This window comes from Corvus moneduloides, chromosome 1 (assembly GCF_009650955.1).
Source record: "Corvus moneduloides isolate bCorMon1 chromosome 1, bCorMon1.pri, whole genome shotgun sequence".
Lineage (NCBI taxonomy): Eukaryota > Metazoa > Chordata > Aves > Passeriformes > Corvidae > Corvus > Corvus moneduloides.
The window spans coordinates 103,649,464-103,721,552 of record NC_045476.1 but is presented as its reverse complement, the minus strand read 5'-3'; the positions used below and the strand labels follow the sequence as shown (position 1 = coordinate 103,721,552).

The 72,089-nt window shown below is 39.2% G+C and overlaps 2 protein-coding genes across 5 annotated transcripts; one reads left to right on the top strand and one right to left on the bottom strand.

The window, feature by feature from the left end:
* Positions 1 to 31,701: 31,701 nt before the first annotated feature.
* On the bottom strand, positions 31,702 to 58,922 carry FBXO15 (F-box protein 15). Of its 4 annotated transcripts, none has more exons than XM_032120838.1 (10): positions 58,752 to 58,916; positions 54,928 to 55,044; positions 52,878 to 52,982; positions 49,105 to 49,347; positions 48,635 to 48,844; positions 46,275 to 46,404; positions 43,898 to 43,980; positions 42,597 to 42,742; positions 36,543 to 36,667; positions 31,702 to 33,454 (listed from the first exon to the last, which is right to left on the bottom strand). In XM_032120838.1, exons 1-10 carry the CDS (start codon positions 58,769 to 58,771, stop codon positions 33,185 to 33,187), a joined length of 1,449 nt encoding a protein of 482 aa, XP_031976729.1. In that variant the 5' UTR covers positions 58,772 to 58,916; the 3' UTR covers positions 31,702 to 33,184. The 4 variants fall into 4 exon arrangements, with proteins under 4 accessions (XP_031976729.1, XP_031976735.1, XP_031976751.1 ...); XM_032120844.1 differs by having other exon boundaries at positions 54,928 to 55,041; XM_032120860.1 differs by lacking the exon at positions 58,752 to 58,916 and adding an exon at positions 58,430 to 58,509 and having other exon boundaries at positions 54,928 to 55,041.
* On the top strand, positions 58,770 to 66,062 carry TIMM21 (translocase of inner mitochondrial membrane 21). The gene is made up of 7 exons (XM_032107496.1): positions 58,770 to 59,046; positions 60,172 to 60,672; positions 61,897 to 61,959; positions 62,059 to 62,156; positions 63,427 to 63,500; positions 65,194 to 65,299; positions 65,392 to 66,062. The coding sequence occupies exons 1-7, from the start codon at positions 58,770 to 58,772 to the stop codon at positions 65,482 to 65,484; spliced, it is 1,212 nt and encodes a 403-aa protein (XP_031963387.1). The 3' UTR covers positions 65,485 to 66,062.
* The last annotated feature ends 6,027 nt before the right edge of the window (positions 66,063 to 72,089 follow it).

Sequence of the window (72,089 nt, the reverse complement as noted above, 5' to 3'; positions counted from 1 at the left end):
AAGGACAAGAACACATCCCACGGCCAAGTCAAACTAGTGAAGATGTCAAGAAAAAGGTCTGCAAAAGCTGATGCTGTACTGTAGAGAAATAGATTAGAATATCTAGAAAGTTATTCACCATTGAAATTATGTACCCTCTTTTGGAGATAATTGAATCAGCATTCTGTTGCACTAACTTTCCTGTGAGGAAACAGATGAACCTTTGTTACATCCCCTGGCTCACTGGCTGATGTAACCCAAAAAATCCAAGGTAAATTCATCAGTATGTGCAAAGCAGCAGCAAATTTTATTTGTAATGTATAAGGTAAGTATAAGTTCTTTCTGAAATCTCTATTCCTCTGAAATGAATTTGAATTTTTACTTGAGAAGAGCAAAAAAGTACTGTGGGAGGACTGGGTATGATTGAAGGAGTCTGCTATGTCCATCCTATTATCTCTTACTTTGAATGCCCTACATAGCTTCTACAAATTGAGCTGAAACATCACAAGTTCTTACATTAGCGCTTTAGGCAGATGCCTAAAGCCAGACTGGCAGAATCTGTCTGTGCTGAAGTTTTATTTAGATAGAACTGTCACATCTCTAATATTAAAATGGAATTGTCTAAATAATTTATGACATGCTAAGTGTGTGAAGTGCGTGATCAAGGCACTGTTCCCAGAACATATAATGTAGCTTTCATTTACTGAAAAATCAAAATATTATATTTAGAATGGTGAAATCCCTACATCTGCAAATTCAGATATTATTTGAGCAAAATTAATTCCTATGTTCTACACTTATGGTTAACAAATGAGAAAGACCAGATTTAGTAACCAAATTATAACTTGAGAGAGCTGTATGCTGAACTAGCTTCCCTGTACTTCTACAAGCATAATCCTCCTATTATAATCCTCCTTCTAAAACAGAAGACTGGAACACTTCTAAGGTGTTAAGAAAGGCAAACATATCCACTGCGTTTATGAATTTGTGAACAGAAAAGATACAGCCTCAGAAAGGCCAGCATTACATTCCCTGACAATTTTGCATATGACTAAGAAAATAAGAAGCATAAAGCAGTTCATGATATTATTCCCCAAAGCCCATGAGATGACATGGCACGTTTGACCCACACATGAAGATAAGATCAGCTAGGTACATGTCAATCACTCCTGACTCTCCTTAGATTACCAGAACTGGGATAAATTGCAGCTACTCCAATTTCTACTACATAAAATGCACCAAAGCGAGTGCAGCCTGCTTCCCTGCTGGGCTATCCTCATAGGGAAATATTTCTTCCTCACATGGGGTCTGAACCCTTTATTTCAGCTTCTGCAAGTTGCCTTTCACATCCTGCCCATACGTGGCTGGTCGCTTTCCTCAATAACCTCTCCACAAGCATGCAGGCCTGCTGCTAAGAACCCCTAAGTACGTCCCTGCTCCCAGCCCTGCTCCCTCAGCCTCTTCCTACAGGGCAAGCATTGCCACCCTGACCACCATGGGGGCCTCTGCTGAATGTCTTTCTTGCACTGAGAAGGGGGCTTGTCCAAAGCTGTATGTAGTAGCCTAGATATGGCCACACACGTGACATGTAGAGGGAGTAAATCAATCCCCTTTTTCGCAAGTGATGCAGCCTGACTGTAGATTTTGTGACCACAATCAGAGCGGTTGTTCCTCCCATTTGTTTTCCAGGCCTCACACATTCATGTACATGCCTTTTATACAGGTGTCTTTTGCCCTGTTTCATTGTTTCTGAGGTGTCTCTTGTAACCACCATTCTGCATCCTCACGTATGGTATCCTTACTTCCCAAGTTGCTCTCCTCATGAGGCTGGCCAGCCTTTTGGCAAAGGTGCTGTTGCCCCATTTGGTTAGGTAGATCCTCCTCTCCACAGCAATCCTTCATCTTTAAAAAGGGTGTTGTAGCTGTAAAAGCCAGTTTTCCACCTAAAACACCAGCTCCAGACAGGTGTCTAAACAGAAATATCAATCTATTTTCCGTCTTTCCTGGTTCTACACAGATTGTTCCCCTCCTCCTACAGGCAGGTCCCTGCATCCTCCTCCCCTGCTTCAGCCCAAGCTCCAGGGTTCTGCTGAAGGTCTGAGATGTACCAGAGAAGCTGCTGGAGGAGAGACCTGCCCTGCAGAGCAGCACCACCCAATGGTACCCACCTCTTGCATCCTCAGCTGAGTTCGGCCAATTTCTAGTTGCTTCAAGATTTACTCTATTTCCCTAACACAGATTCCTCCTCAAAAAATGACCAATATCTATCCCCTCATTAAACAGCCCCAGGAAGAAATGGGACTGATCCTGATCCAACAGAGCAATCCCCAAGTGGCATTTTGGTTATAGCAAGGCGAATAAATAAATCAGGGAAGGTCCCTTCCCTTTATATGGTTGTCTCTTCAAGAAACTGTCACTAACCAGTTTCTTCTCTGCACTCAGCCATAACACAGGCCCCCACCATTTTATAGTTTTTGAGTCCAATACTAACTAATGAAGAGGGAAGCCCAAACAACTTGCAAGAGGTTCAGAACAGCACCATGAGCAGAAGGACACAAACAGGCCATGGGCATACAACAGGTACATTTGTTGTAGCCACTGAGAGTAATTATTACATAGAATTACTCAAGAGTATCAAGCAAAAAATAGACTTCTTATAAAGAGAAATTTTTCATTCCCCGTGGTGACAGTCAGTGCTGTTTTGAGTTGTAACAGCCCTTAAGAGATGGCAAATATATAGATGCACTTTTAATCATTGCAAGATGCTGACAGTCGGTTCTTTCCCAAATCCTACAGGAAGGCATTTTTCGTATGTTGACTGTAACAGTCACTCTCTCAATTATCTTAGACACAAACTGTTACTATATGTCAATGTTAATATAATTATGTTAGCCATCAAAAAAGGGGGTTTTTTTAGAAATTTCTTTCTGCAAAATATTTCAAGTTGAACTTGAATAAGCACTTCTCAGCAGAAAAGTGCTCTACTGAGACTTTAAAAGCAACTCTGAATTCAATTCCTCTCATAACAAACCTGATGTTCTCTGCTCCCTGACTTTGCTCAGCTCACTTGCAGGCATTCTGGTTATTCTCACTCCTGCACCCTTCTCATGCCCTACCAAAGACCATTCAAAATACCAGTATTGGGCTGAACTTGTAACAGAAAAACTGCCAGCATTTTGCAGTTGTCAGTGCAATAGAAAATAAGCTGCAGCCTTACTTCAAAGGAGTTTATTTTCCAGGTAAATCCTTTGGTTGATAAATCTTGTTGAAGAGTCTCTCCATGATGCAAAGTAGGGGCTCTCTCTGAGCTGCCCTCAGGATTCCCTGGGAAGCTGGAAAGCCAGGCTAGGGACATAAATGTGCTCAAAGGGACTTAAGTGCTTGAATTACTCCTTGAGTTTTTCTGCTCAAAAATGCCAAGGTAAAACTGAGCTTATATGGCTTTGATATGAAATCAGACCCTAGAAGTCTTCAAAGCCAGAACTGAATTAATCAAAATTATTTGTGATTATTTGGAGAATTTCGCTTTATGTGGCTTAAGATAACATTCTATGAGAGAAAGGGGGCTTCTGTTGTTAGTGAGCAGAATAATAAAAGGTATTTGAAGAGTCCTGCCAGCAGACTGAGGGATGAGATCCTTCCCCTTTACTCAGCACTGACTTTTACCTCTCCAGCAAAAACCGATCTCTCATGTGCTGCACAGTAACACTTGTTACTGACTGCTGCAGAAAACTGCTTACAAAGTCTCAGGTATTCATTACGACAATAACATTTTGAAAAGTGTAAAAAGGTTAGCTGCTGCAGAATGTAGGAAGTCTCCCTTAAATTGTAAGTATTATTTAATTCTGTTCTTAAATAATAAGTTCCTGCTGCTCTCCCAACAATAGAAAACAAGCTAGCAGTTTGCAAGAGCAGGAGCCAACCTGAATAAACATGGGTGGACATCAAACAAATCTATTTAGCAATCAATAAATGAGAGACTAATAACTATTCTTTCTAGAAAGTAAAAATCTGGTACTTCCAGAAATCACATTAAATTTTTTTCCTAGTATTAAATTCATATTTACACCCGGCTCCACCAACAAACACTTATATAATTAAAAATTATGTCAATCCATTTTATTAGATCTAGAAGGCATTTAATTTTATGGTGAATGCAAAAGCAAATGTAAAGATTTTGAAACAGTGAGTTTTTTAATATTTACTCTGAACCAAAGAAAAGTAGAAAGAAGCTGTGAATACATAATTAACTCAAAGCAACAGTATGCTATCTTACTAGTCTGGAAATAAACTTCCCTCCCATCAAACATCATCACTCATTAAAAAAAAAAAAAAAGAAAAAGAAAAAGACCACAGAAGTTAATGTATTTTAAAAAACATCAAACAAAGAAAAGCAATAACATATTCTGTTTTTAAAATTTATACACTCAGTCTCAGCTTTGTAGCTGTAGAGTAATACATGAATACAAATCAACTTCGCCCATTTCACCCAGGTACCTGGGGAAAGGCAGTCAAAAGAAGTGAGAAAATCACGCAGATATCTGAAGATACAGAATACAGATAAGAAAGTCAGGAAAACTTTATCTCCTAGAGACCTGAATTCCTAAAGCATTTGCCCAATTTACTAGAAAATAAAGCAAAAATTTGGGTTTATGTCAATTAGTTTTAGAACCACATAAGATAAGGACACTAATTTGAACTTGGCATGCTCCAGTCAAAGAAAATGAGTTCAATTTGAAGGCAATAAAAAAGTCAGTTATGAGCTAGAGACTGAACTCATTTGTGCTGAGACTCTCAGTCATATACTTGTGCAACCACTGCATGCAGGAGTTGCTTTACTGCCATGGTGCTATGTAAGAGTAATAAACACATCTGCTGGGAACTCTTAATTATAGATGACAAACTATAAATCACCAGCTTGTTGCAACATCAGAAGGCTCAACATGTGAGATCCATCATGTCTATAACCCAAGAAATAAATTAACCCCTCTGCTTTGTTTAGTAGAAGACATACATTTATTACATTTATTTATGAGCATGATGCTACTGCAATAAACAATTAGGGCCGTGCTTGTCTTGAGTATTGCTGTCATCCACTCTTCTGCCATTGCCTGTACTGTTTTGCACTGATACTATTTGACACGCCCTCCTGTGCAAGGATAAAACAATGTAAGGTGCAAGGCAGTGAAGAAGCAAGTACTGTATCTTAAGACACGGGGAATCCAACAGGATATTTGTTCTCATTAAGAACAGTCCTATTCATTAACTTCCATGAACTAAAAAAAAAACCAAAACAATATAATCCAGTCAAATAAATTATTAAATGTTTCCTGAGAAAGCACCAACAACATATATATGTATGTATCTGTATATATTCACAAATGTACTTTGTCCAAGTGACTCCTATTGTAACCTAGGCAAGTGGTTTTTTAGATGTCCACTCTTAGATATTACAAACAAGCCTGAAACATATTTGGAAATTTATCTGCTTTAAATGAACAGTGACAATTGCTCTTCAATGCCAATAGGAAGAAAATCAGTTTGACAGGTGGAGGGGAGAAATACTGACAGCTGAAATCCATTTAAATCCTGGGGTACTGGATAAGGCCTTCTCACAATTATTATATTTCACTACTCTCTAAGTTCACCCATGTTGTTTTACATTATAATGGTAATAAAAGTCAGGCATGCAGGCAAGAACTTTTTAATGGAAGGAAAAAGTGGCTCTGCTGCAGGAACTCTCTGTCAGGAGGAACAGCAGGTGAACATATTAGTCTTTTGTGTGTCATAGGGTACTATAACCACAGCAGGACTAAAATTAACTCTTCAGAAACACACCTCCTTGAACATCATTACTGTGATCACCAACATGAAGCTATATAATATCACTGAGGATACAAACATAGATCTTCTACTTCATCTGAGAAGAAAAAGCCCAAACTAGAGTAAATCTATGCAAATTAAAAATGCTTTGCTGTTTATTATGAGAAATGCATTTAGCATTGTTGGGAAAATCTTTAATTGTAACAAAGAGTGTTTAAGTCTTATGGATGCCTTCAGCTTTAAGCGACAGTGCTTAGTCCTGTATTAATCCTGTATTAATTTGTGCAAGTGGTTATCTTAGCCTTTAAGACTGTGGGCCTGAGAATGTAAGGCTGCTAAGAATGTATATCTTGGCCAGACCACATCACTGGGATGCACCCAAAGAGAAGAAACTTTTTGGAGGCCTGTGACCAAAAAAGAGTAATTTGAGGAATGGTATGTTCCCCAAACAACCACCAGAGACTCTTAAAAGACCCATTACTCTGATGTAAATAAGCTTTGAGAAGTGCTTTAAATATGAAAAAAAAATTTGCAGGGATATTTAGCATACATGCACGAGTTTGGGGAAATATAATGAATTTGTGTAAGTTATATAGATTGAAACTGTTAGGTAGCTGCTCCACATGGGTTAGGGGAAGATATGTCCCTCACACCCAGTGCTGAAAATAAAAGCGATGCCACTTTCCAATACTGAAACTACAATGTTAGAGAGTTTTATTCCCAACTTCTGGTGACAGTATGAGGAGTATGTTTTGCCTCTTGTTTTTCAGAAGATTTTAATTGCCATTTATGTGTACTGTCATTCCCAATAGCACTGAGTTGTGGGTTCATGGTAGACCAAAAGCCCTACAAGCAGAAGAATAGATATATTCTGGCATTTCAGCATTTTGATCAAAAAACTCCTGCTGCTTGGCATAATAATACAAGTATTGCATATTTGAACAAAGCTGCCACAGCATGAGACTACCTTGGAAAGCAAACAACAATAACACAACAGATGCTTAAAAAACAACCAACAAAAAAAAAAGGTTTCCAGTCTATGAAATGATGTACATTCTCTCAAGACACCTGATACTACTATAGGTAGCAGAGGATGCTCACTCAAAAGGATCAATAGGATTATGCAATGTAGGAAATTAATCCTCCATAAGGCTTCAGGAAGTGGTTTTGGTTTCTCATACATCTTGTGAAGAAATAAGCTCCTGATTTAAGTGAGTTTATAATCACACACTAATTAAATTATAAGGTATAAATTAAGCTTTACTGCTTAATAGATTAAATATTTCCAATAAAAGGCCCAGGTCACTGCTGTCTTAAATTGAAGGCCAATGAAAAAACCAAAATCAATTACAACAGCAGTAGCACTTACCTTTCCTCCCAGTCTCTCAGAGAACCAGATTCTCCTGGCTAGCTCAAAGAATAAATATCCACAGGGTTACACCCAGCTACACCTGGCCTGCATTCCCAATTAAGGTTTGCCCCATCTTGTTAGAGGCAGCAGCTAACCAACTCTGTTCATTACACACATCCCGCCAGTTTTGAGATGGGGGCTACAGAAGAGACAAACACCATTGTGCTGGTCCTTGCAGTAAAGCCAAGGAGATTGGAATGGATACAGGGCCTAATGCAATTGAAAAAGGCATCAACAGCTTATCCACTGCATTAAACTCATGTAAACAGCCAATGTACTAAAAGCTGTTTTAACTTTCTGCAAATTCTCTGCACAACTGATCCACAATCATCTGAGTGCTCACTGAAGCTTAGCATCCTACTTTTTCCCATTGATTGCAAATGGCCTGTTTGGTTCTCTAATATGTGTTATAGTGAGCATCATGCTCAGCAGAAAAGACTGTTTGTTGGCAGTGTCTAGCTATCCCTAGAAACTGTAATACAATCACACAGGGTATGATGGTTCTGTATTTTCTTTCAAACCCTGGGGGAATACAAAAATGAAGAGTTTAAACTGAGCCCATGCCAGGCATCTATGAGATAGCAGGAGAGCTTGAAAACCTATCTGAAACAAGAATGATGAACTTACTGCAATTAAATCTGGATGTACAAGTACCAATATCATAAAAATCATCATCGAACTTGGAAATAATTGTCAAATCAGCTGGAAAACCTGATAAAGAAGACATGAATATAAAGGCCAAAGAGATAACTTCTCCCCCAGTGGTAAAGGCCAAAGGCAGAGAATGGAGAAATACATGTTTGTGTTTCTCATTGTGGAGAAATACATGTCTGCCATCACTACCAATGCCTGTGCTTCATTTACTAGTTTCAAATACTTTAGCAAAATCCTTTTGCCTTAGAAGGCAAGAAAAATAGTAGGTGCAAGTTAGCAATTCACATCCTGATGAGGAACATATCCAGGAAGATAAAAGCCAAAAAGTCCTTTGGATTCATATTTAATTGCAATTAATTTGCAGGGCTGGCTGATTCTGTTAGTGGTGATCAGGGAAAGAAACAAGGTGAACATCAGATCTGTCTGAACTAAAACATTTGTTTGAAACATTTAAACCATGTCCTAATAAAAAAACTATTTCTATAAACTACAGCAACAGTTTCAACAAATATTTTAATACCCCTTCCACTGACATTATTTCCCCCAAATCAGTAAACAAGTAAGCAGCTGTGTAGCCTTTAAGGTAAGGTTTTTATTTGTTTTATACAAAAAAGATTCAGTAATTCCTCTCAAATAAGAGGTTTCAGGAAACATTTCCTTCATAGATAAGCCTAAGCAAAAAGTGGCCAGAATTCACTGCAGTGAATGTTGTTCTTGGAACTATTTGAACTCAAACTACTTGAGGTAAAATTTGCATGTTACTTCAAATAAATAGGCATAGCACCCTAGAATGACATTAATAATGAGAAAATTTAAAAAGCATGGTCTAAAAAATTGATTCGAGAGGTTTGGGGCAGTTAGAAAGTGCACTGTTACCTTGTATCTTCCCTACAACTGCAGTGATCTCCAGGATAATGAATCCAGGTGAAAGACAGTTCATTTATTTCTTGACTAGCAAATGCAGTTGTCTTGAGCACATGCAAAAACGTTTTCAAAGGAAACCCCATTAAAGTGGAACATACATTAGTTGTTCTTATTTCTAGCAGAGCAACAACATGAAATTCTCTGTTTAATTAAGCTTAAAATACAATGCTCTCTTTAAAACAATGTACCTGTATTTCTCATGCTTCCTTCCTCCATCTCTCACAGCTTGTTTTGTAAGGCTAAGAAAATTCTACACTCAGAGAAGACAGAAAACTTGTAAATTATTGCTAACCTGTAAGTGAGGTTACCTACAACTGCTTTTAAAAGATGCTAAGTAAAGGGTTTTTTTTCTGCTTTTTGCAAGATTTCCATTTCAATGTTGAACTAATGATACACAGGGCCTGCATCTGGCACTACACAGATGCCAGATTGCATCCACAACACCTTCCTAGAACCACTGAGCACAAAGATTAAGACTCCCACCCAGCTCTTGAGTGAAGAACATGCGTGTAACTTCAGAAAATGAGTAGTGCATTAACACTTTAACAGACAGCCTGTGTGCTTAGACATGGCAGGCACATGTTGTAAAATCAGATCACCAGTTTACTACTGTAATTTAAAATTAGTAAACTCCTTTTATATATATATGCATGTAAGCATCCTCACAGGGCAAAGACAAAAAACCACTGCAGTAGTAATATATTTATGGTACTTACTATTTAGAGTAGGTAACTTTGGAAGACTTCAACACCAAGGAAATTCAGGTTCCTGTGCACTTTCCTAAATTAAAGTATTTTTGCAATTTTTTTTCCTCTAGAAGCAGAATTAAGTTCACTAACTCAACACAGTGTTTATTCTTCTTGAAACTGCGGACATAAGGTACACCTAGTATTTCAACCTTGCTCTACTAGCACATGGCAAACAATAATCTACTACAATGAGAATGACAGAACACAAGCATGATATTCTACTGTGTGCAAACACTGCATAATTCATTATTTCACTGTTCATCCACTGTAATGATGTTTTTGAGGATGTTTATTCTTATCTCTTTTCATCCATTCAGCGGTGTATGTATTGGTATCAGAGGACTTACAGGGGAGGCTTTAAATATCAGAGGAAATCAGGTCAGTGTCTTTTTCCTCAGAGAAGCCCTGAAATCAGAGGTGGTGGGAAGCATTGCTTGAGAGACTCAAAAGAAATCTGCAACAGAAGGCACAGTGATAGTAGATCCTCCACAGAGAGTTTCCTGACAACAAAATAAGCCATTAAATGAATAGAAACCAAATTCAGCCTTAGAAGTCCTACAGTGAAAATGGTTAGCTGGTGGGAGAATATTCTGTCTAATAATCATTACAGGCTTGCTCTAGCCTTCTGCTCTCCCTAAAGCTCATGCTTTTAGCCACTGTCAAGGGAGAAAAATAGAAGGAAAAAAGCCTTCTCAAAGACAGCCTGCTGAAAAAGACTTGGACTATAGCCAACAATTCACTCCATGACCACGACCCTAATGTCTTTAAACGCACATCATCTCATTTTCATTTTCTTATTACCAGAAATTATTACTTTTGGAATAAATGATGTGCAGGAATACAAATTCTGCCTTTGGCTGACGCATTCTAAGGCATTAGACTTGTTCCTTAAATATCATGGCACAGCTTTATTAAAATGGTAACTTAGCTCAAAGCGTTCATTACAATTTAACAGGTATTATAGTAAAAGCTGAATAAACAAGCAACACTAGTACAGGGTACTTCAGTACTGCATAATAAAATATTGTGATGCATGAACAAGACACTACTAATAAGATCAGGAAGTCTAGATATTGGATAAAGGGGTTTTGCTTTAAGCTGTTTAATAAAATACAAAACCCACGCTACACTCTTTAGCTCAAGTTTACATAAGCTGATGGAAAAAACCCAAACAAACCAAACAGGAAAGGAAACAAATCAAGCAGCAGCAATGCAGTTTATGAAGGTCTGAGAGAAATGAAGAGAAAATAAGTATTTAGAGGCTCTAAGTATTATAGGCTCTAAAATAAGAATTCATGGGCTCTATCACCAGGCCAGACTCAGACTAAAATTCAGTCCAAAGCAAGGTCTTGCAGGCAAGTCCTGCACTTCCACTTTTATTTGTGAGAACAGCCGAGAGTCTCACCTACAACTTTAAAAATGGCAACTCTGCAGTCTTCTTCCACCTCAGAGGGCAGTCCTACCATACCATCAAAGAAACTTCAGAGCTATGTGTCTGCTTACATATCCCTTTCACTCCAATGGTTCTGCATTTGAGCACCGCTTGACTCTAAACCCAGCAGAAATGCTGCCACCATAGTGACTTCTTTACAAGGGCTGCAGGAGGTAACAATTTAGGATATGCAAGGCCATCAATTGATTGTTTTACATTTAGCTCCAGTAGGCCATTGTAGCTACATGCTGAGTCACAGCAGTTACTTTCCAAGCAAGTACTTTCTTAACTGAATGCTCCTGTACTTTCAAAAGCAATAATCTCTTTTTCTAATAATCTTGTAAAAGAAAAAGTGGTTTCTTCTTTCAAAGACTACTTGCAACTGTGAAGATGTGACATGAATTATAAATTCACTAGTGTAGCTATAAGCACGCAAACCACCCCATAGATATTCCTTCCATTCTTGTTTGAAAATTTATTACCAGCTTTTCTGTAGGTACCTTCCAACTTACCACCTGCTCTCCTGTTTCCCATAACTAAACCAAATTCTCAAGGCAGATATTCTGTGCTATGAAAAAAACTCCACTTTGCATCTAAGTTGAAGTAGAGTCTTCTCTTTTGCAGCTCTGTGGGGGCTCATTGCAGTGGGCTAGGATTTTTCTAATTCTTTTTAACTTACCTAAAGTGCAGTGTTCAATTTCAATAATAAAAACCTTAGTGGATCAATATAGACCAAGTTTTCAAAAAACCCCACAACCTAGAAGCTATTATTTTCACTTTAATTTTTTAAATCCAGCTTTGATAATTTTGGAAATATCTCCCCAAAACATTCCACAACCGACCTCTCACGAAAGCCTGTGAGATACTTGCACATTGTTACTTTGGAATTAGCAAACGATATAAATAGTACATTTCCCTCACCTCTACATCTGCAGCATCCTGGCATGTCCAACTTGTCAGTCAGAATGCCTTTACTCCTGATTAATTTTACTTTGGCACAAAGCAAGCCAAGCCAACAGAAACTCAATTGGCCAAGTTCATAGAAGAAAAATACGTGCATGTCTAAGTAGCCACCATATTGCTGGGCATGTAGAATATTCCTGAGTTTTAGAAATTTCAAATGAACTCTTATAACATGGGCTTCCACCTAATATAGAAAATAACAGAATACAGATGTTTCATGGAATTAAACCAGGGATTTTTGTCAGAGAGATTTTGAAAGTTGTGCCACGTCCTAATGCTGAAAAATGTGGATCATCTCAATCATCAAGGACAAGACACAGCTTTTCATGCTCTCATTACAAAGTATGAGAGATTACAATCAAAGTAACAAATAGTTAAATGGCAGCTATAGTACATTGCTTTGAGCAAAACTTTGTATAAAACAGGACGTCTGTAAGAAAGCCTAGCTCTGCTAATGTTCTCATTTAAAAATCAAAATTCTTTCCACTTTCCTCAGAGTAAAGTTTAGTATTTTCTTGAGGATACTTGGTGTTCATTTCCCACCCCAACTTTGTTAATGAACCATACCTAATAAAGCCAAAGTAAGCAACTGTAGCTTCTGTATTATCAGCTGTGACTGGACCCTGTTTTTTATAGAATCTGATTCACAAGGAATGTTGCAAATACTATGGCACTGCAGACCCTGATTGCAGTACAGCTTTTTTTTAAATCCCAGGTAAATCTTATTTGTGAGATTTCACATCAGCTCTTCTGTAAACTGGAAAATCATCCTTCAAGTGAGATCAAATATGTTGTATTAGCCAACCAAGTAAAAAAGTACGAATGTGGAAGCAGCAGCTCTCCCCACAGGAGACACTTTTAAATGTGCTATAACTGCAAATTAGAAGAAGTAATAAACACCAACTTAGAAAAGGCAGCAATCCTCTTATCTATTGCAGTGTTTTAATTGGGAAGGAGAGGAGGGAAGGAGGGGATATCGGGAAACAAGAATGGTTTCAAGAGTCAAAGTTTTAATTTAGCCTGTAGCTTGGAAATACAAGTGGTGTAAGTGGATATATACCTAGAAATTCACTTGAAATTTCAGGAGTGTTTGTGTGGCCTCTGTGAGCTACCAAGTAAATACCTGGCAAAAAAAAGCACAAATTTTCTGAGTGAGAATAGGAAGTCGTCTTATTTTTCTCTAGGCGAGCAGGAATATAAGCACCGAGATCCTTGTTTCACTCACAATGTACCTCCCACCCCTTGGCTACCCAACAATATAAATGGCATGAGAGATAATAATTGTAGCAAATAGTCCTCAAACTCTCAATCCTTAAAATGCCTCTATACCAGAAGAAAAGAAGAGTTGAAATCATTTTGAAAATTTTAAAGTCTTCCAAGTGACATTCACGAACTACAGACAAATAAACCTGACAACCACAATTCTTCAGAACAACATTAGGTGGGGCAGGAACCCACCAAGGAAGAATCAGCAAAGCTTTTATCAAGGGGAGTCACAGCTCCCCAGATTTCTACATTTTAAAAAGAATAAAGGAAGTCCAGTTGATAACAGTCTACTCATACTGCTGAAAGCCCTTCAGAAGGATTTTTAAAGAGAACCAACAGCCATGAGAAGAATTTCACACGGTTTAAATAAAGGTGGCAATAATAAATAATCACAAAATGTTAAAAGACAAAAAAGCAGCCATTTGTTTGCCTACTCTAATCCCTCAACAGAGGGAAGGACCTCGCAGTCCATATATTTCATAATCAATCTAAGATGAAAAAAAGAAAAGGAGAACCTAGGATAACCATACATAACTGGGATAAGCTCCATTATTGTCAAATTTTGTCCAGCTATTTATAAATATTTGAATTCTGAATAAGAAAGAACATAGAAAAATTTGAATAAGAGCGAACATTGTGAAGGGAGGACACACATGAAGAAAAAATCTTCGTCCAAACTTTTAGTGGAAAAAGGGACTGTGAAGGAAAGATCTGAAATAAAAGCAGTCCTCTGGTGAAATCCTCACTGAAAAAGGCACCCTTTAAGTGCTGAAATAAAAAACAGAGAAGGCAACCAAGAAAGAAGGATGGGAAAACCACCGAACAAGGGACAAAAAGCTTGCTATCAAACTAAAAGGAACAAAACATAAAAAAAAGCTTTCCTTTAACTTCACATTTCTTAACTGAAATTGCAGCGATCCCAGTGCAAAACCCTATTTGCATTCAAGAATGCAATCAAGAAAGATAGATGAAACAACTTTCAGATACCTGACAGATAGAGACTGCGGAGAGCTACTGTAAGGAGGGAGATATAAAGAAGGCTGTGAGTGTCATGCTTATGCATGGCTCGGGTGCAAAGACAGCACGACCATTCCCAAAGCGTCCTACGAGAGTCCGGGCCTAAACTGCTCTGGCACACTCACGCAGCACTCGGGGCAAGTGAACACACACACACAAGCACTTTGTTGAATCACACCAAGAACAAAGAGGCTGAAGGGGCTCTTTGTGTGCAGTTTCCATGGACAGGGTTTATCTATACGTGAAGAGGTCCAGGGGCAAAGAGCACAGATTGCAGGGGGTTCAGGGATTAAAATACGGGGAAGAGAAGGGGCGGAGAAGGGACCAATGGAGAGAGAGCCAAGGGGAGGAGCATAGCAGGGCCAGCGTACACAAACCAATAGGGAAACATGGAGGGAAGAGTTGGGATTCAACAACCAATGTGGTGTCGAGGAGAGGAGAACATTCTGGAACTAAGTCTTATAGGGAAGAAAGGGGGCGGTAGGCCAAAGGGCCAACTAACTGGGAGTAATCTGCATATCAAAACAAAGGACTGTGGGAACTTGGCCATGAGCAGAGGCACTTCTGTACATTAGTACCAGCTGCCCACGCATGCGGACTTCCGCTGTTCTTGGGCTTGTGGCTCCTTGGTCACTTCTGCAGTGGCCTTGACCACCGCAACAGCTGAGGAGAAAGAGGGAAATCAAGCATGGAGAAAGAGTAACATGATACAAGGATCATCACAACACTTTTCTTCATTCTGTAGGTTCATGACAAATGCTGACGTTTGTCACAGATTTGGTCTTCAGTGAACCTCAGGCCCAGCTGAAAGCCTTCAAATATTTCCAGAAGTGACTGTACAGATTAAAATACAACACAGAGAAGCAGGTGTTTGAAGTGATCATCCAACGAATCGTGCAGATCATAGCTGTAATTTAAGTCTGAAGGACAATTTAGCACATGTAAGATCAGTACTTTTGTGCAGTATAATGAACTCAGAATACAGTGGTCTAGCATTTCATTTCCCTGACATACTGAGACTATTATATTATCAGGATTATCTAGATTGCCCTAAGTAATGATATATCAGTGCCACCTTAAAACATTCCTACTCAAATTACTGTATTTTTAGTATTACCTAAGAATTATTGAAGCAAAAGGTCACGATGCCTAAATAATGAACCAGTTCAGAAATCAAAACTTTTAGAATTAGCACAGCAGTTTTTGAGACTAAAATCCTGGTTTGGCACTGGAAGATTTTGGAGTCCTAAACTACAATAATTTTACTTTGCTTGTCTTGTTAAAGACAAACTTCAAGCAGATCTTCACTTCTTGCTGATACTTAGCAAGAACTTTTGTTTGTTAAACATCAAAGCTTCTGTCAGTCTTGGTGGTATAAGTGACCAAGGGAATACTATCAGAAATTGAAAGAACTGCAAAAAAAAAAGTAGTCTGTACCAAAAACATTGAAGAAAACTCCATTTGCATATAAATAAGATAATGCAGGAACACATATCAATATTGAGATCAAAATTCTAATTCTGCAGAAAGATTCTGCTGAAACAATAAGATCTGACAGGAAAGGTCAGGGAGTTAATGAAATAATAGGGCCTCAGGATGGAAATAATAAATAATACACAGTTTTTATACATTATTATGGAGCTTTGTACAATAAGGCACTTTGTAGAAGAATTGATTATGACACTACATGAGAAAGTCATAAGCCATCAATCTGGCATCAAAATGAGATATTATGATTTATTTGGAGAATATTCAGATGTGAGCCACATAAGTGTTCTGGGAAATGTAGTATAAAATATCCCCCAGCTAAAGTATTAATGCTGAGGTGAAAGTCATGGAAGTCATTCTGAAAAGGTGAGTAATTGCTATAAAGAGGAAGATTGGCACAACCACTTTTAATCATTGCAGCTACTTTTAATATATTTGCATTCTGAAAGGCTTTGCACAAAATACTGGGACTAAAATATGTACCTCTTATCAATGAGCATTTCTACAAGTTCACTCTTTTTGCCCAACAGCACAGGCACGACAAACAGAAGAATACATCTGTCACCTGTCTGTCAACACACCACTCCTGCAATTAGGTTCTAAAACCACAAGCTATTAAGCACTACAAGAATCTACCTCAATACAATGATTTTATTCCCTGCCCATGCTAAAATACTCATTTTAATTGGAGAGAACTATCGGCTATCCAAACAGGGTAGTGAGGGTCACAAATACAAGCACTAAGAAAAGATTAGTTGTACTCATGTTGTGTACAGCGTACTAGACACAGACCTGTTTTTTCCCCCTTCAAGTCAGACTCCTTAGAATCTATTCATCTTGCCAAGGCAGATTTTAATAGCTGAACAGCCTTAATTAAGTTGATCTACTTACATCAGAAGTATTTTTTTATTCCGATCACATCATATTTTCAAAATGTCACGAAGTACCTGCATGGCAATGGCTTTTTTTTTCTGATAGGTGGAAGAGCAATTATTTTAGTCATTTTAATGTAAAGCAGCAGCTTACAAAAACAAAAAGACAGGGTTGAAAAATGTTAAATGAAACTCTGTAATATAAAATTCTATCTTGACATTTCAGAAAATGGCAAGTTTTAAGAAGTGACAACCATCACCCCCAACTACTTTTTACAAAGGTACCTATTTGAAAGATTTAGGATAACTCAAGTATTTTCTGTGAGGACACTAACATCTTGAAGCCATCAGCATCAGAAGCACAATAACACAGGAAAAGTTAGCTTACAACAGAGCCTGGCAGCTTGATAGAGTGACTGGATGTAAGCACTGCAGTTATCACAGCCTTGAACCAACTGCCTTTTAGAACCATGCATCACTACTTTCTTAAGAGTTAACTTCAGATCAGCTTTTATAAAACAATTTCCAATTATCTCCAGCTTCATCATTCCTCTTAAAGGGATGATTTCCTCCCATGGACAGAGATGTACCTCAGGCAGGTGGCAAAATGAAGAATTATCTGTACTCAACATGTGACATAACAGGATATTCACTATTCTTTTAGAGGTAAACATTGCTAAACACAGCTACCTAGGTAAATAAAGCCTTCCAGAACGTGGGAATGGGATATTATTAGTGTAAAATGAGAAGGCAGTTCCTCTTCTCCTCTCTAGTTTTTGCCAGGTAGGGAAAACACTACAAAGTCACTGAGGAGATGCACTATGCAGTCACATTCTAAAACATGATAACTCCATAGGAGATTTCTGTGGCAGTGGTAGCCACTACCACGCAGGTGGTAGGTGAGCCACAGGGACGGAATGCAGACTTGAATACCTGATGGGCTGGCTCAGAAGTTTAAACTCTCTCCAGGCTATGATGGGCACTCCCAGTCCTTTGCCCTGTTATGTAGACTGTCAATTGTTGTTTCCCCTCCCTGTTTTATGGATATATATATGGCCTTTAATATGTATCACCCCATTGAATACGTGTATGTTCTAGAAAGTTCTTTGTTCTTTGATGCCCCATTGGTCCCTCTCTCCCTGCTCCCTCCCACCTTCCCCCGGATTAGTCAGTTTGCATTCTCTCCTCCCCTTTGCCTGAACCTGATTGGTGGACTGTATCCCTATAAAACCCTTGGACCTTCCCTTGTGAACGTCTTTTGTCCCTGGACCCTCTGAGGAATTAAACCTTCAGAACCCATACAAAGGACCCCTCTCTATCTCTTTGCCTTCGGTCAGCGCACTGAGGACTTAATCGCTTGTGATCCTGCCTAACATCACTCTGGGAATAGCAGGCATGTGCTTGGTGGCCTAACAGGCCCTCCTGAGGATCTTTAACCCTAGATTGGAACCCCAGAGGCTTCCAGACCTATGGTGGACACTCAGGGAGGTGCAACGCTGTTCCTTTCTCAGTCACAGCGGGCCGTGCGAGATTTCCATTAGTAGATTATCTCCTTTAGAGCAGTAATTTTTGACTGACAGATGACTGTATTTCCATTGAGTCGTCCCCCTAACTCTGATGCAGTTTTTTGTTCTCCACAAATACACCTTTGCCTTGCTGGCCAAAGGCAGTCTGCTTTGTGCTGGAGTTTTATCTTTATTCCCTGCAGTGCCTGACAATGGGGTTTTGAGACAATATTGTTTAAAATGTTTCACGTAGTGCAGATAATTATGAGTTTGCACGAGTCTGTATTGTCCAAATCTATCCATTTATTCAAATACATACCACAACCAGTAGGGTGCTCTAACAAGATCCAACTGAGTGTGTAAGAATGTTATTCTACCTCCCCTAGAATAAACATCTACTGCTGTGAACAATTCAAAATCTTTAAATACTATCAGCATGCAAGAAAACAGAAAATTACAAATCAACGTATACCACAGATTTAAGTGTATTTTCCAGCTGCTAAAATAAATTACTCTCATGTGCTCAACAGAGAACATCTGAAACAAATCAAGCCATGAGAATGCCTGATTGAGTGAAGTAAACAGCATGCAATGACTCCCTAACACTGCAACATTGTGTGTGTCATTTTTTGGAAGCAGCGCAGCCAAACAACGATCATAATTTAGTAATACTACTACTACTACTACTACTAATATTTATAATAATAATGTTTATAATAATATTTATAATCTGTTTTTCAGAGCATTTGCTGTAGCACCATAATGAATTATCATGTTTTCAGCTTATCAGAAGTTTGCTGCTACAATGCACATCTTGCTTTTATTACAGAAAAGCATTTATATCTTACTACCTGCTAGAATCATCTTTATGCTGTCACTGGCATTGCATACTACTTAACCTTAATCTTCTTACTGCAAGTTACATCCTTGTGCCATATTATTTGGCTTCAACATCACCTGAACTATTCTTGTCCATCAGGTATAAAGAAATATTGTACAATTGTATCATATTACAATTGTGTCTCATTTAACCTCATCACATACATAACAGACATCACATACATAATAGATGTAATAGCATCTTGGCTACCTTCAGATGCTGCACATCAATTTCAGAAGCAGTGTAGCCTGTAGATTTAATTTTTTTTTTTTTTTAATTCCAGAGGAGGACTTTCTAATAACTCAGAATACTTAAAATTTTTCAGCCTTGGGGCTGCTTTTTTTTTTCTTCTTTAAATCAAATTATGTAACATTCCATTGTGTGCTGTGCAGAATAGTTCAGAAGAATACTCAAGCTAATAGTTCGCTTCCAGTTCCCGAATTGTATCAACACAGTCCTGTACAAACACATTAGCCCTGTGATGCCGAAGCTATACTTTTCCTTGAGCCTGCATACAGTTCTACAAATCCACACTAAGGAACCACTTTGCCAAAGATTGCATTTCCAAAAGCTTAATACTAATTACGAGATTTTCCAAACCCTATAAAAATAATACTTGGGATTACTCCCCCCAGACTTTGCCTTTTTGAGGTTTTTAAGTAAAGCAGAACATTTTCTGAATCTATCCAGCTTCATGTGGTACAGAAAACTGAGCAGTTCTAAGGGAGAACTAGACAAAAACATCATGATATCAAAGACAAATATCTAAGTCATTTGCAAGCAGGGACAATGAGGAGTTTTAAAATCTATACAAATTGTTGGTTCACTGAGGAAGATCTGCTGGCAAAAGAAACATTTCAAAGCAATCTCTTGCTTCAAATTAGCTCAGCAATTCTTTCAACCATAGTAATTAAATACGAGGAAGTGAAATACAAACTATTTTCTTTGCAATCCTAAGAAGCAAAGTCCAACTCTGACCCCACTTGCACATTTTACAGTGGAACCATCCCAACTCTTCCACCCAAGAAAGTTTCTTTATATATCCTACAAAAATTAATGCAGCAGAATATAGAAACACTGGGATTGGCTCAGATATAATGAAAACAAGGAGCCTAGAAAAGAATTCACTGAGGAGAGAGGAACTGCTAGAGGGTAGCTGGATTGCTACTGAAAAAGCTGTTCAGACCATGGTGCTAGTAACACCAAGGTCACAGGTTTGATCCCTGTTCAATCCCCGTACAGGCCATTCACTTAAGAGTTGGACTCGATGATCCTTGTGGGTCCCTTCCAACTCAGAATGTACTGTGAAATCTGTGAAAACATTATTCAAGACAGAAAGTGCAGAAGCCCCAAGGTCAATAATGAGCATGAACTAGAACTGCACACTCAGTAACTGGCTCTTCAATGAGTGACTCTAGGGCAGTGATAACCAAGCATGTATTGATGATGCCTTTCCTGGTCTTAAAATCAAGAGTCATACACGGTTAGAAGGGGAAAAGGGATTTTACATTGGTATTTATTTTAAGGATCCTTAGGTGCACACGTCCAGGTCAAATGAACCGAAATGCACACCCCAGTGCCCCCCCCCCCCCCCCCCCCCCCCCCCCCCCCCCCCCCCCCCCCCCCCAAATATCTGGTATAACATTGTAGGTTTTACTAATTAGCAGATCTATCAAAGATTCCCCAATGAGAGGCCCGAGTGAGTCCCCCTCCCCAAGGAGCCTTCCCCTGGATGGTTCTATCTTGGTTTACAGAATATGTTCTGGAGAGGACCTTGGGGTCTGGGGCACACTATCCTCTACCTACGAAGCTTCTAAAATGTTTAGTCTCTTAGCTTGACAAACAAGTCCAAGAATGTAGGCAAAAAGCACTAGGAATACAGAAGTTGTAAAAAGGTATAACAGGGGTATAAAAGAAAAGGCAAAAAATCTTCATGGCATCATTATCACCAAATGAATCCTGACCTACAAACTAAAGATTGTTCATCAGTCCAACCCTATGGGGAGAGCAGTTATGTAATGCACGGGGAGAGCAGATACCCAGAAAGGACATTTGCCTGACTACCCCCGGGTTTACTGCCACAGTTTCAGGATACACTGGCTGGAAAAAGGAAAATGGAAAAGGACATGAACGCTTCACTTTGCTCAGCTAACCCAGCAATATTGGAGCAGTAGTTCAGCTACCTTTAGAATTCCTCTCAGCATCTATTTCCAATCATTAAACTTCATTTCTTAGAAAAAAAAAAAAGTGTTTTTCAGAGAGACCTTGCAAAATTACCCTTCTCACAATAATCTGATTATGAACCATTACAAGGAGCTGTATTTTGCCATTCATTATATTACATGACTGCAGGTGCTTTAAGATCAGTGCTTCCTATATAATGCTACAACGATAAAGAAATTTTCCAATAAGCTTAAGGATACACCTTCTCAAAAAGTCATTGAGGGAAATGTGAACACAGAACTTAAATTATGTATTGACTGAACTTCAGACATTTCAAACGTATGCTCACATGTTTAACTATGCTTATCGCTTAAGTCCTGCTGGGATCAAACCCTTTCCCACAGATATTCTTCTGCCAATATTGTCACTGAAAAAAACCCCTGGGACCTGGGGAATAGCAGTTGGTGAATTCATTCACAAAAATCTAGACAAGATGTATGCATAGATACTCAAAGATATTTTGTAGAAAACACCTTTCAAGTCACTGGTTAAAATTCAGTCAAAGAAATTCAACATAGATTTCTTTCATTATCAGATAAGATAGGCTACCTTTACAGACTTCAAGGCAGCAGGATAAGATTGGCCACATAACTGAAAAGCAGGCAACATAGGCATGAACTGCTTGCATGTCAAAACCTATTTCTCCCCACAGTTAACTGAAGAAATGTGAAAGTAATGAAACTGAAGGTTTATGCTACTGTGGGTGGAATTTCTGGATGATGATGATGCTAATTTACTGCATCATCCTTACTATCTCTAGAAGAAGCAAAGCTGAAAGGACGTGACTGCGAAGCTACTTGCCTATGTCTGGAGGTGACGCTCAGGGTGAAGCTGCTGATGCACCCTGCACCATTCTTGGTGCACTTAGAATATCTCTGCCTAAAGGAGGTACTTCCCACAGCCTTAAATTTGCTTAAAATGCAAACTAGGAAAAGCATCACCTAAAATATCAACAGGAGTTTTCTAAATCCAATGAATAAGTTTAACCAATTTGTGTCAATTACAAAATTCCTTTTAAACTAACTCATCAAGCTCACTTATGTGCTCTCATTAAATTCCCCTTTGTGCTAACATTCTTTAGTGGCAGGAACACACACACACAGATGCACTGAGGCTCAGAGAATTTTCTGGACTGTTACCAATGCATGACCACAAGCCCCAAACCAACCAGGTTATACACACCCCGCCAGAAACCCTCCTAAAGTGAGGTTTTCCTGGGAGTAGTGGGTCTATGAGGGGATGCCTTTCCCTTGGGGCTGGAATGCCAGGCAAGGACACTTCTGGGGGCTGAGTGCCCTCAACACTCCTCTTGTGGGAATGATTTTTCTGCTGAATACCCTTTAGTGACCCTTCGGGGTAAAGCAAACCCAGGCACCCCCCGAGAGGGGCTTGGGGAAGGGGGGTGTTGTTGCTTTTGTGTACCTCCATGACAATCAGGAAGGTGCCACAGAAGTTCAATTGAACTTCTTCACAAAAGCACCCCATCTTTTCCCCCCTCCTTATTTTACACCCTGAAAGTTTTGCTAGATGAGATAAATCACACATGCCTGTGTGACTTCTCTTGCTGCTTCTCAAAACTCTGGAGTCCAATGTGAAAATGAGCATTAGTGAAAGTTTCAGGGGAAAAGTGCTGGTTTATGATTTATGTCCTTTAGAGATGAGATGACTAGAAAGTTCACTAAGTCCCTGGTGCCAGACTGCAGGTACATATTAAATTAATGCTTCAGTTCACATATTCAGTTCTATTACCTGTCCAACTCTGCCAGTAGTAAAAAGATGCTACCCAGTGACATGCTCTGTATAAACTTTACTGTTTTACAAGTTTATATTACAGTGCAATCTTCTGTCTCTCAGTTGCTGTAATCCCCTGGGCAGCTACTGTTGTTTTCATCAAGGACATCAGGAATTGCCCCCACAACTGCTTAAGATAGTTCCATGCCTGTGGGAAGAGATCAAACAAGATTTATGGTAGTTACTATGTGGCAAGACAATTTGCCTGACACTGATGAGGCTAAAAAAGATAAGGCAGCTCCCAGCACCAAACCTGCCAAATAATTCAGCAGTTAAATGAATCCCTCTATGATCCCCTGTATGAATACCACTAGGATTATGGTAAAACAAAGGCAGAACCTGCTGTAAGTGTGGGAAGAAACAGATAAAGAAGCAAAAGCAGTAGAATAAAATAAGAAAAAAGAGGTAGAGACTGAAGATTGAAGTTCAAAACTTTTTTCCACCTTCAGCTGCAACCCTTATCCATGTTGTTACATACAGTGACCTGTATCTTGCAGATTCCTGCTGCAGTTTCCAAGCTGCACAGAGTAGCATATGTTGGCTACATTTGTTATAGCAGTCCTACACCACATTATTACCTGAATCCTCAACAATGGTCCACAGCAGACAGGTATCATCAGTAACACAATTAAATCACAGAAAGGCTACTCGAAAAACTCCAGCAAATTACTGCTCAGCAAACTTCTTATGGGCAAACTTTGCATTCTGAGAGATATGCTGGAAATAAAAGAAATTCACGTCTTTGTCAGGATTACAGCAGACCAGTGTGTTCCACGGGCCATCCACAATGACTTTCTGATTCCACCCCAACTCCATCACTGTTTTGGGACTTGTCCCATGACAAGCTCTTTACTCTACCTTGGTCCAGGAAAGTTCACGTCTAAGGCTCAAAGGCCTTAGATTTATCTCACCTGTTTCCATGCACCTTAGCAAGTTCCCTGTTACTACAGTCATTTGCTACCTTCATGGGAAAGAAAGAGATACCTGAAGGAAGCCAAGGAAGGGGAAACATTCATTTTCCTCCAAGAGAGGAACTTTGGAACTTGAGCTCTTCAGACAAAGTCTTAGCCTGCCAAATAGGAAACATTGGTAGCGACCTGTGCCTAAAGGTTATTAGGTTTTGCCTACACTATAACCCCTTAGTAATAAAGATGTTCTCATACCAACATCTTTACAGGAAACAAAAATAGCAGGAAACAAAAGTAGCAGGCAAACATCTGCAAGACAAAGTCATTCAATGGAAAGACATTGCAAAGATGGCCAGACCATCTTAGCTTAGACCAACTATTTACGTGTCTTACAAAGCACCCTAACAGTAGAAAAAATGAATGCTTAAACTGCAGGTGACCTTGCACAGGTGCTAGCTGCCGCCTGTGACAGAAACAGAGTGAACTGTCATGGGCCATTCTCTATGAGCAAGGCTTTGTGTGCAAGATAGTGTGTGTTATGCATCACATTGAAACAAGAAAAAGGAAATGAAAGGAATGAGACTGCTCTACACAGGACGTGCTGGGAATGTCTAATGCTTGGTGCATTAGAAGAAGAAATCATTAAGGGAATAAACCAAGAATCTGCTACAATGACATGGCATAGGTCTCCAGAAAGGGAACAACAACAACAAAAAGTGGCAGTAGGTAGGAGACATAGACATCTGGTAGCTTAAAATCACATTGGGGTCTTGAAAAAAAACAACTTCCAAAAACTCAGTCCTCGGGAAAAGATTCGAATTGCAGATTTAAAGGAGGCAGCAAATTCTTTACAGATAGAAAAAGTTATGATTACCTGTTCATCAGTTTTCACAGACAGATGCAGACATATGCTCTACCTAGGTAAGAATGTCTATGCTGTGAGAACATAAATGTAAACAAGAGCTTGACAAAAAATATTTTATAATTATTAATTAGGGGTAAATCAACTTCTGCTATTCTTCTCTTTAAAACAGAATAAATTGCTTTTTTGAAGAGGAATCTCCGAGAAAGCTACAGTAGCTGCTACAACATTTGGATGGTATGCAATGCTTTCAGTTGACTAAGTCATAAATTTGAGGCAGTCTGGTAAGTTTCTATATAAATTCTGGCAAAAAAAAGGGTGAGAATCAAGACTGTTTTTATGTAACTACCCAAGTATTAGTTGGAAACAACTCATTTGCTTAAAGAGAATCTTCAATAGTCAAGACAAAACTATCAACACAAATCAAAAAATTCAAAACTTCTTCTTACTGAATGTAATTCTGTCCAGTTTCACTGAAAGACAATTTATTTGAGCTCTCACAGAGATAGGAGATTATAAAGGACATCGACACTGGAAATCCTTACTGCTGAACTAGAAGGAATAAACATAAAGAGCTGAGCTAAAGCTCCAACCAAAACTCCAGTTTTAATAAATCCTGGAATAAATGTCCCATGTAACACAAATATGGATGTGCAGTCTGATTTGGAGATGGAACTCTCTTTGGATTTCAAAATTTGCAGACGTTTTCCTCTTTGCAGTGCACACAATTTGCACAAAATTACTGCAGGTGCAAAATGAGGGACCAAGGCATAGCAGAAAAAATGAAAGAGTGCTCTGTGACACTAAATTACAGTTCCATATATAAGTGCACCGAGTAGCTGTAATGGAAGCCCCAAGTCATTAGCAATTACGCAGTACTTGCAAACAGTGATTGTGGGGAGATGCCAGGAAAATGCCTCCGTCTCTTGAAAGAGATAAACGTGGCAGTTTTTTTCCAGTTCTGCTTGCTAGCTAATGAGAATGAGGCAATGTACTTATCAGTAATGGATACATTCTGAATTCATGTTTTTTAGAAAGAATCAACTGCAGGTTGGCTCTTAACAGAAAAGAGCTGCATAAAACAATGCAAACTTTTTCACATACTGTTCAACAACAAACAGGCTAACTACCACTTCAATCTGAAAGAGCACCCTAAACCAACTCACAGAGAGAGGTCTCCAGCTGCATGAAACTGGACTTCCAATGCTTCAGAAATACTGAGAAATATGGGCAAGAATCCTTGTGCTCCACAAATTCCTACACAGTTACAAAATACAGTGAAAATTGAAGGCCAAAATAACTGCATTCTGCTCATGTTTTGAATATATAAGTTGTAAACATGAAATGCTGAGCTTTTTAAAAAAGAGCACACTGTCAATTACCTCTACTACTTCCTAAAGACAGTGTTATTTCCAATTCAGTCTTTACCATATGTCCTACAATATGTGAAAGGAGATGCAAAACTTGAAATTTAAAAATTACTCAGTAATTGTATTACACCATTACTTGTTCATTAAATGTCTTTTCAGGATAGCAGAACACTAGTCTTACAAAGTTGTGCCTTTCCTCCCAGACAAATATTCCATTAATTTACAATAGAATTAAAACTGAAATTTTAAGATCCTTATATATATATGTGTCATTAGAATAAAACACGGTGGACATGTGATATAGTTACTATGATGAGGTTTTTTCCTCAAAAATACTCTTTTACTTACCATCTCATACAGGTAGCAAACCTGGAATGAAATTATTCTGTTCCAGAGCACTTTACCTCTCTTTCAAGGTTTTTGTTAAACGTTTTCACAAGGTACACACAGGTACCTCTCTTTGCACCTTTCTATCAGAAAAGGAAAAGTTGTAAACCAAGGTGTTAAAAACAAATGAGATAACAATTAACAAACAAATGAGATAACAATTAGCAAAGAGCCACTGATAATCACAAATAACTTTATTCATTATTTCCAGGTTTTGCCAAACATGGAGAGTTTTCAGTATATTTTCTAAGGGTTTTGGGTTTTGTTTTGGTTTTTTTTAAGCTAAAATCTTTATTTTCAGGTTCTTCAAAATATCAGGAGGGGGTTTTTTTGCCCTATTTGTTAGTATATTGTTTCTTTGGTACAGAAGAGATATTGATGATCCTGAGCTCTGATATGCTAAGCATTTGCATTAGCTTGAGGGGTTTGGTGGTGGTATTTTTTGTTTAATGGTTAAATACTTTCCAACCCCTGCAGATTAAACTGATTTATAGTATTTCAGGGAATAAACAGGACATAACATAGCTATTACACATTTTTCCCTACCTTGCATTTTTTTTGGGGTAAGATTTCATCAAGACAGCTGAATTTAACTTTATGACTGATTCAGGAGGGAAATGATTGTTAGCATGTATTCTAAGTGGCCTCTATGCAGAACAAAAGTAATTTTACCTATCAACAGATGATCAGTGTCTAACTGATAAGCGCATTTCCCTTCAAAAGGTTCATCTCTCTTCAAAAGGAGATAAACAACTTAAAGCCAGAAAGAATAACTCCCATTTTAATTTTCTTCAATACATTTAAAAGCCTTACAGTTTTCAACTTCATTATAAGCCCTTCTACAACTGAAGTAGCATTAATACAAAGTATCATTACTCCTTTTTCACTAACATTTTAAGAGGCACAGCATGAGAAAAAATTTTAAGCCGTTTAAGAGTCTGAGAAAGAATAGAATAAGCAGTGCTTTGACATTCAGAATGGTAACTTCCTCACCACACTCAACTCCCTAGTTATCTTTGTTGCCACCATTTCCCCCTCTGATTTATGATGGATGCAAGAGACGGGAAACAAGAAAAGGATTTAACTTTTCATAATAATGTCCTTCCAACTCACTACACACAAACAGAGATTGAAACCCATTTCTTGTTCTCATTTTAACTTCCTGAAACACCATTTTTTCTGTGCAGTTTCTAATGCAATTATGTTTGAGCTCAGATTCAGTTATCACAACTTAGTTAGACACAGCAGATCCGCTGAGCTGTAGTAATACATGACAAAGGCAGAAGAGCAAATGCTTTTTACCTAAATCTCCTTCTAATTGTTTGAATACGTTGAACAGTCTGGTAAATACAACGTAGGCTACTACATAACTGTTGCCAGGCAGTAAAACATTCAGATATACCTAACATATAAAACTGGATCACTTGCCTAGATTCTTAATCTGAAACAGAATTAATATATTTCAGCTGATGGTATCCTTATTATACTATACATATATTTCTGCTAAGCACTCAATCCCTAGCATCAGGTAGCCATGTACCTGGGAAAAAAAAAAAATAGGAAAAGAAAAAAAGGAAGACAGCTCTTGTCTCAAAAAGCAAGCACATGACAATGAGATCAATTTCAACAAAATCAAGACCATACCTAAATACCTAATGGATTGTGGTGGTTTAGCAAAACTTGATTTGTGGGGGCAAAGAAAAAAAAAGGAAAAACAACTGCTTGAAACTTCTGTGACAGGCACAGAGCCAATAGCTGATGGGCAGGTTGCTAGACCAATTGGACAAGCTGGAAACGCCTCTGTGAGGGACATATTTAAGAGAGACCGCCAGAAGCTCCTTTTTCCCTTGTTCCCCTACAAAGGGTGGCAAGGGGCCGGGGTCCCCCGGCCTTCCCGGCGCGGCGGCCGAGGCTGGGCCACCGAGAGGAGCCACCCCGGCGCCACGAACAGCCACACGGCTGGAAAATCCCCCAACTGAGGCCAGGACGGCGGGGCTGAGATTCTTCTGAAGCCGCCGTGGCCGGCACGGTGCCAGCGGGCCCCTGAGGTCAGCATGGCTCGCACCGAACCGGACAAAAAACACCACCGTGCCGGCAGCGAGAGACAGGGCAAGTCTTTCCCTGATGCAGAGCCCGGACAAGACCAACTTCTCAGCTGCACCTTACAGACACTGACTTTTTTCCAAGTCAAGAGAAAAAGGAAAAGTGAGGCCACGTGAAGGAAGGCCAACATGGTGGCAGTGAGGTCAGGGGGGGAATGGAGAGGGCGGAGGCGCTCCCAGTGCCAGAGCTGAAATTCTCCTGCAAGCTGTGGTGGGGACTATAATACAACAATCTGTTTTCCATACAATTCATGATGTACATGGGGGGGTGCAGAGACCCACGCACAGCCCGTGAAGAGGAGTAGTCACACTCAGGCGCACAGATGCTGAGAGGCTTTTAAAGATTGAAGAAGAGAACCTTTGCTTCCAGGCTAGAAGAGCTCATCCTTAAAAGACTTAACCCCATAACCCATGCTGGCAGTTGTAGGAATACTGCGAGAGTCATGGGAGGGATTTTCACTGCCGCAGATTTGGGCGGGCTGTTGCTTGTCCAAGTTGAAACCACGCTAGAAAAGTTTGCGGAGAACTATCTCCCGTGGGAAGGATCCCACGGCACAGAAGAAACTCTTCTCCTTAAAGAAAGACTCCTAAGAAATGAAATACTGACCAAAACCCCATGTTTGCTTCTTTGTGCGGTTGATGGAAAGAGGGAGGTACTGGGAGAAGAAAGGTGCTCTGAGAGTCTGCTTTAGTTCTCATTAGCCTTTTTACTTCTGTCAATAATAAATTCTGTCAATAATAAATCTTCTTCAGACTCTTTTAAGTTTTGAACTTGTTTTGCCTTGAACTTTTTTCCTCAATAATCCTTATTTCAGTTCATGAAAATGAAGTTTCAATTCCCCCTCCTCTGCTCAGCTATAGCAGAGGAAAATAAGTGAATAATTTTTCATGGTGCTTGGTGCTTAACCAGCGTCAAACCGCCATATGGATGAATACAAATCAAAACATACCTGCTAAATAGGGAGAGAGGCCAGGCAGGGAAGAGTCAATGAGACTACCCACCATACAACTGCTTTCCATATTAAATCAAATGTACCAAAAAGCACATTGGAACTGAAATGTATTATAAAAGCAATTGCAAAAAGAAGGGAAGAAAAACCAAAACAATTGAAAGGGCATTTGGAAGAAAAATACTGTGATTACTCACCTGTGCTACAAAGACTTCAGAATATACAGCTGCCATTAGCTTCCCACTATAGTAAGCCAACTGCAGTGAAGAGCAATAATTCCAGAAGGGCAGTGTTAAAATTAAAAACAATTGCTCAGATAATACAAACCAACAGTTCCGGCTTGTATCAATGGAAGATCACATTAAATGCCCAAAAATATGAATAAATTGCTCATTGAAGACATTTTCCCTTCAAAAATACCTCTTAAAAATTTTTTTAAAAAATTCAAGAACACAGAATACAGAAGCATTTAGGTACCCAGCAGACATCTGGCAAAACAAGGATAAATGGCAGAATTAACATTTACATGTAGTTCTATTAGATGACAACTCCACTGTTGGAATAATCTCATGAAAGCCCTTTCATTAAAGCACTCTTTCACACTGATTCCTTTTCAATGCAATTTAAACTCATCATGTTAAATGAGCACTATTATAATAGCACTAAAATAAACATAAGTACTGTTTTTATGCTTGCCTACCATGTAAATCACCCTTTAAAAAATCCTACCATTCTGTCTATTGCAGAGTACTTAAACATATTTTTATATTTTTAATATAAAAATTAAATTTTTAATATTTAAATTAAATTTAATTGGATGAGTTGGTACCTGAAGCACACAAATACAAGTAAAATCTTTGACTTAAAAGTGTTTCTACTTCAGCTCACAGAAATTGTCTTACTACTTGTATAAATGATAAAATTACAACAAACACATTGTTCTGTCTTCAGTATGTAATACAAAATTATTAAAAGCAGCTGCAAGAAATCCTGAGGCTTTAAAGGAAAAATGTGCTGGAAGGCTTAGTGTCACGACCAGTTGCCACATGACCAGATTTCGACTGGTGCCTCCATCTTTCCCGTTTGTTCTAATAATTGTCTTTTATACAGCAAGAATCTTTTACTGTAGAGTGCTACATGCAACTCACCCGACCACCTTTTGCACCAGGTGTGTAAAAGGGGACTTAGAAGATTAGATGAAGATGTTAACCAAAGCATGAGTTTTTAGAACAGATGCTTTCTTTCATGGAATGGGCCAGTGCAGTTTACCTAATGTAAACCCTTTCCTCTGTGGAAGTTCAGTGTACATCCTTACTTATACAAAGAAAGGAAGATGTGAGTTGAAGAAATGGAAGCTTGATTTAAGGCATTTGTAACTTACCAGATTTGATCATACAGGTGGCACCTACTGAATTTGCTTCTGTTGTGCAAGTTAAAAGCAACTGTCAGCTGAAATCAAAGGAGTGGCATAATACTAATTCAAGTTTACATCCATCTAAGGCCTATTTCAGGATCCAGAAAGATTATGGTCAGTGAAGATACAGGAGAAAAGTTCTGCAACAGTTCCGTCCATTTTTTAAGATCTTGGAACAGTTTGCTTGGGTTTGCTGAATACACATATTGTTTATGAACAACAGAACTAAGTCAGCAATAACCTGAGGAAACTGTTCTGCCTTGTAACACCTTTTAGGTTGACAATGCTGCTAAAGGCTTACTCTCATCCTCATCAATTCAGTTAGTAAACTTTCAGGCTACTAGATGAGCCTGTCAGGGGTAGGGAGAGCATACTCTCTTGTTTCATTTTCAACAATGACACCAGAATTTTCTATAAAATATTCAGTTGTATAAAATAATCAAATATTTTAGAAATTGAAATTGTTTATTAAAGTAAGTACTTTATTATTTTAAAACCCCCTAAAACCAGAAACATTGGAAATACAATAAAAATTCAGCTAGAATGAACAGTGACAGATCTTTTACCATTTGATGGCTGCTGGGTGCTCATTGACTTTAGTAGATTCATAGCAGGGCAGAGAACATACTTGCACATTTCAAAGGAACAATGTAGCCAGAATAATTCTACATTTTTGTTTACAGGTTTAGCAGTAAGGCTAATCACCAAGAAGACTTTGGGACTGAGCTGCCATTTCCTTGCTAAAGCTGGTATCTCAAAGACTAAATTTGGGCAAAAAAAAAAAAAAAATCTAGATTGGCCACTTGTCTGTGCAGATCAATTTCACTGTCTGTTGTTCTGCCATTCATCACACCGAGTCCACGTGTTAAAACCTTTATATCACTTCAAGGGATCCCTGTCCCCATCAGCAGTCAGTAAGAAAGGAGACAAAACGCAGCTGATTGTTCTTGTAAGTCTGGCTAACGACCAAACACAGAAACATTTCCTCTGCTTCTTTAGGCAAGGTTAACAAGGTGAACTAGACCTGTATCAGCCTCAGCTTAAGGTCTTTGAAAGTTACATTAAGAAACAACTCTCTGGCTGTAGTATCTATCTCCTGCTGCCTCTATAGCACAGAAGACAAGTGCTTACATATGAACATTGTTTGCACAAACCAATTAATATATGTAAACAAATAAAGAAAAGAGAGAATTTATTTTTAAGGAAATCACTAGCATAGGAACAGCAGAGCAGTCAACAACATAACTGTCCTTACTAGGTAATGACACTGGACTCACAATACCATGTAATTTTTTTTTTTTTTTTTAATACAGGGAGTGGAAGATGTGATTCTAAAGTTACTCTAAGGAACTGGAAAGATCAGGCACATATATTCAATTTTTAAATGAATCCACATTGTTAGATAAACAGTATCAGATATGCATTGTTTCCAGAATAACTGAATGTTACATACATTCAGTAAGAACAGACATAAGCTCAGGCTGGCTGATAATTGGGACACTTATTCATAGGCCAGTATGTGAGGCAAGTATCTAGGCTCAAATCAGACAGAAGGTTAGAACATGGGAAAACAGAACAAACAGGAATTTGAAAAAATGTCATAAATAGATTTTACACATTACTTTCTTAACAAATGCCTTGACTGACATTTTTCAGATATGACTTCCCATCTACCCTTTCAATCCTTCACTAAAATATATTTAAGTGAAGTTTTTCTGGAAGAAGTGTTTAACAAAATGCATTTAATAAAACCTGTCATTTACCAATAACACTCTGACAAACCTGGAGGGAACAGCACACATGCTGTTTTATTACTAAGCATAAAAGTCAATGTTCTCAAAACCAGTCTAGCTTATGTAACATAAGGCATCTTCACAGTATGGCTCTCAAAAGAAGCAATTCCTTAACCATAGTAACAAGTGTCTATAAGGAGAAATCTTCCTAAAAATAATTTCAATATACCCAGTATCAGAAACAGACTAACCATGGGATGTTCAACAGAGAAGAAAAACTCATTTATATCAATATGTCTCTTTGATTCCCCCAATTGCCTATTAAAAAAAATTAGGCAATTGCACTTGTTACTGGAAAACTTGCAGGAACAGTCTTGCTTGTTGTTGTCAATCTTAAGCATCAAATGTTTATTGTGGTTTTTGTTGTGGGAGGGTAGTTTGGTTTGGTTTTTCAAGCAAGGAAATTAGTGACCAAATTAAGTCAGTAGTTTGTTCCATACCAGCTATTTACCTTTTTGGTGCTTACATAAAGCACCAAACTGACTGTAATATATTCCTTGGTTTCTTCCAACCATACAAACTCAACACAGACTTTACCCTCTGAATCTACATAGTCTGCAGTATAGACATGACCCATGTAGTCATAAAGGCCGGATGCCTTGGAAGACAGTTCCACGTAGACTGGAGCACTAAAACACCAGAAGGGCTTTCCAGTTCCATCCAGGAGAGTCAGATCCATCACAAAGCAGTCCTACAAACACAAGCAGAAGAGATTACTTCCCTATGTCATGGCACAGATCTGTCCCTGATTTTAGAAGAAACATTAAGAGTTCAGAGAGTTTTATATGAAGGCTAAAAACTCAAAATGTAAGTGATAGTGCTCCACTGCCTACTGCAACAAATACTTACCTAGAAGTTTCCTAAAGAAATCAAAATTGCAAACTACAGACATCAAAGGCTGTGCTACAGAAGGTACCACTGCCAACCCAAATCAGAACATTATTTCTTGAACATTTTTAAACCCTTAACATGTTTTTCTCAATTATTACTTTACCATTCAAATAATAATAGTCTTTTCAATATGAGAAAGCAACCTAAATTCAAACTCAGCTGCTAAACTTGGGTGAACGCAGCAATGTTTGCAAAGATACTCAGGGACCACCCAAGGCAGTGCACACACAATTACCCTTCCATGCCAGCTGTACATTGCACTTTTTGAATGGCTCACAGCTTCAGTTCCCAGAAAGGTAATATTAATAATCCTCATGTAATTCTTCCTTTTACAGATTCTTGAAAATATTTCTTTACAAGATTACACAACTACGTAATTTTAAAAATGTTAATGCCAATTCTCGGGTCTTTGCAAAATGATTGTTTTGCATATCCCTCAAAACCATAGGAGTTGTGTGTCATTGTTAGTATCAGCTGTTACTTATTCTCTTGAGTTCTGAATCACTAAATGAATCAAATTATCTTAATTATGTTGTATCTATACTCCAAAAGCATAAACAAACCAACACCACATACTCCATGCCAAAAAAATTCATTTGAAATGTTTTATTTCTCTGTACTACATAGCTGTGCTTCTGTTGCTCTAACATAGCTTTCACTATTACTTTACTTCAATCAAACAATACAAGAGCAGATGGCACAAACATGAGGCAATATGATACATACAGTCTCCCTAAGCTTTTTACAGTAGACTATGCTGAAAATAAAAAATTCAAACCAAACCTAATGATGATATAATAAACTTACATGAGCTACAAAATCACTGGAAACAAGAAAGAATCACTGTTTTTTGGTCTGACAACTTGCACATATAAGGCCAATTATGAAAAGTAAAGCAAGGTGGTGTTGAGTGGCGGGATGGTGGGGGTCTTCCCATGCATTTCTGTCCTGGTTCTGGCTAGGACAGGGTTAATTTTTGCAGTAGCCAGGAGGGAGCATGGCTAAAACATGGAGTTTGTTCTATACCACAGTCACCTCATTTCCAGGGGTGGGGAAAGGCATGGTCAGGTTGGGCTCCAAAGTGAGCATTTGCATGTGAATCACTCACCTCTCTCATACATTCTTGTTATTAATATTGTTGTGGCTACTCTCAATTTTCTTATCTCATTGCTGTTTCCAGTAAACTGTTCTTATCTTAACCTGTGATCTTTACCTTTTGTGCCTCCAGTTCACCTCTCCAGCCCAGCAAAGGGGAGAGGAAAGGGGGAGCAAGCCAGCAGAGTGTGATTTGGAGTGGTTACAGTGAGAACACTAAATTGGAGAATACCATTCCTAAGCCATGACTATTTCTAACTATATCTACTTCAGCAATTAAATTTTTTTATTAAAAAAACCCAGAAGTGCCAAGAAGCTTTTGGGTTTTTTGGTTTTCCTTAGAGTATTAAACAAAATTCAAATAAATTCAAAGTAGTGGAATGTCCTGCTTCTGTGGCTGATGTCATTTGGCCTTCACATGTTTTAAGAATTTTAGAGTCTTATGTTAAAAACCACACTGAATTCAAGCCACAGGTATGTGTTGACATGTTCAGTCTGTCACCACAAAAGTAGGAGTTTAAAAAAATTTATATTCTTTATTGTCCTAGAAATAAATATTCAGTATAACTTATGCTGTAAGCACAAAGGAGAGAGACTAAAACTAAAAAACTGAAGACTAGAGCCATAGCTCTCTGCTTCCTCTGACAGATAACTTCCCAAATTCTTATGTGCTACTCATGATTATTTTCATGGAAAAAGAAATATCTGCCAAGCAGCTGTTAATCCTATAGAGTCATAGAATGGTCTGGGTTGGAAAGGACTTTTAAATGTCGTCTGATTCCAACTCCCCAGTCTCACCATGCTCAGCATGGAGAATTTTTACTTTTTTTTTTTCTGATGTCCAATTTAAATTTACCCTTTTTCAGTTTAAAAACATTATCCCTTGTTTCATCACTACAAGCTTTAGTAAAAAAGTCTCTCCCATTTATGTTATCAAACAGTATTCCATCCCACATTTATACAGGATTGGCAGAAACAACAGTTTTATTAATTTTGAGGGGTTTTTTTCAAAAGAAGTGCCAAAATTGAAATCAAGTGTTGAACTAGTTAATTTTTCAGTAGTGCTTAAATAACATTTACCAGAATTTTTGAGACTTCTGAAATATTCATGAAAAATCTAGAGAACTACTCTGAAACTTTGTTTGAAATAGTTCTTTTAGGAATTTTATCCAATAGAATGTGTGAGCACTCCTCTAAAATACAAGGAGTTAATCCAGCTGACCGACGTACCTGACCCGAGCTAGGTGCTGACTGTAGTTTCTGCCTGTGCCCACTGGCATTTTAACATTCCCCAGCAGTTCCTGCATATACAGCACAGAACTGCAGCGTATTTCCCCATAGGTTCAAGGCTTATTGTTCACAAAAAAACCCAACCAACCAACAAAACAAAAACAAAAAAAACCCCAAAAACGAACCCACAAAACAACAACAAAAAAACCCCCTCACACCGAACCAAAAAAAACCCTCACAAAAAGTACATCTGCAGTACATTTTTTTTGTCCAGCATTTCCAAGCAGGGCTGGTTGGTCACAGCATCTTTGCTGAATGGAAAGCACTGGAGTAGTAACACACGCATAATGAGTGTATCATGCAATCCAGATGCTATGAGAGAAAAGAAAAAACTTTTTTCCTCAAAATGCACATATTTTTTGGAATATTGGAAGAGAGGTTTTTGTCTAGTTACAGACACCTTCTACAAATCAAAAGATTGTTTAAAATTTAGCATATTTAGGATGCACAAACACAATTCTGTTTTGAGATAAGCATTTCCAGAAACAAAAACTATTTCTGACCTTTACATTGCCTTTAAACGCATCTGTTTCCCAGCATATGCCAAGTGTCCCAATAATAGGAAAGTGCTTCCTATTATCCTTTAAGCTTACAACTGAGAGCCTCAGGTATCCATTTTCAATGTCACCTGAAAATACAAACAATATACAACATTATAGCAGTGTAAATCAAATTCAGCCCAAGTACACTGTAAATGTTTTCTTATCTTCTCTCCATGCCTTTTTCTTCCCACTCACCAATAAGAAACCTTGACATACACCAACAGCTAGATATCAAGCACATTATAGAGGAATTGAGTTGCAGTTTTGAGCTTTGATTCTGTGATGCACAATAGAAACAGCAGCTAAAAAATTCTTTTGTATTTTTTAGTATAAAAATAGGAATGCCACCTAAAGAACTTACACAAGGATGCAAGAAGTAAATTCCACATTCAGCATTTCAATTTCATGCCCCCAGTGCCTCCATCACTGCCCATTCCCCAGAAGTCAAGCTCAACACTAACACACAAAATAAATGATGAGATATCTATCTCCCCCAACCTTTTTCTTTCAAATTATTTAAATCTCTCAGCTCTAACTGGAAACTCAAATAACCCAATACAAAGGGTATACAGTAACTATTCCTCCTTGGAAAAGATATTGCATCATTTTAAATTGACATGCAGTATGCTTTGATTTGAATCAAGTTTTTAAATTATGGATTTGTTCATTTTTAAAATAGCTTTCCAAGGGCTCAGGTTTTTTTTTTTTCCCACAGAATTATTATTATTTATGGGGGGTTTTTTTATTACTATATATAACCATATTTCTTCAGTATCTCTCCTCTGAGAAGAGATCAGCGCTTTTTTTAATTGTTCTTTTTTCCCTTGCTATCAGAGAAGGAAAATTAACCAGGGAGTCCAACAGTCTAATTATAACCTGGGGTACATCATAATGAACTGACTACAAAGAAAAGTGAAAATAAAAGCATCACATCATGACACAAGCAGATTTCTTAGTAAGACATCCCTTAAACAAGTTTCCTTGAACAAGAGATACTCTCTCAAAACAAAAGCACTAGAGACCTCAATACAAAAAAAGAAAGTATCTAGCACTTGAAGGAGACACATAGGAAGGGAGAGAAGGAATGCCAGGAACATAATGCTTGTCAGGATCCAGGAGCAGGCCCTGGATGGTAAGGTAAGAAGTGAAGGGGCTTGCAGAGGTTTAAGATGCAAGTGACAGAAGTGAAAAAAGACCAAAAAAGTGCTTTGCCTGTGATTCTCCTTCAGTCAAGCTCAAGTAGCAGCACGAGGCTACAGACAGAAGAAGCAACATCAGAAAAGCTGGCTGTGAGTTAAATGGCTGCAGCCTGCATGCAGTGGCAGCAAAACCTCTGCTTGAAGCAGACAGCTGAAGGCAGTGATGGAGAAAGAAAGCCCACATTTTACCACAGAAGCCAGAAACTTCTCTGAATTGGCACTGTAGGGCCAAGCAACTCCCAAGATACAGCTGGCCACAAACCAATACTGGAAAGGCATCACTCACCAGTGGGGAGTCCAAAGAATACTTACTCTGGGGAGGAAGCAGCCCAACACATGACAGAACTGCTGCAGGTTTTTCAATACAGACACTGAAATAGGAGTGTGAATACAGTGAAACCAACATGACTATGCCCAGGACATATTTTGTAGGAAATATTTTGTATGGTTGAAAGAAAATGCAATCCTCCACACCATGATACCCACTGTCCTTGCAGTGAAATCCAAAAGAAATCAGTGAGGAAAATGTAAGCAGAATTAATTTCCACGATCCATCTCCAAGGAGAAAAAGGCCGTTGATACCTGCCCAAATGGTTCCGTTCCAAAACCTCAGTAAATCAAATTAAATGACAAAATTTCATTCCAGGTAAAAATATCTTAGCTAAATAGTTTACTGACTAAGCACCAAAAAGTCCACATTTACAGCTGAGCTTTTATACAAGAGACTTGAAAACATCAGCCAACAAGCATTTTTTCCAAAGGACTATTTGGTTGTCCACAATTCCAATCTGAATGGCAGTGGCTATTTCTCTTATTCAAGCCAAATAAAGTTTGAACGGAATAAAAACTGATTGAAAAAGCATTCTGCTAATAAATTAATGAACCCCAGGACATCACTACTATTGCATGGCATTAATACAGCACTGCTAGATAGATCAGCTGGCTAAGGTGTGTTGCAGTTACTTCTTAACTTTAGCAAGAATGGAAATAGGCAACGGATCAGGAATCTGAAGGCTAATTATTCATGGGTTAGTTAATCCAGTCTTTATGTATTTTTTTTTAATATAAAAGCTCCATTGCAGTCCTCACATTCAGATGGAAGGAAAAGTCTGCCTAGAAAAGAACAAGAAGCTGAAGGCTAAGTACTGAAATCTCCCCTTCCTCACCCCAGTCAGATGAGAAAATGAAATTAAACGGCAGAACAAGCTACATTAAACATACCAAGAAAAACACAGAGGACACAAACTGGACAGGGCTTTCTTCAGCCGGATCTAGACTTTGTTTCATTGTTCCCTTATAATCTCTCTAGTCCTTGGTTTATGCAAGACACTTAGAGCAGCAAAGCAGCAGAGTTAAGTTATAGGGAACAAATATTTCCAAATAAAGGTAATACCAACAAAGAGAACATACATCATGTAGACAAACCTCAGGGGAAGGAAACAAATAGACCAATAGTTCCAAAGCACTTATTTTAGCTAAAAGCCAAGGAAGTTTGTTTTGCTAACCAAGCCTTTGTTGCAAGTTGTAATTTGATTGGTATTTTCAGAGGAAAATCTGTGGTTAACACTAATTCTGGTGCCAACAACAAGCCTAACCCCCACTGAAATGGTTATTTAAACTTGCAAAGCATTCTTCAAGGTCATGCAAAACATTTCAAATGCCTGATACGAAATTTTACAAACAAATCTTAAAAGCTCTCTAAATACACAAAAATCACCCCTTACATTCTGCAAGCACAACACTTCAATTTACATCAACAAGAAATGACATTGAAAAGCCAAAGCTTAAACTACCATGTTGTAGTGCTAGCAAGGCCTGACAGAGGATTTTTCCTGTGACACTTTCCTTTCTCATAAGAAAGCAGTTAGAGAAATCCAGCTTCTCACAGCTTCTCTGTGAAAGTTTTCGTTCTCATGAGAACTGGATGGACAACAGTTTGTGAGAATGTAAACCATTTCTGCACCTGCAGGTTGTTGTGAGAACACTAGAATTGTTTTCAGTCTTGTGAGAATAATATGTGGAAATGGGTGTCTTACTGCTCAGCCTGTCACCTTCAGAGGTGGTGGGTGAATAAGCCAATCATGTAATTTCTCTTTTGCGAACCATGTTATAAAGGTTATGGGTGATTAAACGAGGTCGCTTCGGCCATACCTTGCAACCTGGACTTGTGTCGTGATTCGCCGTTCTCTGAGGAGTAACAGCGACACCATGTGGCTACAAAGCTATGCTTAAAAAGTTGAAAACCTAGGTAAATACATTTCAAGAATGTTTATTAAGAAGCTAGATTGACGGCTTCTGGGAGTCATATGAAAAGCCTTTCAAAACTTCTTGAAGACAAGGAAATTTTTCTAAATATTTTCAATTCAGTTACAAAGTATTTAGCATATTCACCCCACAGTATCTGTCAGTAAGACCATATTACCAATTCTGCTTACATGAAAGGGAGCATAAAATAAAATGCTAAAACCCAACCAAAACCGTGGCAAAACAGCTAGTTACTGTAATGCTAATATTAAAAACAGAAAAAAAATCTGAAGCTGTATACACTCCATCTGCTTGGTTCAATGAAGTGTGATATAACCTTTTTTAATTTAATATTAAGAATTCTGCAAAAATAATTGAAAAAGAGTAGCAAAATTAATCCCAATATTAATAGACACTAACAAAAAGCAGACAAAAATTAAACTTGAGCAAATAAATCAGTTATTCCGCAGAATACAAATGGGCATTCTCTGGTAACCTAGGAATATCTAGAGCTTCCTAATGAAAACGAGTAAATAAATAAAACAACAGTATAATAGCTGACAACTGATCTGTGTTTCAAGTTGTGGAAATTCCCATGGGCATTTCACATCCATAATTTAAAATAAAACTGGATTGGGTAGAGAATGTAAAGAAATAGTAAGACTTCTTAGTATGTTGCAGACCTCCATGCTTCAGAGTCCTCCCAGAGGATGAGACAAAGAGTTTTATTAGAATGGAGCCTAAAAACAAAGCACAAACCATCAAACACAACCAGCTTGGACAAAGCTGGGCACATTCAGCAATACCATGTTCACCAAAAAGAGCAAATTGAACAACAAATTACAATGAAAAATGTGACAGCAGACAGCCATAAGCTGCCTCACTACACCATTTTTGGAGGAAGTCAAGCATTTTCCAAGAGGAATTACTGTGCAAGCACATGGAAGGGACTAGATGACAAATGAGGTTATTGCCTGCAGAACCATGTCTTCAGCTGTCTGATGTTCTGTGAGACCAGAATGTGGTGGCTGTCATACTGCTGAAGGTCACAAAAACAAAGCAATTCAGAAAACACTTGTGAGCATAAAACAGATTCTGTAACTTGCAAAGTGAGATGACATCACAACTGTAGCTCAGGGACATTTGCAACAATTTGCATAAACATCAGCTTAATCTTTTGTGGAAGTAGCTTCCAAGAAGGAAAAAAGTGATACCAAGAAAGAAAGTGTGCTACATAATACTTCTTGTGCAACTGTATTGCTAAGAGCATAATATTTTAATTTTAGAAAACAAAACACGATACTCAGCTAAGCGAGAAAAAACAAAACCCAACACAATCCCAAAAACCCAACCCTCTGGCCGATTCTGAGAAGATTTTTTTTTCTGAGAATATAAAGAGGACTTCCTGTATTGCAGAACACTTCAGGTAAGGTTTCTTGCTACAAGCATAGACTTTCACTGAAGTTTTAGCCTTAGAACTATTCCTTTAATTCAAGCTTAGAGCTTTTCTGGAATCTGAAAAAATGTATATTTCAGGTTCAAGGACTACAACACTCCACATTGCACAAGGATGCAGTTTAAATGATAGTTCTTGGAATCACCAAATACAAATGAGATAAACCAAATCACGGGGAAATTCTGTAGCCCTGTAAAAGCACTCACGCCTGGCAACAGCGCCCTCTACTGACTAAAACCAATATTTTCTGAAATCAACAGAACGCTCAGGACTGCCGGTATTAAAAAAAATAGTGGGAGCAATAATTAATTTACAGTACTTAATTTTAAATTAAATAAATTAAAGTGCTTAATTTTAATATTTTAATCTGTCTCTGCTTACAGAAAGACAGCTTTGTAGCTGTAGGAAGTTATGCTGAAGTTATGTCAAAGGAGAAATCACCCATGTATTTTCTGAAACCCCAGTACATTTATGAATTTGGACTGTATGAGAACAACAGGGATGGTAAATCATGTCTCATGGAAAGAAGTGCTGAGAAAAGAATGAAGCAGCAATTAAAAACAATGACAAAACATTGTGTTTACCACACAACGAAAGGATGTCAGAACAGGCAACCTAAGCTCACCGAAATAAAAACTGTAACTCTTAAAGTTCAGAGTAACTTCTACAAATCTATTTATGTATTGAGTCTGTCTGTGCACCCAAAGTATACTTGAGGAGAATTCTACAGAAACAAGCCTCCAAAATGTATGAGGACAAACTGTGTCTCCTTTATAAAATACAAGTGAAAGAAACATCGACCTGCACCAAGAGCAGTGCCACTGCATTATTAATGCAGCACGGAACTAAAAGAAAAGACCCTGACAATCTGCAGAATTTGTGTCCCAGGCCTGACACTGTGTCAATGTAACAGTGGGCAGACTTCCTACAGAGCAGGCTTAAGACGCCACACAAAGCACCATGCAGATAGAAAGAAACCACACAATGAACAAAAAGCTTACTCTTAAAATTCCATTTCAGTTCCTCCCCTTAAAACAGAGAAACTGGATACAAGAAGGAAAGACATAACAGCAGGGATCATTTTTAAAACACACATTATTGTTCCATCAACTTTACCTTTTCTGCAGAAGAGGCCCTTGAATGATCCACACAGGTACATGCAGCTTCTGCCATGCAGATCAAGATGCAGGCTGTAGTCATGCAGTCCATATTCTGGGTCAATATCATCCAGCAAAGGTTTATTAGGTGGAGGAGCATATTGACTTTAAAAAAAAAAAAAAAATTTAGCAAATTTAGCAAGGGAAGGGGGGGTAACAGAGACTTAATAGAGAGAGATATAATACATAGCCTTACACTGAGACTGTCATCTTAAGACAGTTTTGAAATCAAACATCTCTAGTTCATCATGCTTCTTTTAAGCTAATACAGTGTCTAATACTGCTGATCAGCTGTTCAGCCTAGCCAAAAGCAGAAAATATGGCAGTCAACTTTAAAAGGTACATCTGCTAAACTTCAAAACATGGACTTCTCTACGAAAAAGAAAAAAGCATCAGCTTAATTACAAATCTAAAAGCCCACTAGCTAGAGACTTCTCTTAAATAGCAAATATTGAAATAATTTTGTCTGTGCCTAACTAAATAAGAAACTATTGCACACAAATGACCTGAAGAGACCAAGTGCCAGAGGCAACTGAGCAACTTCTACATAGGATCCAATTTGATACTAAGGGAGATGGTGTTAAATCTTACCTTCTATGTGAGAAGAGCCACACTAAGTTATAGTGCGCATTTAAGACTACTGGTAGATACAGCAGTATCTAACCAGAAAGCTGAGGGGGATATAAATTCCCCAAATACTGTTCTAAAGCTAAAAAACTCCATTTTTTAAAACAGTTTACGGTGTATAAATAGGTATTATATTATACACTGCAATATACACATATACAAACACTTCACAGGAAGCCCAGCTACTTTCTCAATAGGACTAAAAGATAAGGTACCTCACCAGTTTACCAGAATTTCCCTCCCTGCCCTTACACAGCCAAAGATTACTTCCCTACTTCCTGAAATGTCTCTCTCTTTTCTTTCGCTGTTTCAGACAGGAAGAGGAAATAAAAAGACTGCTTGTGAAAAGGGAGAAAGTATGGGCAGTGTATTTCTAACTTTCTCAATACAGCAAGTACTAGTACACTTATATAAGTAAATTATCTCCTTAATAGCATAAAAATGGCAATATTTTAGTATGAAAATGCTTCTAAAGTTTTGTATATAGTTGCTGTAACTGTTGCTTATATTAAACAAGAATAGATAATTACTGCCTAAATATAAACCTCTTACAAGCAGCCAATTTTAACTGTTAAACTCAAAGCTTTATTCAAAAGGTTATCTTTATTACCCACAAAGGAAAACCAAACTTACACAGTAGCAGAGCCCAAAATGCTTCTCTCAAGAAGTTGATTATAATGAAGACTCGCCATAACAAAAGCAATTTCATTTTTCTCCTGAAAAGTTAATTAAAGTAGATGTATTTTCATCTGGAAGTTCTTTTTTTCACAAGGTCTTTCTGAGCATTAAAATTCATGGATAAATGCTGCTGCTTATTACTCTGCCAATTACTGTAATAATGTTAGTAATGGCTTTTTTTAACACTTGGACTCCTAAAACCTTTACTCTTTTCACAAGAGTACAGAATATATATATAAAAGATTACAGCATTTCTATATTATGGGGAAGAGAAGGAAACTAGCTATGCCAAGGCAAAAATTATGCGAGCAATCCAAGAATTGTACTTTCCTAGCTTCTACTTACCACTTTAAAATAGATACCTAAACAGAATCAAACGGCACTTACTCCCAACTACTGAAGCATCAGGTTTATATTCATATGCAAGGAACTATTTCCAAAGAGGGCTAACATCAGTGAGGAATACAGAATTATTCAATAGAAATGGCGAATTTCTAAGTAAAAATCTTGTCTTCACCAGATTATTTACTCCTGGGAAAACATTAAAAACATAACCTTCTGCAGATGCGTATATAGTCAAAGAAAACATCAATGTGAAAACTAAATAGAGACAGAGGTATGTATTTACTTCAAGAACACAGAATGCTAGGATGTCAGCTTTTTTTCTTTAAATGCATTTTTTAAATCCTACATTTACGAACACCTAAGTCAATAGGAAAATTATTCACTGCCAGAAGTCTATTACTCTCCTTAAATGTGGGCGACTACTGTGCTCGTCTCTCTGGGTTACCAGAAAATGACATTCGCTATTCAAACTTTTGGCTTTTTAACTACTCCTGTATTTTTGTAGTGCAAAATTACAGCTATAAAAGATATAACTAGGGCGATTTATCAATCACATAATTTCTCAGTCTTTCTCTATCCAAATACCAGGAGGCCCACGTAACCTGCCCTTGGTTTCTGTTACACAGCTACATGCAAAAAAACAGGATGTGTGGCATTTAGAATTATTACACCCACTGACAGTTAACTACCTCGTATTACTCTGCCTACACAGAGAATAAGAACTGCTGTTCAGAAAAGCAAGCAGGGAAAATATACTAGAGTGAGGCACTCAGTTCTTAACAACTATGTGGAACTTAGTTATAATTGAACCATTTCCAGGTGCTGAAAGAGTTCTCTTTCCAAGCTTTGGAGGGGCCAATGCATAAGCAAGACCACAGAGCCAACAATACAGGGACACCAGGTCTACAAAACTTCTGAAGATGCAAGAGAAAAGGCTGTTCATTTAGCAGAGTTTTTCACAGATTGAAACAACCTGTAACAGGTTCATGCAGGTCAGGCAGTCTCAAGTTTTCTAGGAAACGAACTTTCACTCTTACCTTTAAGTAAGAGTGAAATGAATAGTCCTTCTGTGGTTTTAAACATTGCCTCTGGTGATTGTGCATATTTGAGGCAGCATGTTCGCAGCTGGAAATTAGACACAACTTTGAGGAATTGTTCACAGGCTCCCTAAGGAAAGTTCCTCGCCAGTGCCAAATAGCCCAAGCCTACGTCAGTAACATGGCTGAGGGGAGGAAGAAAGGGTTCTGAATTCAGAGCAAGAGCAGAACACCTGAGACAGGCTTCCATAGCACCCACCCCTACGTAGCTACAGGCAGACACTGTCCTAGTGCATTCCGTGCAAAGATGCAGATTCCTTTTGCAGAGAAATCTACTTCAGATGCTCAGCACTGCCCTCTAAGGACATTCATCTCTACGCCCACCCTACAGAAGCAAGCTGGTTAAGACTCTTAATACCAAGAATTCAATACCCCCAAAAGGTCACGATTTACAGCATTCCTACTGCTGGAGCAGGATACAGCTACCTGGTGATGTAGATTAAAACTAAGCTGCTATTTGGGAACTCATCACTCTGAGTGATGTGGACAGGACATGGTATGAATCAGAGGAAGAAGCACTTCTCAAACCATTCTATTTAAAGTTCCTCTAGGATATCAAACTTGGGCATGTGAAGAACTGCAAAACAAATAAAATTGAACAAAGTATCTAATATAGAATGATACATAACTGATCTTCTAATTAAAAGTAGATTTTTTTCTTTTTTAAGTATATACACTCCTGTGACAGCTCTTTAGGATACAATAAATCATCCACTTACTGTTCCTACATGAGTTTTGTGGTTACTAGTTTAGACAAGATCTTTCAAAATCCAAAGGGAAAAAAAAGGAAGATAAAAAAAAATACTCCTCAAATCCCAAACTACCGGGAAAAAAAAAAAAATCTTTTCCTTCAAGTGATAATAAAATATTGAAATAAAAGGTTATCTTACCTTCCAAATTCCTACTAACAGTCCTGGAGTCAGACTGAAGAGCTGGACAAGCTCATCAGCACCAATTGCTACACTACTTTCAGTCAGGTTAGCAACATGGTATTCAGCAATCAAGGAAAATCGACGAGGTCTTTGAAAAGAAGATACAGAATGCAGTGAAAAGGCTATGTCTCCTTGTCCATGTAGAAGTTCAGCCTAATTTCATTTTTAACTCTGGAGTCTGACCAGCAGCACATAATGAAAATGGTTTTGAAAGCATTTGGCACGTAGAGCCATAAACTATACATTTGAACAACTACAGTGTACTAGCAGGATCTCAACCCCTAACAAGAAAAGGAATAAAATGTTCTAATACACTCTTGAAAAAAGAACAACTTACGTGCTTGCCCAATTTTTCAAAATACAACAGAATTAGTCTGTAATTTGATTTTGATACTATATTGGTACTAGATGGAACCACTGAATATATGTCAGTGTGAAGCAAGCTACTAAGGTGAATTTTTCCTCCCCGGAAGCAAAATTCAAAGGAAAGGATCAAATTGTACACATAATAAATTAAAAGTTTGTGTTACAGGAAGCTTTCCTTTTTTAGATTTTTTCCTATAATTTCCCTATAATTAAAGCCATTTAGCTCCAAAACACTTTTTATTAAAAGTTCACAGACATTCTTATTAACTAGTGATGCATCAAAAAAAAAAAAAAAAAAGAGCAGAAAGTAGAGTTCACATTACCTATTCAGAATGAAGAAAGAAGTCTTTCTAAAACCCTTTTCAGACTTAGGCTCTTATTATATTCAAAACAGGTCCTAGATTTCCGCATAGCATTGTAGATACAAAAATGCTGCTAGCAAGGATTTTCTTGCTGTTTTCTAAGTCCATGAGAGACTTTTCTCTCTCACAGAAGAGGTAGCAGAGTTATGCAAACAACCAGACACCTGCAGCCTTGAGAAGTCTTGTTTATGGTATAGTAGAAAAATATTTTGACAATGGATGTTTAGGATTTTAGCCAATCACCCCAAGGGGTGGCTGATCTTTGCCCAATTAGACTATGAAGAAAAAAGTCTATAAAAGAGTTTGTAAAATAACTCAATAAATCAATCTTGCTGCACAATTCCTGCCTGCTGGATCTTCTCTCCTCTTCCCTACAGCTGCGGGACACGGTAAAATACCCTAGGGTTGCAGTAATACAGCATCACTGTAGTATCACCTACAACTACACACTGAACACTGCTGGGGATGGGGCATCCACAACCTCCCCGGACAGCCTGTTCCAGTGTCTCATCACCGTCACAGTAAAAAATTTCTTCCTAATTAACATCAATCCTTTCCATCTTTAAGTCAGTCAGGCTTGTCCCTGCGCTACTGCCTTATAGTCTTAACACTGACATACTGAAATTGGTGAAACCACTGCCTTCATCTATATTCACAATCTTTAAAAACTTGCAATTCTGTGAAATAAATACACCAACTGCCTGCAAGCTTTCCTTTTTATTTTCTACATTTGAACCATCATCTTGGTAAAACAATTACACTTCCTACATAATTTGACTGCAAGACTTGTTCAGCTAACTTTATACAAAAGGCTTCTCTTGATTTATTTCTTTTTTAAGCAAATACTATGCTTCTGGTTGAAGAACCAGGTGTTTTGTAGGTGAACAATTCTCTCTTTTCAGAGCTCTATGGCTAGGGGCTTTGTGTAAGGAGCATGTGGCTGACAGTGCACCTATTATACACATAGGCCCAGATGTGTGCAAAACTCCCTGACAGCAACCAAATACCTCAAATAGACACTTTTCATTTAAATATCTTCTCAGAATATAATGACAAAAAACACTGTATACATTTAAGTTAAAAAGCAACAGATATGCTGTGGACTGATGTTTTTACATACAGGTACTGAAAATTGCACACATAGTTAAACATCAAGTTCCCTAAATTCACATACATACCTACCAGTCAGAAAATGAATTTTAACATTACTTGATTGTAACCACAGAAATACTGATGAACCTTTCCAAGCTAAATTTCTCACAATAAATTCTCCTAGATTTACGTGTTTCTTTCATGCTCATTTGTGTCTATGCCTTAAATTCAGCTATCCAAGTCAGGACCTATCAGTTTGCATATCACATGCCAATAGCTAAATTAACCTATGAATTAATGTCATAGCTTGCTGGATTATACTATTTCTTGCTAAAAAGCTCTACCAATGAGGAGAAGAACACAAGAAGAAATGCTACAGGGAGGCTTTCTAGCAAAGAGTTAACTTGTTGAGTCAAACCAATGTCAGATAGCTCCTACAGATACATTATCAACCAATTACACCCAAAAAATCCTCAAAAACCCTGTATTAAAACTTACCCATTCTTGTTAGGAGGGCTGCTTTGGTAAGGAAGCAATGGTGTAACTCCAAACAGTTTCAGGGTTGACAGGACATCTAAGGACGGCCAGTGTGTACCATACCAAAGTATGGTAACAGATGTGTCCTTAAATGATAGGTTTGGCTTCTCTATTACATGTTCTTTTCCATTTTTGTCCTTTAGAACAATTATCCAACTCAAGCCAGAGACTCTGTTATTTAGGAATTAAGAGGGGAGAGGGGCGTTTAAAAAAAAGTTCCCAAAGTGACAGAACTTAAACTATGCTTTCAACAGAATTTTTAAATTTCTACTAACTTCTACTTATGTTCCTCAGTTTCAGTCATTTACTGATTATCGTCGTATCTTCCAATTATGATGTACATTTTATACCTCTATTTCTATACCCCCCCAGCCATTAATATTTTGTACATTGTCCTCAAGTAAATCTCTTTATGACAAGGCATTGCTTACTTCATAGCTTCTTTGTTTTTACATGGAAGACCAGTGTAAGGATCTAGAAGTTTAACGAGCCGCATTACTCTGGTTTTGAAGGCAGACGTTTGTTTGAAGATGTATTCTTTCTTCCAGTACCCAGGCTTTTTATCATGTAGAGCAGCACAGCCCAAAGAAACAGTTTCTGTTTGTTTAGACTTCATTTTCCAAATTGTCCATTTTGGTTGCAAAGAACTGGAATAGAGTTTCAGCCAAATTCCACTGAAAACAGAATAAAGAGGAAGAATAGTCACTTTATTTTTTATACGTACATCTCAGCTACCACTGAGCATAATGTTAGCAAAAAAAAGTCTTGCCTGTCTTCCTAAAAATACAGGATCCAGGATGAAACTCAGCAACAGCATAGCCACAGTCAGCAACATAAGTGAAAACCGATGAAGGTTAAGCAGAAAATTTTGAAAATTCAACCCCAAAACAATGATGCATCCTTCTCACAGAAAATCAGCTAGTGGAAAAAGCATTTTAATACTTCTTATTCAACAAAAATAACCTGTATGCTTCAAGTTTCTCACACAAATCCAGCTGAAAGTGGGGTGGAGAAGGACCATCAGAATCACCTTTGTTTGGTGGTACCAATGTCATGTCAATCCCTTCTGCATTCTCTCTGGAAAAGCTCAGAGAAGACATGACTTTCTGAAGACAAAGAAATACATGACCATAACGATGGCTTCATCTCTTTCATGCCAGGAAAACTATGAGCTCACACTTCAGCCCCTCACACAGCAGTATCTCTAGGACAGTTCACAGAATATTGAGTACAGGAACCTACAAGAATTCATACAATAACCTGTGAATACAGGTTGCCAATAAGTTTTCTAATTTTAAAGTGCTAGACACACAGTCTACATAACTGCACTAAGGAAAATGAATAGCAAGAGCAACAAATTCTTAAGAGACATTTTCTACCATTTATCAGCAAGATTACCTTTACCAGTCCTCACTTATCCTCAGGCAAACTTACACTGGCGTATTTTGTATTGCATTTTCCCCCCTCCTTAAAGCACTCAAGGACTAAATCCATCCCACACTGCCTCCTACCCATCAAAACCATTCTCAATTCATCAGCTGCTGAGAATAAGTCCCCACATGCTGAGAGCCAGGCTCTGGTTATTGATGCAAACATACGCAGCAATTTTGCAAAAACCTTCCAGCTCCTGCTCTGCAGATACATCCAGAATTCCCCACTGCCATTTTTTGAGACAGAAGTGTTTGAAACACATAGACCAATAAGCTACCATGACTGATAAAGGTGGGTTCCCAGTCAACATGAGTTTCCAACCTTCCTTTCCCCAAAAGCAGGGTGGGAGGGGTAACATGAAGAACAATCCCATAACTAAAACAAAGATTTAAGATACTTCTATTTAAAGACAATAAGAGGCAGCCAAGTTATAGATAGCATAAAACATTTCTGATGGAGGGGGGAATTTTTTTTTTAACTCCAAAGCAGTTTAGAATTGTCTGGTGATGAAAACAAAGAAGAGATGTCCTTAACATTACATCATCAGGGGAAATTGAGCTGTGTATCATCCAATTGGTCTTAATCAGCCTAAAAGGTCCAATAAAATAATCTCCTATAAAAGTCTAGAAACCGCTTCCCAAGAGAGCCATCCTTTCTTCAATGGAGAGAGATACTCCGCATCTTACTGTATGATACGGAAAAGACAGGGCTTAGTAGGAGGCATTTCCTGCATTTTGAACTCGGGCAATTTAGTTGACTGAAGACAGACTAATCACAAATACCTACCATCCTCATCCTCACTCTCAGTTACATATTGCTCCTTCCTTTCCCAAACAGTATTGTGCAAGCAAAGAATTCAGTTCAAGAAACTCAAAAATTCAGTTAGGGCAGGTAGACAGAGGAGAAAATGAAGGAGGACTTGGAATCACAAGTGTTTAGGAAGGTATCACTGCCCCTTCATCCTCAACTTCTGAAGAATTCAGGGCAGATAAATCAAAAAGGCATCCAACAGAGAAGCACAAGTTTGCCTCTTTCACAGCAGAATACACACCCTTCTTGTCTCAAATTGTTAATATCCATCTCAAGGCCTCTTACTGGACATTACTACAACAAGCCAAACAAACCTTTTACTGCTAACTCAAATGTCAGAATCAGACACATCATCATCAGTCATCACTTGACCACAATGGCAAAAAGACCTTCCCCTGTGCTCTCACTTCCTCTGGTGATCAGAATCCTTTTGCAGGCAGACCATGTATGTGAACTTCCCACACTGCATGATAGGAAGGCTGGAATACCCCATGCTGGTGCAAGGAGGATGCAGAAAGGGGGGGTCATAAACATTTTCTTGTCTTCAACAGTTATATTGAAGACATCAGTGCCAAGAACCGTTCAAGTGCAGACATTATTTAAACAGCTCAAAGACAAATCGCTGCATTAGGCAGCACAGACATATCACAATGAAAGACTGATGGTCTTGTTGCACCAAGGACAGCACCCTGTACATCCAGGACAGCAGAAATATCCTAAAATAAATATTCTGTCTAAAAAGCAAGGTCAGATTTGTCATAGAAATCTGCATGGACTTCAATTAAAACTTCTGTTCATTCATTGCAAGACTCAGGGTCTTAAGACGGTCCATGGAAATCCATCAGAAAGAAATGACCTGGTCCCACTGAACCAGTCAGGACCTAGATAAGGGAAATATCTCTTCCCCAAGTCCCATTTGTGCACACACTAATATCTGTTGAGATTAGAAAATGGAAACAGACATCATTGAGATGGAGATGGATGAATCATCTTCCCCTGGACAGCCACAGTGATTTTATCCTGTCTTACCATCCTGAAGTGGAAAATGCGTACTAAGATAGGTAATTTGTGTCAACTATGCAATTTTTATCTACCCTTACCTGCTGACAGCCTCAAAACCTAAATCTGGATTACAGATCTTCCCTTTAAATTCATCAGTTCTAAAGGTATCAATGCAAACGTAAACCAATTAATTCACTGTAAAGGGAGAAACGGATTCATACCAGGTGCAGCAACTTCCTATTGAGGAAGACATTTTCTCATTCAAACAACACTAATGCAGTAAAATCCCAGAAAAAAAAGGATACCCAGATCCTAGTTATCACATACCAACCTGGTTCTCTCCTCTTTACCCTTTCAAAAAATTATCAGGGTGATTTCCTTTCCAATAGGTAGGAGCAATTTGTGAACTCTGTATAAGCAATCCTTATAAAAAAAAGGTCCCAGTATTTATGTTTGTCTCTTTTGTTCTCATTTAGACATCACCAAAACTTGACAAATAGAGCAACAGATAAAAACCACCAGTGAATCATTTGATTGAATCAATCCCTCTACAAAAACCTGATGAAAGAACTAAGTAAGTAGGACTTCAAAATTGTGAAAGCTATGACAATTCCATAAAGCTACTGGCAACACACCACTAAGGATCACCTGAACTGAAAAGTTTGTGCAGGTGCATGTAAATACAAACAAATATATGCAAATTTTGAAACAAAAATGTGCTAATAGCAACATTTCAAATCACTGGATTTAGTTTTTGTCTCATAACTCCCATTAAACAACAGGGTCTGCACAGCTTGAATTCCATGCAACATGGACTGTGGGCTACTCAGTGCAATTTCAGCAGAGTAACTGCCCACAGGTACACACACCAGTGCTCTGGCATCAGAGAAATGAAATTAAAAAAACTCATAGCTCAGGTACACAAAACTGCAGCATGGCTGAGACCTTCCCTCTTCCTTACTTGTCATTGGCCAGCTCATAGAAGCGCTTATTCACGCAACCAACAGACAACAGGGATACAGCATCCAAATAGGAAAATATCTTCAGCAGCATTTCTGATGGCATGCTGGAAAAGAGAAAGAGGAATACTGTTAGATTTGTCTGCAAACTCCAGAAGTTACAATGGCAGAGAATTTTAATTTCAAACCAGAGAAAAACAGAAGAGGTGGAAACCAGCAGGTTGTAAATAGATGAATCAAAAATCACCTGAAGAGTTAAACTGCAGAATTTGGGTTCTAATTTCACTTTCTGGTATGTGGCATTTGCCTAAAACAATTCATCACAACTTATTCAAGCGGCACAGCATAATTACATGAAAAGTTAAAGGTCTGCATTTTCATTAAGCTTTGTTAACTTTAACTATGCTTGACATGAAAATACCTCACTTAGCTTAAGTTTCTTACTGCTTGTACCATGATTTTAACATTTATTCCATAACCACCAGCATCTGCAAAACTGCAGATACATTCACTCTCCCTCTTGACTGCAGTATTAGGTCTCAGGATGCAGCAGGACAGAAATGTCCTGTCTACCTCATCATAATCTTCAAACTGTATGTGCTCAGGGGTCTTGTGCAGTTCTCATTTATGTCAACAGAAAGATGTGAACTTCAAAGTAAGAGCCAAATGGCATCTTGAAAACATTAATGTCTCTGTGCATCTGGAAAGCTGCCTGAAATGCAGGTGCCAGTCTAAGCGTGACAAGCAGAACATACCCTGGAGATGAGCCAACATGATTTTTCCATTAACAAACAGGAACCTCATACCATTCAAGCAGTACCTCATAACTACACAGAGTTTAAAATACATACATTTTATACTCTAATTTTCTTGAGCATTGAGTATGGCCACATCAAAATCACCACTGAAAATACAAGGTGCCGTGAAAGTCAACGCCCCAGCTGTGCCTCTTGTCATTTTACTACTGGGTTATTTGCAACACTTGTTGATTTATAACACTATTTCAGAAACAGAGAGCTTTAAAGGGTAGCATGATAATGCCAATACCTCAATGTTTGTATTAAACTCAGAATCTTAGTTGCATTAACATAGAGGCAACATGCCAAAACTTTCTGCATGCCAAAACTTGCACTGTTATTATGTGAAATAACTCGTGCACTGTAAGCCCAAAGCAGTTAGTGCACTCATTCCAGAGATAATTTAGAAGTGATACCTCAAAAAGCTCCAAATTAACTAAAATAACACGCTTGATCCAGAATTTTCAACAACGGTTTTTACAACAGTATTCTTCCTTCCTTGAAGGAAGCTGAAAGGATTTTTTTTTTTCTTTTTTCTCTCACCATTCACACCAGTCTAACAGCATAAAGGTACTGAACCGGCTGTCCAATGCAAAACAGAGCAATCATTACACAGGAAGCTATCAAATGTATAAAACAAAGAAAACTAATTACTTTTTCAGGAAACATATTCTTAGGTGGTTTTTTTTTTTTTTTTGTAAAAATGTAACTAATTTTTAAAAAGAAAACAACTCCCAATTATATTGAAAGTGCCCTTTCACTATCAAACAGGAAGGGAAACATTTACCTTGCAGCAAATATGCTGCAGCCACTTATTCCTCCCCCCTCATCCCAATCCACCATTCTCAGCCTCTCCATACACTAAGATACACTTGATGACAACCAATAACCAAGAGAAACATATGAAGTTTAATTCAGAACTGGCTTTCACTGAAGTAATAAAATCACAATTTTTATTATCAAGGAACAACACTGCCCACAACTTGCAAAGGAGTTGCTGAAGGCTTTGCCTGACTTGGAAAACCTACACATTTCTTATGAACTTAGAAAAGAACACAAAGGAGAACCATGCCAGAAAACATTAGAAGGTGAACACAGGATCCCAAAATAGACCAGGAAATCGAATCTTTTTAACTCAGAACATTTGACATAGAAATCTCCAAGGTATGAATATAACCACTGCAAGCAGTCAAAAGATGGCTTAGAGTCTGCAGGGGGTCTTCCACTCTTACTCCTAACATAAAGACATACTCACCTCTCAATGCACACATTTGGTTTCGTTTTTATGGGAGGTGTCAAATACAGACTTTTAATTCCAGCATTTACAGTTTCAGAACATTGCCCAGGCCTGGCAGCAAAGGTCCTTAACCTACTTGTAAGAAGGAAAAGCTGTTCAGAGTCACATATTCACAAAATGAAGAAATACACATATTGTACACACCTAGACACAACATTTCAACCAAGGCAAGATTCAGGGAATACATCACATGGCAATCATTAGTATCAGTTCACTGATTTGAACAATTACACTCAAGTTAAAATACCTGAAATCAGGGAGATTCAGATTTAAACTCACAGCTGTCACTCCTGTGATTAATCTCTCACAGCAGTCAGAGAGAATAGTGTCACTCCCCCAATCAGTTTGAATCCAGTAGAGATCTATTACCCTTAGACAGCTGCACCAATGTGGCCACCACAACCCAGCTCCAGAGTCCCCAGCAGCAAGTCAAACTCACTGATTAACCTTCTGTTTCACAACACTAGTCCAGGGATATTTTTGAGCCGCTCAACTTTGCTAAGCTATTAGAAGATACCAGATAAAAACAATGCCTTGAAACTTCCTCAGAAACTGCTGAGGTTCAAAAAGAATCTCCTTGAATATACAACATATCATATGTGAAACAAAGTAGAAGTCTCATTTCAGATACTCCCCTGCTAAAATACTCACAAATCTGAGAGATAAGAGTTATTTCAATAGGCAAAATGGATATCAATATTTTTATAGCTCATTAGTGTTGCAAAATGTGGAATACGTACAATTTTTTTAAGAAAGGATGTTCTTTGATCTTTCTACGCTTTCAAGCATAAACAGCAAGAAAGGAGATTTAATCCATGAAACAGCATCTAAGAAGCTCTAAGGGATGTCCAGGTGTTAGACAAATTATTTGTTGGTAGAATTACTTGTTAAGGTTTAGGTCTTGACATGCTTCAATAATATTTCAGACGTAGGGGGAGGTTAAAGCTTGGAAAGAAGGATGCTCACTGATAGTGGACACAAAGAATGCAGAACTTACAGGCCACAGGGATACCGGGAAGAACTCCTAAGATAAGGAAGAAAGTATTGAAGCCAACTCAGCAGTTGCACTGAAATCAGCTCCAGCTTCCAGAAGTATGAGATTGCAACCACCAACCCAAGAAACCCACTGACTCGAGAAAGACTGAGCATGCAGACCAATTAGCATGAAAAGCAAGAGAATCCCTAACCTAAGAGAACACAGAATATTAATTAGAGAACTATGTAACTTGTAGCCAATGAAAATTAATTCCTTCATTTGCAAAAATGTATAAAATAGCAAAAGGTTTTGATAGTTGGTGTGCTGGCTTTGTGGATTTGACACCCAGCACCCCCTTCTGTGCAGAACTGTAAATATATCAAATACCTCAACTCCGTGTCTGGATTGGCCTCCTGCACACCAGGGTGAAAGAACCTATTTTGGCAACATTTGCACATCACAATTTAGATAGAAAAGAAAGAAACTTGGCATATTTCTAACACAATTTCTTACAATCCAACTGGTCACACATTTTTCCAAGTTTTCTGATAGGAAGGACTGTGTAAACTGAAATTGCAAATTCTATCATTAAACCACACAGAAATATTGAGACAAAGTTTCAATCTTAAATCAGGACCTTACACTTCATACCCACTGATGCCACCGAGCAGGCAGAGCTCCCCTTTCACTGCATTACTCATGATTTAAATTGCCAGCAGACTTTCCAACACCTGGTCAAACCAGCTCTGGGTTTCTAGGTAACCAATCAATTTGGGGGGGGGGGGGGGGAATAGATAATTTTTCAGTATATGGGTACCATATACTGAAATATATGGGTACCATGTACTTTAACACACACTGTTCTTGGTTTAAGATTGATTTATGCTCAAAGAAAAATAAAATGGAAAGAAATTAACAACTCTGGTCTACATTGTCAACTGTGCTATGTGTAAAAAAAAGAAAATTCCAAGACATTTTACTGAGAATTGTTATAACCTTAACAAAAAGACATGCACAGTTCAGCTTGGGTGCCAACCACTGATAGACCACCTAAACAAAGAGCTACAAAAAAGTAGCCATAGAACAAACACAACCTGGAGGTCAAACAAGGGTTTTACTCATGTATCATTATCAAGTACACTTAGACGATGAGGCACTTACAGACTGTATTTTTCAAAAGCCATTAAAGGGATTTAGAGACACAAGTCATGTTCAACAGCAGCAGAGCTATCACTTCTGTATGTTCCAGTGCAGCCCATCCCAGGCTATTCTGCCCTGAATCCATGCTGAAAGCAGAGAGTTTGGGCATATTCCACAGGGACACAACTTCACAGATTCCAGGCAGAGGAATAATTCAGATAAGAAGCTGGATTTTGGATTTTAAAACACACCACCTTGGACAAGCATAACCTGCATTGCCTGTATTCAGTCCTTCTTGCTCATGTCATCACTCCCCAGTCTTCTTCACCCCAGGGAGAAATATCTGAAGAAAGAAAACTTTTGCCCACACATGCCTTGAAAACTTTAATGTAATAGCTATTCTTTTTAAAAGCTTCAATTAAAAAAAAAAAACTTGCTGAACTTTTGCATCTTTCAAAACAAAAATATTTTCAAGGTGTGAAGAAACAAACAGCAAACCCAATCCATAAATTACTTTTCAAGTACTGTGTGTGCTAAGATTTTAAATTAGCATTAACAAAATGCTTTTACATTACATTGACATAGCTGGGGCAGATAAGCCTAAGAAAAAAGTGAATGACAGCTGTTACACCCCCTCTTTAGAGACTTCTAGAACAACTGAGATGCTCTTAACTAAGAGGCACAACAACTTCAACTGATTTTTTCATTAGCTTTCAGCCTGTGGAGCTCAGTTTTGTACCAGTATTTTCACTTTCATACCCTATAATACTTGCAATCTGCCTTGGTTTTTTGATGGTCAGCAAACAATTGTCTTTCGAGTAACATTTCAAATAATGTATACAAAGTTTTAAGTAGTGAAAAAACCTGTCTCCTCCAACTGTTGAAGCATATCTGGCGATAAACAGAAATTACAATAATGTATTGGCATGGGCTGGTTGGGGTTCTCTTTTGCCCTAAACTAACAATTTCAGTGTTTTTAAAAAGTGCATACTACCCCAATCCATTTGCAGGTCAAAAAGAAGAAAAAAAGAAAAAAAAAAAAGGGAAAAAAAAAAAAAAAAAAAAAAAGCCGGCAGGAGGAATGAAACTGCTGTGAAACTCAAGGTTGTTCAACTGGGTTAGCACAAAAATCTGCTTTCTCAACTCTGCCTCTAAGACTAATGCTTTAAAATTTTGAAAGCCGAACGTGTACTGTAAGAATTAAGGTAATCACACCTTCCATAGTGAAACCCTCCTATTTATTACAAAGGCCTAACTACCCTGACCACACATAAAGTAGCCACTAAACTAACTAATACTTTGTGGATACTCATTATAGTACCTTCTCCAAGCTGAAGGACATACCGATGGTTAAGCTCCCCTTCCCAATCAGGAAAAGAAGTGTTAAACCCAGGCCTCCGTGCACCTGGCAACACCAGCGTTTTCCCACTGCAAGGTGTCACCTCCGCAGGGCCAGAGGCAGGGAGACAAGAGCACCATGGCCAGAGACCTCGCCGTTAAGGGTGGAGAGCTAGACACCAGAGCCGTGGAGCAGGTGAAAGAGGTTTCCCCGAGGAGCCAATGGGAGCTGAGGGAAAACAACAAACCACCCTCCCCGGACGAGGTGAAGAAGGCCGAGCAGGCAGCCCCGGGCCGGCAGAGCCCCACTCGGCGCGCCCCCGGTTACCTGCCACGGCCCGTCGCCATGGCCGCTCCGCCGCGGCACAGCGACGGCTTCGCACCGGCGCCAGGGAGGGAAGGGAAGGAAGGCGTGGGCGCTGCCACCCGCCGTGGAACGCCCTGGGGCGGGGTAGGACGGCGCCAGCCCGAAGAAGGCGGTGTCCGGGACCGCTGGCTCGGGGAAGGCGGGGCTGGATTCCCGAGCACGCCCGTGTGGGGCACTCGGGAAGCGTTAGCGCCCTGCGGAACCGCAGCGCTGCCGGCACGAGCATTCCGGCGGCTCCCCCGCCCCACGCCCCACCGTGAGCCCGGGGCTCTCGGGCACTCTGTTCTCGGGTCTCAGAATCACAGAATGAATTAGTTTGGAAAATACCTCTTAAGATTATTTAGTCCAACCTATGACCAAACACCACGGTGTCAATTAGACCACGGCACTAAGTGCCTAGTCCAGTCTTTCCTTAAACACCTCCAGGGGCAGTGACTCCCATCAATTCATTCCAGTGCTCAATCACCCTTTATGTGAAGAAATTCTTACTAATGTCCAACCTAAACCTCCCCTAGTGCAACTTGAGGCCATTTCCTCTTGTCTTATCACTTACTAATTGGGAGAAGAGGCCGACCCCCACCTGGCCACAGCCTTCTTTCAGGGATTTGTAGGGAGTGATAAAGTCCCCCTGCACCTCCTTTTCTCCAGGCTAAACATCCCCAGTTCCCTCAGCCGTTCATCATCAGACTTGTTCTCCAGACCCTTCACCAGCTTTTTTGCCCTTCTCTGAACCCGCTCCAGCACCTCAATGTCCTTCTTAAATCGAGGGGCTCAAAACTGAACACAGCACTCAAGGTGTGGTCTCAACAGTGCCAAGTACGGTGGGACAATCACCTCCCTAGTCCTGCTCACCCCACTGTTCTTTATACCTGCCAGGAAGTCATTGGCTTTGGCCACCTGGGCACACACTGCCTCATGTTCTGCTGCTGTCGAACAGCACCCCCAGGTCCTTTTCCACCAGCAGCTTTCCAGCCACTCTGCCCCCAGCCTGGAGCGCTGCCTGGGGTTGCGGACAGGACCCGGCACTCGGCCTTGTTGAACCTTAAGCCGTTGATCTCGGCCCATCGATTTAGCCTGCCCAGATCCCTCTTGCCGTCTCCATCCGTGGAAACGTCAGCTCCATCCCTTTAACGCATCTATGTGTGCAAAACCAAGAAAAGTATGTATAAAAACACGGCTTTAAAAGGGTGAGCGGGACCGCAGGCGCCGCCAGCAACCCCCAGCCGCACCCCGTGGAACGGGACAGGAGTCCCGCCTGCGGAGGGCGGGCTGGGGCTGTGGCAGCGGCGGCGCTGGGCATGGCGGGCGCTGTAGTGACCTCTCTGGGAGCCGCTCCCGGCGGCTGGCGGGAGAGGGCGCCCGCTCAAACTACCTCTCCCAGGGCCCGCCGCCGCCGCTCGCTGCTCCGCCGTCCTAAACATTTCCGCCGGGGCAGCGGCCAGCGGCGGTAAAGGGTCCGGTGGGTTCCTGAGCTGCGGAGCGGCCGCTGGGGGCACTTCCCCGAAGGTCCCCCGGGAGAGCGGTGGCGAGCGGCACAAACTTTCCGTTCGCCTCGGCTGCCCCGGCCGGGCCCCTGTAAGGGCGGCGGGAGCCGTGCCTGGGATGCTGCCGGGGACGATCCCCGCCTCCCTCGGGCGGAGCTGCCTGGGCCGCTGGCTGCTCGCCAGTCGCGGGTGGGCGCTCCTGGGCACGGGGACCGGGGCGGGGACCGGGTCCTGCCTGAGATGGCGGCACCAGCCCCCGGTACTGCTCTGGGCCGCCCGTCAGAGCATCGGGACGCAGGCGGGAGGGCTCAGAGCTGAAAAAACTGGCAAAAATAGCAAAGATGTGTCCGTGCAAAGGGCGCTGAACGAGGAAACGCTGGTGTCGGCGGCTCAGAAAGGTGAGGGGAGGGATGCTGTGTGCTGCTCAGAAGGGCTGGAGACAGTTCCTTCTGCAGCTGACGTTTTGTAGCTTCAAACCTCAAGTATCTAGGAAAAAAAAACTCAGCACACCAAGTTGGTTTCTTTTCACATCGTATTGTTTGGAGCAGCTGTTATATTTCTACGTGTGCATTGCACAATCAGAACAAATTATGTGACTTTTTCTAAACAGCCTGTTGATTTAAGTCATTATCAGGCAGAAGATGTAATAGCCTCTCGTTTTCCATTTCAGAAGGAAAACCTATCACATGCAGCCTGTCTGTAGGGCTGTTGAAACAAGTTCACCTCCAAAAAAATTGTCAAAGCTCTACATGTGATAGTAGTTTCTTTATGGATTGCCTTCACTTTGGTTGGTCTCATTCACTTCAGTGAAAAGTGGTTACTACATAATCAGCCTCAGAAATGTTATGCTTTGAAATGGTTTATGAAACACACCGTCAACTGATTAGAAAATTGCAGGAGAAATAGTTACTAACATTTCCTCCATAACTTGTACTCCACTGAAATGCACACTTTATCACTAAAAGATAGTAGTTTCTTTCCAAGTACTCAAATATTTTGAAACAGAGAATTTTATATGACGTATTTTGCAGCGTGTACTGACACTTGTACTTTAGATAAAAATTGAAAGATAAAAACTAACCAGATAAACAGCAGTTAATTATGTTAATAAATAAAATACATACTTTGGTCTACTATTCCCCCTTTTATTGTTCTATTGATTGCTAATTCATAAAATCAGTTATTTTTTTGTATGTGCAATTTATAAGCTTTCACTTTTTTATTTTTACTTCTCCTTTTCTTTACATAAGGATTGCAATGATTGTAGGTTGAGGTGGTAGTTTAAATACTGCAGTGCTAAATACCTCATTAGTTCCTAAAAAATCTGGCTCTCGTATACCCAAAAAAAAGTAGCAGTAATTGCTACTTTGGATCTTGAAAACATCTAGCAAACAGGAATTAATAAGGCTTAACACAGAGAGTAAACATGCCCTGTACAATACAAGAGATGTTCCATGATCTCTTTTACAGTGATGAGGCATTATGGAAACTTACTGGAATTTTTTCTTCTGCCAAAATGTTATTTGAGCTGCAGACTAACAGAAAAGCATTTATGTAAGAAAGTCATACAAGTCTTATTATGCAAGGTTGTAACTTCTGTGTTGTTTTCTATTTAATTTCAGTGAAAGAAGCTGGAAGAGACTTTACCTATTTTATTGTGGTGCTTGTTGGAATTGGTGTTACAGGTTATTTTTTTTAATTATGTTCTTTATCAGAAGACACTTTCCTTTAATTCCATCTGTTTTGATAAATTTTCATTTCATCTGCTGTTGTTTCTGTTACAGGTGGTTTGTTCTATGTGATTTTTAAAGAGCTATTCTCTTCTTCTAGTCCAAATAAGATCTACGGAGATGCCTTGGAGAAATGCAGATCTCACCCTGAGGTTGGTTTTTAAACTTTAGCCATAAGTTTATGTTTCTCAGTAGTTACTGTGTCTCTTCAAGTCAAAACTTCACGCAAGGAATCTCACAAGCTATGTGAAGACCCACGTGGTGCTTAGCAGTTTTGCCAGTGCTTTTAGCTGGCATGGGGTGGGTCAGCTCCAGAGCGGAGCCTGCATTAGGAGAAGTTATTGCAAGCATTGAGCCTTCGTGGACTGGCCTGCTAGAAGCCAAGTGAACGTGCCACGGCACAAAAACTGATGGAAATACAATCTGCCCTTCAGAGCATGTGCTTGTGTCACCATACAGAAAGTTTTAAGGACATACCTGAGTGTCTGCTAAATGTAACACTTGAGTTGTGCAGGTCAGAGAGGCAGCTGGTCCCGCTAAGTTCTGTGGATCTAACCTGCTGCCTTTTCTCAGCACACTCATTCTATTGTGAGACTTCACTATGGTTCTATCATTCTGTGAAGCACTGCACTGACGTTCAGGAATTTAAATTCTTCATTTGAAGCACAATTAGCATTCCTGTGGCTAACAGGAAAAGAGACAGAGAACAGTCATGGGATCACACAGTCATCATAAGTAGGTGTAAACGAAAATCAGTGTAAAACCAGATTTTAAAAAACACTACTTCAGACGAAAAATCTTTCAAACAAGGTCACCACAAATGCCTTTATTCTAGCAACAAGTCGTTGCTAGAATAAAAATGAAGACTGCTTTGGAACAAGTTTGTAGAATTAAACCTTCTTTCCCGTACTTGCACAGTAAAACTTAACCTCCCTTTCTAACCAAATTTAAAGTAAGTTTAAGACTAAGTTAATCCACTCTGACTTTATAGGTCTGAAAAAAAATTACTGGATTTCTTATTCAGTAGTGTTTGTTAGAGGATGTCTAGGGGAATACATTTGCACTTTGAACTTCAAAACGTATTCTCTTGAAGGAGCCATGAGCAAATACTTCATGTTTTTTCTCCTTTTTACGCGATATGTCAGTTTACACGTCTTCATCTCAGAGAACAGTACAAATGGAAGCTATCAGTAGGATTTATTTTAGACATTTAATATGGGACTGTAAAAAAAAAGGGCTGGAATACAGAGGAATTTTCCTTAAACTGTTCTCTTTCATAAACTCTTCTATTCTCGACACGTTAGATTCTCTAGGGGCATTTTGTTAAAAGAAGATGCATTCACAGCAGAGCTGTGAGCTGATACTGGAATGTCTGTTTGTGTGTGATCCCTTCTGACAACTCAAACCTCTTTTCTCTTGTAGATAATTGGTGTTTTTGGTGACTCTATCAAAGGTTATGGTGAGGCAACAAGAAGAGGAAGACGACAGCGTGTCAGGTACCCCTTGGTGCTTGCCCCATAAAGACATTAGTTTGTGCACAGCAAAGATATTTTTGGGTCACAAGTTCGATCTAGAGTGACGAACTGTATGTGACGTATCCTTTCACTTTTGATTGAACATAGAAGTTTTTTGCGGTACCTGGTCTCCCCAAAAAATAGGATGAGTCTGAGGAGAGTAGTACAGAGGCCTAAGCATGCATGAGTGGAGCAGGAATCTGGCTGAAGTTTGCAGTCTGAAACTATTCTGAGCTGATATGCAGAATGCTTTTTGGTACTTGAGACCACATCTCTGCTGTGCCTTTGACAGAACATCTATCACCTAAACCTTTCATGAGTGTGTCCATTGCTTTCCTTTTGAAAGAAACAACAACTATTTTTTACAAAATGTAAGACCTCCCTGCTTTGCCTTTATTACGCTCTTTGGCTGCAATATATTCAATGAGGTTTCATATAGCATGAGACACATAGGCCCAGATACACAGGTTGAACCGTGAAATTGAGATTTTTTATTCTGTCTAGAGGAAAGAGACTTTTACTGATTGAAGCTTTATCTCTTCACCAGACTCTGAAAAAGTGTTTAAAGTGAAGCTGCTAAATGAAATTGATGTGCACAAACATTTTGAGCACCTCTCTGTAAATAAGTAAATGTATTATGTATCAGCTTTCTTAGTATTTAATTTCAATCATTTTGATTTAGATAGTATTTTAAATAAATATTTGAGCTGAGAACTGTGTACAATTGTAAAGTTTGCATCTGCAGTATAAGGATGATCTTAAATGTCTCAAAAATCTACAGGGTTTTTTTGTGTATGAACACCTTGAATGTAAATTTACTGCAGTAAGGCTCTTCATTCATATTTGCTCTCTCTACCTCATCAAGTCACTTTAAACTGTATTAGAAGTTTAATCCACAGTGTGTACCTGGGCATGACTGATGGAAATAAGTGTTTGGTGGTAAACAGCAGTTAGTAATTTCAGTAGGAAACAAAAACTGGCACCAGAACTCCCATCGGACTATTAGTTTCCCAAAGTGGTCACTTTGAAAGTGATGTGCTATTTATTTAATACTTAAGCATAACCCAACTCCAGTCTAAATACCAGCGTTTAGGTTGGAGATCTCATATCAGTGCCAAAGTTACACCATTTCAGCAGAACAAAATTATTGCCAAAGTAAGTAAAGCACATAGTAAACTGTTTGTTTTGATGTGGTTTAACCAACCTGGTAATTAATTTGAAAAAACATGCTTTGTGTGTTTTGGCTTGTTAACTTTGTTGAAGTGCCTAAAAAAGCTCTGGAAGTCTTGGTGATGTGGGGTCCTTTTCTAGATGTCAGGCTCCAAATCTGGGGTTTTTTTAGAATAAATACAAGGAATTTCCATAGTCTTCAGCACTGGATTGCTTTTCAGTTTTGAGAGGAGGACTGGGGTGAGCACATTTAAGCATTTCATCTCTTAATCCTCAGCAGCTAATTAGCTCTTCTAACTCCACTAGTCCTTAGGCACTCACAGTAAAGCTTGAGAGGAGCAGTAGAGAAGGAACCCAAGGTAGCATAAGGACACCACCGGAATACACTTTCTTACAAAATAAGTAAGCAACTCCTCTAAGTAAGTTTTAATTTGAAGTCTTAACTAGCATATAATCTGTATCTTTGCTGGGTGGTTGGGTTTTTGTTTTGTTTTGCTGTTTTTAGTCACATTGAATACGTAAAGGATGGACTGAAACATATGCGTTTGAAGTTTTATATTGAGGGCACTGAATCCGGGAAACAGGGAACAGTCCATGTGGAAGTCAAAGAGGTATGTACAATTGCTTCATACACCTAACAAGCTTAGTCTTGAACTTAAACTACCAAAGAGAAAAAAACACTCTTAAATTGTTTTCTTTTCAGAATCTTGAAACAGGAAAATTTGAGACCCGCTACATATTTGTGGATGTTGAGACCTATCCGAGAAGAACCATTGTCATAGAGGACAACAGATAGCCAACGATCAAAGCTGCTGCCTTATCTCACTGAGCATTGGATAATGCTGGAGTAGCCAGTCTACACGTGATTGTGTGGTGTTGCCAATTGTGTCCCGCAACTTCAGGGCTGTGTTACAGGAGGTAGCCTCAGGGCCTCCTCTAAGGATTTTTGATAATAACAGATACGGGATTTAAAGTGAAACCAATGAAATCTAGCAGAGCTATCATGGCAGACATTCTTGACATAGGAAAATAATGCCTGCTAATAAACAGTTTAATGCTGAATAATGCTTCTGCACACCCAAAACCTGAGTTTTCCAAGGTTTTAGGTTTGGATTGGGAGTTTTTTATCTTCCTTGGCTTGGATTTCCCCCTACTACTGCAATAAAGAAAGGGGTAGTTTAACTGTAGACAGAACTCTACTGTTTTCATTTTGGATACCTTTTTAGGTGAGAAGGTAAAATAAGAATGTTAGTGATGAAAAGAGATCTAGGTATATAAGTGTAGGAATGGTGGAGACACAGACCCATGAAAAACAACAGAAGATAAAGACTTCAATATTGGTGTCTCCTCAATAAATTACCAGCAAACAGAACATCAGTACCATCTGCTCTTTCCAGTGTTTGCTGTGCTGCTCTGCATGTTTGTAGCAACGTGGGGGTTGGCCTTTTCTCCCAGGCTGTGTTGGGTTGACCCTGAGTTGATGGACAGTCTTTAAGACCAATTACGCTTCTCACAATTTACACATTTAAACCGCACAGAAAGGCGGGACTTCCCCTTTTGGTCGGAGCTCGCCTGCTGGAAGGTGGGGGGGCTCCGAGCCTCACGGCCCCGCTGGGCCGGGCCGGGGCCACTGCCCCTTTCCCCCTTTCTCAGCACCACGGCACGGACCCTGGGTCGCTGGGGGGGACTGTCCCAGAGCCGCAGGCAGCTAAAACCAGCCATGGACTGCTCACAGCTAAACCCATCCAGCGCAGCTTCTGGGGACAGGCGGGTCCCTCTCCTCTCCATGCGGAGCCGGCGGAGCCAGCGGGAGCCGGCAGAGCCTCCTGTCTGCAGCCAGCACACTTCGTGCTGAACTGAAGAGGACACCGTGCAGCCAGCAGCACAGAGGGAGCAAGGCTTTCCCCACCGTCAAGCCCGAACAAGAACACCCTTCAACATGGCGGTTTCAGAGTCAGAGAAAGAGAAGTGAGTCACGTGGGACGGAGCTGGAAATGGCGACGGGAGAGAAGAGGGCGGTGCCGCAATTCTGGCGCGCAGCTTAAAAGAAACCTTCTTGCATGCCGTGGTAAGAAACCGTAATACCACAAACTGTTTGTCTCTTTAATCCAATGAAAGAACATGGGGGGATGGAGTATCCTCGTGTGCCTGTGAAGATTGTGAAGAATGCCTATGCCAGGCTATATAGAAGTAGTGAGAGGCTGTTAGAGACTTGTGGCGAAGAAAAGCCTCTGTGTGCAGGCCAAAATAACTTATCCTTAAAAAGATGAATAACCCCATGTGATGGCCCATGTTTTGTAGTATGAAAGAACTGTGAAATTCTTCATGAGAGAGATGTTCTACACACAGCAGACTGTTTGTTTCCGGGCGGGTGTGCTGTTGGTGGCAGTTTGGGAACCACGTGCAACTGAAGGAAAACCTTTTCTTCCTTAAGCATAAGAGAAAGACTTTTCAAGAACTGCAACACTGACTAACATCCCATGTTCTGTTATCCCTTGTGTGAGCTGGATAAAAGGAGAGAAGTGCTGGAAAGGGGGGGGGGGGGGGGAAAGGGGGATTTACTTTAATTTTGTTTTGTTGTTTTCTCTTTACTTTTAATTCTGTTAGTAATAAAGCTCTTTCATTGTACTGCAACTGTTTAAGGTTTGTGCCTGCTTTGCTTTTCTCCTAATTCTTATCTCACAGAAGGAAAATAAGTAAATAATGGATATTTTGAATCAAAACCACTACATTTAATTGGTGTTTCTGCCTGGTTTCGAACTCAACCCGCTACACAGGCACATAGTGACAGGACAAGAGGACATGGCCTCAAGCTGTGTCATGGGGGATTTGGGTTGGACATCAGGAAAAATTTCTTCACTGAAAGTGTGGTCAGGCATTGAAACAGACTGCCCAGGGAGGTGGTGGAGTCACCATCTCTGGAAGTGTTCAAGGATCAACTGGACATGGCACTTAGTGCTGTGGTTTAGTTGACATAGGGGTATTTGGTTGGACTTAATGATCTTGGAAGTCTTTTCCATCCTTAATGATTCTGTGATTCAGTGAATATAGCTGCAGTACTTTACAGTCTTCTTCCCTTTTGGTCACCTCCTTCAACATCATCGCTTCCACAGAGAAAAGAGAGAAACCACAGTGTCTGTAATTAAGTCCTGACTTTTTCATACTTCTGATTGGTGACATGGGCTGTGCCCCTGGATGAATCGTGTAGCACAGGTGGTCTTCTTACTGTGCAGTGCTAGTTACTCCTGTTGGCAAACAGCCATATTTATAGAGGGGCTTTTTATTTCTAAAAGTGGTAAGTTCAGGAGAACATTTGGTATTTCCTTTGGAATTGCCTTTTTTGTGGAATAACTTAAGTGTCCAGGAACTATGGTACTTCATCATACTTTGTTTTTAAGCTCTGACACCAAAACGCTGGCTAAATGCAGCAGTAAGAGAGATGGGCATACACAAGAAAATGTTCACAAAGCTAAATGGTCATTGAGATCTTCACTGGTGTCTCTTTAAGAAAACTGTCGAGCTCTAAATATCATCACCTTCAAAATGCTTTGAAAACCATAATATTCCATTTAAACTTCTCTCTTTCCCACTTTGTCTGCATCTACATGTGATAAACACACATGGTTTATCAGGGTGTGTCCTTCATCCATAAAGTGCTCCATGTTATTTTCTTTTACTGCTTGCATCACCTTTCTAGCTAAGCAGATCTACCAGGATGCTTCTCTGTATTTCAAGAATGGGGGACACAACTCCAAAGGACCCCACTTCTCTGTGTTGTGAAAAAGCTGAGAATATGCTTGATAAAATGAAGACAAAAAGTAGCAGAAGAAATCCACCTTTATCTGAGCTTAGATATATTAGTGTTCTTAATTTGAACAAATTACAAATACAAGGCTCAAATGCTTTCCAATCTCACTGGAGGAAAGCTTTTTGGAATCCTTTTTCTAGGAATATCTCATCAGTGAAGAAAGAAAAGAAGAACTTCATAGCTTGATTTATCACCTTTGTACTAGCTAGATACCTATCACCTGCAAGATTATTTAAGCCCCATGAAATTTCAGGAGTATTAAAGCTTCACAGGGATGTAGGTTGTCTGCAGAAAAAAAAGTTAAAACATTTTTTGCTAAGAGAAGTCTTATGGGAACTAATTACTTCTTTCCATATTCCTTCTGAGGCTGAAGTTCTGTTGGTCTTTATGAACCAGGCTGGCATCCATACTTGCAAAATTTTCTTAAATTCTGTTTCATGCAAACATATGTGGAGACACCTTAATCAAAATGAGGTGACAATCAGTTGAGCAAGACGTCTGGAATAGAGAACATCGATCTCTTCTGCAGTATCACCTTTCCTGGTGGTAGTTTGCACTGAAGGGGAACAGCTGCATTCACTGAGTTTAAACATAATGTTTTAGAGCACCCCTTTTGTAATTCTGAAGACTGTTAGCCTCAGTTTTCCTTATGAAGCTGCCCCTGCTTCACTGGATCATTGTGCTACCCATAAGTCAGGCAGAGATCCTTCTCCATGGCAGGCAGCTCCGTGTTCCATCCTTTCACTGGAGGATGTTAGGCTGGGGAGACAGCAAAGTAACTGAAAGCTTCTCCTTCAGTTGTTGGTAAACAGCAGCAGAAACCATTTCACTCTTTCCTTTTTAAAGCTCTTCTTCTTCTCTTGGGAAAACACAAAATTACAGCATGTGGCAGTTACTTTCTGATGTAAAAGTCTCATGGTATTGTTACTAAAGCATTGGGAAAAAATCACTGCCATTAAGTCAGAGCCAAAGCAATGACGTTTTCATGGAAATTAAACGTTTTCCAGAGTTCAGTTTTGATTGTTGCAGAATTAATAAAAGTATATATTCTTGAAACCCCCCTCTCCTTTGGGAAATGAAAATATGTCACCAGTGAAAGGTGGTTTTTCCAGAAGCCCTCTGTGGCAGACTACTCAAAATGTGTTTTAGGTAGGTGTACAACTTTGTCTTAACTTTCCCATCCCAGCACTGATTTTTGTGGGTTGCCAAAGCTTGTGTATGTAGCATAGGCAGCTGATATCCTTAGAGCTGGTTTGTGGGAATAATGTTACTATGTCATCTCCATGACCTGTGTTTGATTCTAGGTCCTGTTTATGCTTGCTGTATGGTGACAAAAAGAAATATCCCTCCAGGAAATGAACTCAGTGGAAACTTTAAAATATCGAAAAAATGATTACTCTTTTACTAAGCTTCAATAAACAGAAGCTCTTGCAAAGAAAGTGTAGTTTTAGACTGGGGAGGAAAAGTGGTGTTGTATATGACTGGGTTTAAAAATAACCTTGATACCTAAATATTTCCAGCACGGAATTTAACAACTGATTTAGGCAATAGAGTCATGATCTTAGCTGCAAATAAATGCGTGTCTGATAGAAGAGATTTCAACAGACTCTTAACTAGCAGAGAAGACAGGAATGGGAGTAAGACAATTACTGCATCACATGCCAACTGCAGAGAGAAAAAGCCAAAGAAGATGTGCTGGGAGTTTCCAAGTAATTTCAATCACTTTGCTCTCAGTCTCATTCACTATGACAAGGGATGCTATCCACCCTAATACTTGGCGGGATTATTCCAATATGGATATTGTCAGCAACCTAACCTGTTAGAGATTATGCCCAAGCAACATTAAGGACATATTTGAGTCCAAGCCCACTTTTAGGATTCATTGCAGCTTGTAAACTGATGGAAATACACAGGCACAGAGATTGGAGAGAAAATTTAAAGGGAAAAGTTTTGAAGGGGCAAGATTAAAGGTGACAGTAAGGGCTCATAACTGCTCTTTCTATATGGGGCTGTGAAGTCTGCTTGAAGATCTGAAATACAGTTGGTGCTGGAAAAACAAAAATTTGAAAGCAAAAAGATCTTCTTCCTCTTTTTTTGAGAAGGGAGAAAAGGCTTAGTCCCTCAAGAGACGTTCATGTGCTCCAAATAGAGAATAATAGAACTCCAGTAGAATTTTTCCTTAGGCATCTGGGAATGTATATCGTCATGATATACAGTGATTCCAAACAGTACTATAAATAATTGAACAGCAGAAGTATTTGATAGTTTTTCTTAGTAAGTTCTCAGGGTTTTTTATGTGCATGTGTTATGTAAAATAATATATAGGAACTATAGAAAAATGTGAATTAATACCATCCTGTATTCAAATTCAGTATATTTATACTTTTTTTAATGATGTATAGTTAAAAGTTTAAAATGTAGCAAAAATATTTTGCAATTTAAAGGAAACAAAGGAAACAAAACCAAAAAAGCTTCTTTGGAATTCTTGTGGTTGTCCTGGGAGGAATATGCTATATATGATTCTCTTCATCTCATATAGGTTATTGTGGAACATTTGTAACTAAGCATATAAAAATATTAAGCACAAATACCTGTTTTAGTAAAATAGATCACTGTGGAAAGCCTTTGTTTGCCTCTCAGTGTTGAGTATCAAACTACTGCATTTCATTTTAATACCCGTGTAAAAAAAATTATGTTATGGAAAAAGCATAGTAAGGGAGGGATGCCCTCACCTGCTCCAGCCCAGAGCCATCCTGTGGCAGATCAGCCTTGGCCAGCACCCAGAGCTACTCCCCCCACGGCAGGATGAGGGTGGAAATGGGGACCAGCAGAAATGAGAAATCTTGGGGGTTGTGATGAAGACAGGGAGATCACTTGCCACTTAGAGTTGCAGGTGAACAAAACTTCAGAATGAGCTCAATTTATTGCCTTTTGCTGGTGCTGCTGGCCAGAGCAGCAGCGTGGGCAGCGTGCCACAGTGGTGAGCACCCAGCAGGGCTGGCAGCAGCGTTGTCTCTATTTCCAGATCACGTACAGGCGTCTGCCTCCACATCTTAAAACCTCCCGGTACTGTGCTGGAAAACCTTTCCAGGATAATCGTGTTTATCCAACCTCTATTTAATTACAATTCCCCTTTATCAGAATCACAATTATCTTCTCTAACATGAGTTGCTGCCTTGTACTACTCCTCACAATTAACTCTATTAACCTTTTATCCAAGCACATTTTTACCTTTTATGGGAACTAGGTTGTTTTTCAATTTCAATCCTAATTCCTGTTTTTTCCATTAAAAACCTAACAATCTCAGCCATAACAACATTTTATTACAGTTATGCGCATACTAAATCATGGCTATATTCCCTGAGATGTGATTTGCTTCATTAGTGCTACAACCTCCATAGAGGAGCTGGAAGTGAATTGCTATTTTGTACGCTGTCTGAGGCCATGCATTATCCCATGTTTTAATAAAATGAAGCCAAATCCCAGTGTTGGAGTGCAGATTTGCAAAATGCCACCAGTAACTTTTTGGTGTGAGACCTGGCAAGGTACAGATGCCTTTCTCTCCTCTGTGTGGCTGCAAAGCCACCACATTC

What these genes read in the sequence shown, in the direction of transcription:
- TIMM21 (XM_032107496.1), top strand. Translation starts at nt 58,770, where the DNA reads ATGGCCGCTCCGCCGCGGCACAGCGACGGCTTCGCACCGGCGCCAGGG. An exon ending in CCCCCGCCCCACGCCCCACC is followed by an intron (nt 59,047 to 60,171) that starts GTGAGCCCGGGG and finishes TACCTCTCCCAG; the next exon opens with GGCCCGCCGCCGCCGCTCGC. An exon ending in TCCATGTGGAAGTCAAAGAG is followed by an intron (nt 65,300 to 65,391) that starts GTATGTACAATT and finishes TTTTCTTTTCAG; the next exon opens with AATCTTGAAACAGGAAAATT.
- FBXO15 (XM_032120838.1), bottom strand. Translation starts at nt 58,771, where the DNA reads ATGGCGACGGGCCGTGGCAG. An exon ending in AGCCCTCCTAACAAGAATGG is followed by an intron (nt 46,405 to 48,634) that starts GTAAGTTTTAAT and finishes TTCTTTTCAAAG; the next exon opens with ACCTCGTCGATTTTCCTTGA. An exon ending in CGTTTAAAGGCAATGTAAAG is followed by an intron (nt 33,455 to 36,542) that starts GTCAGAAATAGT and finishes TTGTGTTTGTAG; the next exon opens with GACTGCTTTGTGATGGATCT.